Source organism: Sphaeramia orbicularis, chromosome 13 (assembly GCF_902148855.1).
Source record: "Sphaeramia orbicularis chromosome 13, fSphaOr1.1, whole genome shotgun sequence".
Taxonomy (NCBI): domain Eukaryota; kingdom Metazoa; phylum Chordata; class Actinopteri; order Kurtiformes; family Apogonidae; genus Sphaeramia; species Sphaeramia orbicularis.
Window position 1 is genome coordinate 47,230,321 of NC_043969.1, and position 72,089 is coordinate 47,302,409.

Sequence of the window (72,089 nt, forward strand, 5' to 3'; positions counted from 1 at the left end):
ATAAATGCATAGTTTATCATATCATAACAAGAAATCCTCAAGGCTAAAGAAAACAGTCTAGTAGATAATATAGGGATTGTAGCCTAAATTATGAACAGGAAGTGAGGTGAACAAAGTGTGTCATCAAGTAGAGGTACAAACATTGCATTGAATATCGATGCTCATTCTGTGAGGCGATGCAAGACACAAGTCGCTCTAGAAAAAGGTAGAGTTGCTAAGAGTATACAGAGTGATCGCCTTGCATTTCATTCAGCTACGAGCTACTAGAGATCACAATTTAGGCTACGTCTGCTACAGTACAGTATCGCTTAAAGTTCCTCTAGATACCTGAATAACAACAGCAACCTGCTGTGGGGAAACCAGAAGGAGAGAGAGAGAGAGAGAGAGAGCGAGAGAGAGAGCGAGAGAGAGAGAGAGAGAGAGAGAGAGAGAGAGAGAGAGAGAGAGAGAGAGAGAGAGAGAGAGTCTATTCAGTTACAGGCATATTCTTAGAAAAAGGTCCATAAGTGCTTGGATCTGTCCAGGGGGTTTCAGAGTCCTTCCTGCAGCTCTAGAGGGGGGGTTTAGGAGAGAGGGGCATGGGGGGTGTTAGGCCCAGGGTTTAGGGGTGGATGGGGGATCAGCAGGACCAGGACCAGGCTGATCCAGACTTGGTGAACGGCGTTTGGATGCAGTGGTGACGGTTGTTCACAGGGTTCAGTCCCTAAAGTCTGAGCAGGTTCCAAAAAGTTCCAAAAGTGGAGGAAAAACATGAGGTTCAAAAGTCACTTCCAGAAGGTTTGAACATCAGCGTAAAGTGCCCCAGTTAAAGGATGGATGTGGGACTTCCAGAAGATCCCACACGTACAGGAGAGACTGGAGACGTAGGCGCTTTTTAACCACGACATCGGAACATTTAACAAGAATCATTAATTTATACAACGACAAACACAACGCTGAAGGGTTTAATCATCTAAAAAAGTTAAACAGATTCTGAAAATGTTTTATTTTAGAAAACAAATCCAATTCAACCCCAGAGATGAGGTTTTATCTTTCTTTTTTTTTTTTTTGAATAAAATAATTTTTAGATGATTAAACCCATCTAAAAACTCAAAGCTATATTTAGTAGCTTAGACAAACATTACAGTGAATTAAACTTTAGTTCATAGTTAAATTAGAACTAAATTAGTTAAATATTGACTTGAGATAATTAAAAAGTAAGAAAATTGATTTATTCTGCTTAATTGTATTTTAAGTCTCCATTTCTCTGCATTTTACCAAAACTTTGCCAACTATACTCGTTTTTAATTCATTCTTGAAAATTAATAAAATGAGCTGAAATCCTGCTGTTTTTCTACCATTAAAAGGCTGACGTTCAAGGCAATAACAAAACAAATTAATGTAAAATGCATCAAAACTCATGAAAATAACTTTTTTCAGATTGTTTGGTTCCAGTTTTAAGGTTTTTTTTTTGCATGTATTGTCTATTATCTGTTGTGGATTTTCTAATTTTCATGCACATAGTAATAAAATAAACCTAGATTATACTTTTTTTTTTTTAATTTAATCTACAATTTTGGAGCTCAGACGGTGTTGAAGCTGACTGAAAACCTACAGAAAACCCTGGAATTTAATGACATTTGACCTAGAGATTTAATAAAAACAGAACAATCCAGGAATTTTGTAAAACTGAATCAATCTGTGTGAAATATTTAGTAAATCTGACTTAAAAGAACAGATTCTGAGATCAGTTAATCAGTAATATTAGGCGTCACTTTGTCGCTGTAATATAATGCAATAATAAAACAGCAGTGTAACCCCAGATGATCCGATGCAGGTGTTTTGTTGAAGCAGAAACGTCTCCAGCCTCCGTCCACAACATAAAAACCACGTCAGATCCTCACGGTTCATGGTCTTCACCGCAGATTCACACTCAGTCACATTTATCACTCACGTCTGATTTTAACGTTTGGCTTTTACTGTGTTTTCTAAAATGTGTCCGGTTTCAGGCTCTGGTGTGAATGAATCCACCGGCACAAAGTCAAAAAAAAAAAGAAAAAAGCCTCAACTCTGAGGATGAGTTGGATTGTTTTTTTTTTTTTCAATAAAACATTTTAAGAATCTGTTTAACTTTGTCTCAGTTGCAGTTTTCATCATTTTAACCCATAAAAGTCCAAGACATTTGTGACTTTTTCTCTATATTTAACCTTTCATAAGTAATTTATCACCAGTTATCATATTATTATCCTCTGTATTTTGCATTTTTCCAACATAAATCATGTATTTTCCTATGTTTAATTCACTGATCATGTAGATTTTCATTACAGCTCAGAACCCAGTGCTGCTTTTGTAGCAGTTCCCAAATGAATTTTAATGATTTAACCTTTCTTAAATGATTTATCACCATTTATTATAATATTATCCTCACTATTTTAACCTGTTTTCAGGGTAAATCATGCATTTTCCTGTATTTAATTCACTGATCATGCAGATGTTCATAAAACTTCAGATTAAAGTTGAGTGTTATTGTATTAAAAACAGAAACAAATGAAGAAAAAGTGACTTTTTTGGTAAAATCTATCATTAACTGAACATAAACCCAGTGTGTCCATCCGCTGTCACTGATCCAACTCCATGGGTTTTACTGGTGAACCAATGATGCAGAAGATTTCCACGGTAACTACAGGTCATATCTGATGACCACGAAAAGATGAATAACTGTATTTTACACCAATTTTTTTTTTTTTTTTTTTACATGTATTGATAGGATTAGTGGATCGACAACTATTAAACATTTTAGATCAGTGGATACTTTTGGATGTTTGGGTCTTTATGGGTTAAACTGACACCACGTCTTATAACAATATCATGTCCATCCTTAAATTATTTAATTCTACTTTTAAAAACTCAGGTTAAAACTGAGTATTTTCACTGTAAAGCTGATTTATTTACTTTCTGTTCATGTTTCTTTCAGCTCAGGCTGAGTCTGCAGATCCATCGAACAGAACAACAAACATGGAGGTCATCGGTGTTTACAGAGTCAGACCCGGACCGGGATCAGGACCAATGTGGATCCAGACCAGCTGTTGTCAAAGCCTGGTCCGTGACCCACAGTTGGCTCTCAGGAGATTCTACTGGGGTCGGCAAATCAAAACTTCACCACCAGGGGTCAAAATGATCCAGATCTGATCACTGAATATTCTAATTTAGTGCCATACAGTATTTGTATGGAAGCTGAGGCTCATGGGTAATGTAGTATTTAGTGTCAGTTCATAGTTTGAGGTGATCCTGATTCTTAGTTTGAGTGTCAGCTGATCTGTGGGGGCACCTGTCTTTTTATTACTCTTATTCATGTACTTTTTTCCATTGTTTTTTACCTTCCACTGTCTTTTATGTATTTTTATGCTGAGCTCTTGCAACTCGTTTTCCAATGCAGTTTTTCTGCAAAAGGCAAATAAACTAATTCTGATTTAGCTTCCGAAACACACCGAAAGTGAACTGTTAAATATTATAAAACAGCAGTAAATGTGTTGTTTGTAAATTAAACCTTGAATCTGAATAGTTTCCTGTCGCATTAATGTCATACAGTGAAAACTATTGCATACTGCAGTGCAATCTGGGGAAAAAAAAAACCATATCAGCACTTTAAGAGAACGCTGTTATTTAGAGGATTATACGGTAAACTAGAGTAAACAGTAAAGCATCTGGGACTCAGCTTCTGTCAAACGGAACAAGTTTATGTCGACTGCACTATATTCACTGACCAGTTTCAGGTCATTTCAGTTTGAATCAGCTTAAACTATTTAACGGATATAAATAAATTACTTTAATTAAATAAAAAATACAAAAACATATGAAAAGAATAAAGTAAAAGTACCTTCCAAACGTTCCTGCTCCATTAATTTTCATTTTAACTGGACTGAGCTATATCTAATCAATCTAAATCTAAATGTTGCAGTAAAATCTTTCCAAATAAGAACAAAAACATTCCTTCAGAAGCAGATTAATCCTCCAGACCCCAGAGGAAAACCTGGAATAATAAATAATAAATAAAGATGATTCAGATCCAGATTCTGCCTCCAAACATCCTCATGAAAGGGGTTAATGTGAAGAACCCCCTGTGGTTCCATAATGAACATCTGTATTCCCACTGGTGTAAAAATCCACTGGTGGAACTCAGCCTGTTTTTTCTGTTGTAAATGTTTAAAAAAAACACACACAGTAAAAACCTGCTGTGAGTTTTTAGATCATGTACAAACCCAGAGCTCTGCAGGTGAAGCTGCTGCAGGTCCTGGATCTGCAGACCCCCCCCCCCTCCTCTTCTGTATCAGTTCAGGACCAGTTCCCCCAGCCCGGGTCTGGTCTTGGCCACATGAACACATGATGTGGAGCCAAACACATAAATCAGAGCTGAGCCATAAATCTGACTCTGCAGAAAACACACGACCCGGACCCACTCCACAGACCCGTCCCGTGGATCCGGACGGGGGGGGTGGGGGTGGGGGGGTAGATCCTGGACCACCGGCTCCGTACCCCCCACAGGACTCAGTATTTGGATGAAGCTAAACAAAAGCAGCAGAACCCCCCCTCCCCCCAGTCCTGCAGCCGGCATGCGGAACACTGATGCATCCCAGCAGCCCTTGCCCCTCCATACCCCCCCCCCCCCCCCCCCCCCCCCCTCCGGGTCCCAGTCCGCATCAGCGGCATCAGTCCCGCGTCCGGACGCATCTCCGCCGCTCCGCGTGCGTCCTCCAGCCGCAGCCTCCGTCAGGTGTGTGCGCTCACCTACATGCGCGTGGAGATGTGAGCGCGCGTGCGTGACAGCCGGAGTCATCCCAGTCTGGGCGGACAGTCGGTGCCGTTCGGTGCGTCGGTGCTGGTGCCGTTCTGCGACTCCGTGGGTTTCCAGAAGAACACGTAGTAGATGACCAGGATGAAGGCGGCCACGGACACGCAGACGAAATATGCGATGGCCATGGCCACTTTCACCCAGATCTTGCTGGACATGTTGGCGTGCTTGGCCCGCAGCTCCCCGGGGTAGGACGGCCTCCGCTTCATGTCCCCGTTCAGCTTGTCCGCCGGCGGCGCGCTCTGCCTCCCGGCCGCCCTCATCTCCGAACCGGAACCGGGAGCCGATCCAGTGACTGAGCCTCCGCGGACCGGTGCGCGTTCATCGGAGTCCGGACGGCCCGTCCGCCTCCGGGACCGGAACCGGAACCGGGCCGGTGGAGCGGCTCTGGTCCCGCCGCCTCTGCGCTGCTCGGTCCGGGACGGTTCGGCTCTGACCCTGTGCGTCCTCGGTGCGCACCGGGCAGACTGAACTCACTGAGGCTCCGCGGACTCAGCTGGACGGGATGATGTCAAAGCGGACCGGCTCAGGCGCCGCGCTTCCGGTCCGCACTTTCACAATAAAAGCCGGTGTCAGCGGAGCGTGAAAAGGACCAGAACCTGATCAGGTCTGGACTGACCCGGTACCAGAAGAATACTGAGAACAGGAAACTATTAATGACATCTGTTTGAACATGTGGATGGAGGAGCCTTCAGTAGAATCAGTCTGATCAAAGGAGGAAAAGAAATCAGCTGTGAGAGTTACACACACACACACACACACACACACACACACACACACACACACACACACACACACACACACACACACACACACACACACACACACGCTTTGACACCATCTGTATCTGATCTAAACAAATTAGTTTCTGCTCAAACAGCAGATCCAAACTTAGTTTAGTCAGGTTTACTAAATATTGCATAAAACTACTACTTGAATAACTTAGATTTTTGATTCACTTCAGGTCTGTAAAATTTAACTGGTTAAATAAATCACTTTAATATATTTCAGTCTTCACTGAATTCAACTCACTAACTGTTGGATGTCATTCATCTTAAGTTCTTCAGTTTCACTTTCGAAAGCTTATGGAAAATTAAGAGGATTAAAATCAGGTAAAAAAAAAAAAAACTGAGTAAAAATAATCAACATGTTCTAAACTGAGGAAAATATGATGAAAATAAGAACCAGATCAATTAAAATAAAATGAACATTTCATTTCACTCTGAAATAACAGAATTTCTCTGTTTTTCCCAGATCTTCTCAGGTTGTGTTTCTGCTCCAGATGTGGAGGTAAACCTTAAACTGGATGGATTCATGTTTTCTCTTTCGTCTGAATGTGGCCTTTGTCTCAACATGTGGATCATAGACCGGGTTAGACCTGGTTAGACCGGGTTAGACCGGGTCCAGACTGCCTACTTGCTCTACTTTTGCCTCCGGCCGCTGCGCTTTTATTTTGTTGCGCCAGACGCGGTGCGCTTCCGGCGCCTGTGCGCGTGCCTCCGTCCGTCTTGACGCGGCTCGGGAGGGGAGGGGCTGAAAGTACGCAACACCCCCCGATTGGGTCATAGTTTGAGAGAAACGTCCCGCAGCAGAAGACGGGGAGGTGCGGACACGGAGCGGTGCCGCTCCTGCGGAATGCGCACCGCAGCTGCCGCACGCGGACGGAAAACCAGCTCAGATGCGCGTAAAACGCACATTTAGGAGCAGATGAGTCACGAACTGCGGATGGAGACGCACAGTGCGGATCTGAGCCTCAGCAGGTCCAGGAAACACAGGAGGGTTCTGCAGGTCCAAGGAGTTCTGCAGGTCCAAGGTCACAGGCAGAACAGAACTGAGGGGGATCAGGATGCACGCGGGCAGCCCGCTCCGGGACCGGGTCTGAGGGGGTCCACTTGCACCGGGACTCGGTCTGAGGGGGTCCACTTGCACCGGGACTCGGTCTGAGGGGGTCCACTTACACCGGGACAGGGTCTGAGGGGATCCTCTGATCTCCAGGACCGGGTTTCAGTCCATCTGGATCCACTCAGGGTTTCTTGGAGACAGGACTAAGTGAGACCAGGTCCCATAAAACCACATGAACCTGTGGGACCTGGACTTAAATGTCATGGTTTAGATTTAATGTGTGACTCATAAACATGTGATCATGTGATAAAAGACAAAACCCACTGAATGTGTTCAGATGGACTGCACACACCTGGGTTTAAGAAAACAAGTTCAATCTGAACCAAAATGGAATGTATGTGTACACACACACACACACACACACACACACACACACAAATATATAGATATAGATCTATCTATCTACATATATATATATATATATATATATCTATATATATCTATATATCTATCTACATCTACATATATATATATCTATATATATATATATATATATATATATATATATATATATATATATATATAAATATATATATAGACACCCCACCCCCCACCCCCCAGACCCGGTCCTGGTGTAATACATGGGTTTTCTGCAGCACTTTCCAAGCAGCCAAAGAATAAACAAACAAAAGGGCAAACACAGATATGGAACAGATACAGAACTAATACAAAAGGGCAAAGAACAAACACTCAAACAAAAAGGCAGAGACAGAAAAGAAAAGACAGAAGAGTGGATGAAGGTGGAACAGACGCTCTGTTGTCGTAGGTTGATCTGAAAATATGTAGGAAAAGTCAGTGTGTGCCGAAAGCAATGAACCAAAAAAAGACAAAATGAACACTGAATAAAATAGGCCAAAAAAAACCCCTAACTAAATCAATAAAATCAAACTGTGTAAGAAAATATAAAATAATCTGATATTTAACTCAAACTGTCTCGTCTTATTTTCATTTAACTTTTTTCTGGAATTTCCTACAAATTAAATCTAAATTCACTGGTTTTCTTCTAAATGCTGGACTTCGTCTCCATATGTGGAAACAGTGGGTTAAAGCTGGTCCAATGTGGTCCAGTGTGACCCAGACCAGTTTAATGTGGTCCAGTGTGACCCAGACCAGTTTAATGTGGTCCAGTGTGACCCAGACCAGTTTAATGTGGTCCAGTGTGACCCAGACCAGTTTAATGTGGATCAGACCAGTTCCAGTGTGACCCAGGCCAGTTTAATGTGGATCAGACCAGTTCCAGTGTGACCCAGGCCAGTTTAATGTGGTCCAGTGTGACCCAGGCCAGTTTAATGTGGATCAGACCAGTTCCAGTGTGACCCAGGCCAGTTTAATGTGGTTCAGTGTGACCCAGACCAGTTTAATGTGGATCAGACCAGTTCCAGTGTGACCCAGACCAGTTTAATGTGGATCAGACCAGTTCCAGTGTGACCCAGACCAGTTTAATGTGGTTCAGTGTGACCCAGACCAGTTTAATGTGGTTCAGACCAGTTCCAGTGTGACCCAGACCAGCAGGTTCTGGTCCCATCTCGCTGAATAAAACCAGACAAACCAACGTCACATGAGAAAAACATTTATTGACTAAATGAAGCTCAAACCCATAAAGCATCGCTGTGTTTGTGTGACGTGTGAAAATCTGTACAAACGTCGTCTTCGCTCTGAACTCTACATGATCTACAGTGTGAGCGGCTTCGACGGCGTCTCAAAGCTACGATCCTGGATTCACGTTCGTCCCGATCGTCCACAGGATCGGGTTCACGTACGGAACAGGAAGACGTTGCATAAAAGGTCAAACAGTGACGTCATCTCCAGCAGAGACGTCAAAGTCCGATTAGTTCAGGTTCAAGGGTCGGCCCAAAATGATCTAGAGCCGATCAGACCAGAAATAATAATAAACTGAAAACAATGACATAATAAACCCAAAATAAAAACATAATAAAGCAAAAATAAAAACATAATGGACTGAAAATAAGAACAGAATAGACCGAAAATAATGACAAATACAAATATTTCTCTTTGTTTTAGTGCAAAAAAAAAAACAACAACCCTACATTAAATTGTGAAAATATTGATATTTTAAAAAGATGTGAATAACTTGAAAAAACTGAAATTTCTTAAGAAAAATAAGTGCAATTTAACAATATTATGCCTCAGGTTATCATTTATACGTGTGCATTATGGATCAGATCTACAAATACACAAAACATTTAGTAACAGACAGGATATTGTGAAAACTGCACATCATACCAATAAAAAAATGACAACTCCAAATGATTCCCTGTGTTTTAGTGCAAAAAAACCCCAAAACATTAAATTATGGAAATATTTACATTTACAAACTATACTTTAACAATAAAATGTGAATAACCTGAACAATTATGAACAACATGAAATGTGCAATTTTAACAATAATCTTCCTGTTACTAAATGTTTTGTATTAGTAGATCTGATCTATAATGCACATGTATAAATGATAAACTGAGGCATAATATTGTTAAAATTGCACTTATTTTTCTTCAGAAATTTCAGTTTTTTTCAAGTTATTTTCCTCTTTTGAAAATATAAAGATTTTCACAATTTAATGTTGCTTTTTTTTGCACTAAAACAAAGACAAATATTTGTATTTGTCATTATTTATGAAATTTGGCTGAAAATTTACCTAAAGTTTTTCAGGCTTTTTACATCTTCTTTGTACGGAAGATTAAAGCCACTGGAAAAAAATAAAAATAAAAATTAAGGTCAAATCTATTTTTTAAAATTATTATTCTGAGAAAAAAGGTCAGAATTCAGATTTTTTTTTTTTTCCAGATTTCTGATTTTTTTCTCAGAATTCTCACTTTTTTTCTCTGTCCCTAACTCACTGGGGGAAAAAAATACAAAATTAAGGTCCAATCTATTTTTTTATTATCATTCTGAGGAAAAAAAAGTCAGAATTCTGAAAAAAAAAAAAAAAATCTGAATTCTGTGGAAGCGTATTGCTTTCACACACACAAAAAAATAAAATTCAGCTGTTTTTCCGAATTCATGAGATAATTACCTCATAATTATGAGGAAAAAATAAGTGTAAAAAAAAAAAATTTGGCTGTTTTTCTGAATTAACGACATACTGTTTTCTGAAAAAAACTAAATTTGGCTCTGTTTTTCTGAATCTCTTTAATTCAGAAAAACAAACCCAAATTAAATTTTGTGTGTGAATGCAATACACTTCTGTAGAATTCTGACTTTCTCAGAATAATAATAAAAAAATATTGGACCTAAATGTTTTTTTTTCCAGTGGCCCTAATCCTCTTCTGTAGTTTTGTTTGGATATTTGTAAATGAGAATATTTTCATAATTTAAGGTTATTTTTTTGGCACTAAAACAGAGAGAACATTTTGGAGTTGTCATTATTTATTGTCAGAATGTTCTGTTATTTACACATTAAACCCAGAAGAAAATGCGCAGTCATTATTTATAGATTCTTATGTTATTATTTTAGTTGATGTGGCCCCTGAACTAAAATGACACCCTTGACCGTTCATGTCTTCAGGGCCGGATCAGAACCTTTGGCCCGCGGACCGCATGTTGGACACCCCTGATCCACTGCCTCCTAAATACAATCAGTGATCGGAGCCGAGAGGAAACAAACACACAACATCCATATGAAAAAAATAACACAAACACACAGTTTCATTTCATCAAACGCCCACATGTGGAATGTCGACTTCCGTTCAAACTATACATATTGCAGCTCCTTTCACTTCCTCTGGTTCCCAAACACAAAAACATTAAAGCATCTCATGTCTCTGCAGATCTTCAACCAGTGACAGAAACAAAAAAACAGAAAATGTAGAACAAACCAAACTCCAGCCCTTGGTCTGTTGAGGTATGAAGCAGGTCATTGTGTCACCACGCTGATATGTTTCAGAAAACGCATGATTTTGGATGATTTAAAAAAAAAAGAAATGTTCCTTTTACCGTAAAGAATCTGGTTCGTACGACAGAGCGTTAAGGTCACGTTGGAAATATTCCATTTGGACAAAAAAAGTCATAATATTTCAAAAGTTAAAATATACGAGAGTCAGAATAAGTCGTAGTATTTTGAGACTAAAACTAATAAAAGAGTCAGTTTCATTCAAGTGAAACTGATTTTATTCACGTAAAATATGACTTTTTCTTTCATAGTATCGCAACTTTTCTCTCAAAAATCGAAGTTTTTCTGTCAAATATCGCAACTTAACACCTGACATTGTTTTTCTTGAAATATTTCAACTTTATTCTCCTGATAAACTTTATCTCACAAATATTTTTATTCAATCTCGTAAAACATGAGAATAAAGTTGCAGTTCAGTTTTTCGTTTTACATTAAAAAAAAAAACTTCTAGATTTTTCCTTAAAATATTCTCACAACACAAAATCTCTAACCACTGTCGCAGATAATTTTCTCATTTTCTTAAAATGTTATGACTTTGTTCTTGTTAAAAATGAGAATAAAGACAATTTTTCTTGAAATGTTTAAACTTTTTGTTGTTCAGATATTAACTTAAAACTTAATTCTATTAACACTTACAACAAAAATCATCTTTCCTCTAAAACTAATACATTATTCCTGTAGTAATAAGAAACATAATTGTGACTTTTCTGAAATACTTCAACATTACCACATTTCTCCTCTTGATACTAAGTCTTCATTCTAATATCGATCTTAAAATACTGACTTTGTTCTTGCCACTATCACTAAACTATGAGAATAAAGATGAAAGTTTCTTCAAATACTATGACGTTTTGTTCTTGAAATATTCAGTTTCTTCTCTTGACTTAACATTTTAAAATTAAATGTTTTTTTTCCATAAATGTGACTTTATTCTTATTTTGTCTGAACAAACTGATTTTTTTTCTCCAAATATTAAATTCTTCCTCAAAATATTCAGACATTATGACTCAAATATGAGGCTTTTGTCCTTAAATATCACAAAACTAAAGTTAAATTTAAAAGTAACTATTTTATCTAAATGCTATGACAGTTTTTTCCTTTAAATGTAACTTCATTCTTGTTAAATTCTGACTTTTTGAACATATCTTTCACCTCAAAATGTAACAACTTTTTATCTCAAACGTTTACAACTTCATTCTTAAATATGGGAATAAAGTTGTCATTTTTCTTCCGTCTTTATTCTTGTGATGTTCTGACTTTATTTTATTTATTTTTTGCTGTTTCCGTGGCCCTGACACTCCGTCGCAGATTCTTTATTTCATTGTGAACCCATCGTTGTTTGTGTCGATTAAAGGGAAACGGACAGAAATCAGACGATGTGGAGGATGAGTCCGATGATTCACAACATTTCAGACTCCACATCCCGTCTGAATCCTCTGGTTATGACACGAGTTACATCATCCAAACGGAGGCGGGGCTGGGGTTGGTGGTGGTCGTCGTGCGGATGCGAGACGACGCCGAGGTGTGAAGAGATGCCCTGAAGAGAAACACCTGAACCCGAACATTCACACATGATGGAGTCGCTCAGAAACGTCTCGCTGATTTTGTTTTTGTTTTTTTTCCTCAACAGTGAGTCAGAGTCCAATCCAAGTCAGACCGACCAGGCCTCCGAGTCCGGCTCTGATACAAGAAATACAGAAGGATAAAACCCACCCAAGGCCTGTTTCAGCTCTTCATAATTAAAAACAGAGTCCCAGGAGATGGAGAGGATAAAAGCCTTGGGATTTACAGACGTGGAAATGAAAAATCTGAGTAAAGACCAGGACAGACAAGTCTCCAAACAGGAAACGGGTCGTCTTAGCGTGTGATTGTGTCTGATTATACGACAAAATGACAGTTTAACCCATAAAGACCCAAACCATCCACTGATCTAACCTGTTTAGTAATGGTTTATCCACTATTCCTATCAATACGTGTAAATAACTGGTGTAAAATACAGTTTGAACCTCCAAATGGGTCATATCTGATGACCGTGAAGACGTTCAGAGGCAGAATCTGGATCTGAATCACCTCCTGCAACATGTAGATGAGTTCAAACCAGTTTATTCCAGCTTTTCCTCTGGGTTCTGGAGGTTTATTCTGCTTCTAAAGGGATATTTTTGTTCTTATTTGATCAAAAACTCTGCATTTTGAAAGATATTAGCAAAATGTAGACAATAAACAGAACTATTTAGAGCTCAGTCCAATTAAAATGAATAAGAACAGAGCAGGGAAAGTTTGGAGGGTACTTTTACATATTTATTTAATGTGCCAATTAGGATTAAAAAAAAAAAAAACAGATGTAGTTTGACCTACAACAGTGGATGGAGACACTTGGTTTATATTCAGTTAATGATAGATTTTGCTGAAAAAGTCACTTTTTCTTCAGTTTTCTCCGTTTCTGATCGAATAATCCTCAACTTTAATCTGAGCTTTAATGAACATCTACATGATCAGTGACTTAAATACAGGAAAATGTGTGATTTACCCTGAAAAATGCAAAATACAGAGGATAATATTATAATAAATGATGATAAGTCACTTAATAAAGGTTAAATACAGAGAAAAATTCATTTGGGACCTGACTTATTTGATCTAAAACTCTGCATTTTGCAATACATTACTGCAAAATGTAGACGATGCACAGAAGAATCTGGAGTTCAGTCCAATTAAAATGAATATTAATAGAGCGGGAAACTTTGGATGGTACTTTTACTTATTTTTTACAATGTGCAAATTTGGATTAAAATAAACAGATGGAGTTTGAACAATGACAGTGGATGGAGACACTCGTTTCATGAGGATTAGGGGCACTGGGAAAAAAATAAAAACAAAAATTAGGTCCGATATATATTTTTAAATTATGAGATTGAAGTCAGAATTCTGAGAAAAACGTCAGAATTCTTAAAAAAAAAAAAAAAAGTCTGAATTCTAAGAAAAAAGTCTGAATTGTGATTTTTAATCTCAGAATTGTGACTTTTTTCTCATAATAAAAAAAAAAAAATTATGGGACTTTAATCCCCCCCAGTGGCCCTAATCCTCTTCTGTAAAAAAAAAAAAAAACTGAAAAAACTGATGAAAAAGTGACTTTCCTCCATAGTTTTTGCTATAATAACCCTCAACTTTAATCTGACCTTTTATGAACATCTGAATGATCAGTGAATTAAATGTTGGAAAATTCATGATTTACACTTAAAAAACGCAAAATGCAGAGGATAATATGATAAGACATGGTGATAAATCCCTTAAGAAACGTTAAATATGGAGAAAAAAATATTTCGGAACTACCACAAAAGTAGGGTTGGGTCTTTATGGGTTAAAGCAGCAGGATTTGACATAAGTTTTTAACGGATTTTTAACGTCAGTGCGTGGAGAGGAAAACAGCATCTGCTCTGTCACAAAGGTTAAAGGTCGAAGTGACGTCCACACCAAGAACCAAAGCACGGAGCATCTGTGTAGGCGCCGGCAGCTCATGTTGATTTTCTACAGATTCTATCGACTCGACTGCATTTTTGGTGCTTTTAATACATGTGAGCGAGGACCACCACACATGTTCCTAACGTCACCGTGGGTCTAAATGAACTGAAGTGATGCTAACCAGGTAAAATCCTCATGTTGTGATGTTTGACACTCAAAGCTAATGGCTAATCTCCAAAAGCGCAAATTTTCACTTAAAAAATATTCTCACCTGAAATAAAAGCTGCAAAATAATGTTTACTGTGAAAATCATACAGTTTCCTCTAGCGTTTGCAAAGATAATGTCCTGATTTGTTTATATTGTGTTCCTATGTCATAAAATTTCAAAAGTAAAAATATATGAGGTTCAAGTCGAACTATTTTGAGACTAAAACTAATAAAAGACTTATAGTTTCATCTGAGTGAAACTGATTTTATTCTAGTACATTAGGACTTTTTCTTTCATAATATTGTGACTTCTCTCTTAAAAGTCTAGCATTTGCTAAGATGACGCTCTGATTTGTTTACATTGTGTTACTATGGTAACCAGCCATGCAGATGGAGTCCGTATTAACTTTTGCTACTTAACGATGTCCCCTCTGGTACTGAAGCGTTGAAAACAGACGCCATCAGCTCATGAACAAATTAGCAAAATATGACGACGAAGGAGTGAGAACAGAATCCTCATCACCTCACAACTGGAAAATAAGATAAAGTTAAAGTTAGTGGAAAAATAATGAATTGCTACATCAATTAAAAATTACAATGTAAAGGGATAAAAAAAATCTGTTATTAATCCATTTTCTTGTTTCCAAATTTCATAAAATGCTGTCGTTTATTTCTAAAACAGTCCATACGATGTTACCATAACCCACAACAGGACTGGTCTGTCTTCTTATTATTAGAACTTAAGTTAAAATATGTTAAGTCATGCAGCGTTAACAGGACGTGTTGGACGTGGACGCCGTGAATCCACATGTATGATCTGATCGACTGCCGCTGTTTGGATCATTCACCAAATCTCTACAAGAACCAGTCATATCGTTGTCTGTGGACGTGCGTCGACTCCAAAACAGGAATTTTACGAGGGTACAGGTACATTTCTTGGTGTGGACGGACCTTGAATTAGTCGCACTCGGGTTCAGAACAAAAAAAAATCTGAGACTGTTTGGAAGAATCGGCAACAAACTGACCTCTGTGTGACCTGACCAGAGGATTTAACCAAACAACCAGCAGCTGCAGATGTATAAGAGGTGATTTTCCAGGTGATTTCCCTCAAACCTCCCAACAAATCCTCAAATTAAAGACTCGAGGACGACGCGTTTACACGGTTTAGGACCTTTTCGTACATTACATGAAGCTAAAACCACTTCTTCAGGAGACTCAGACCTGCAGAGATCAGATCAATACTGACCATAAAACCAAACAGAACGGCCATAATTTTTGCTCCTCATTCAACTGTGACTGTAAACAGATGACAGCAAAGTCAAAATCAATCAAATTAATTAGAGGAGAACCCACAGACCAGCTGCTTATGTACTGGTACGTGTCACTGTCAGTATTTCTTACAGATTTAAGTGTTTATTTATCAAATCTGATCTGTGAGATACTGCATTCAGCCACTAGGGGGCGATGGAAAGGGCATTTTTAGACCTAGAAGTCTGAAAAAACATCTTATTTTGTAGATTTTTTTGGTCTTATCGCATTGAAAATTGTTTTAAGACGCTTACAGTTTTTTGTTCTACACCCGAGTGCGACTGTTCATATGCACCTGAACCGACTGACCCAGACCATAAAACCAATCGGTTCAATTATCGGAGAATCTCTAAACCGTTTTCCTTTATGCGTTCTTATTTTGTTGTTTTTTTGTTGTTTTTTTGTTCGGATCAGTTTGAAAACAAGCGTTGTTTTAAGACGCTTTCAGTTTTTTCTTCTACACCCGAGTGTGACTGTTCAAATGTGCCCAAACCGATCGACCCAGACCATAAAACCAATCAGGTCAATTACACTGGTCAACAACAAATTTATTGTTTAAGTTTTTTGAGCTGATTTAGGATAATTTTGGTGTGCTGAATCCAAAAATCACATTCATTTTGCTCAATCAGGTCAACTTTCTGAACTATGTTACATATTGGCTTTTTAACATGTTTGCTTACATTTATGGGCATTTTCACATCATATGATACTAAATTCTTTCATATTTCTTGCAATAAACGAGTTCTGAAGATTTTACTTTTGCCAATTTATGATTTTTTTTTTAATATTAAAGGTGAATGAAATGGCTTCGACTAGAAGATCTTGCAAAAATAAGCCTGACGTATTCTGCTACATCTGCGGTGAATACACCATTGTACCTAACAGGAATCCTGTTAGAAAAAGATTTTTTTTCTCTTAAAACCTATTTTGGGTGAGAACTATATAAAAAAATCAACTGATAAAGTCACAAAAATGTAATCAATTTTGTGAGAAGATCAAATTTTTCAAAATCAAATTAGCAAAAAAACCTGACCTGACAGAGAAAAACAGATGTCATTTTTGGATTTAGTGGTGCAAAATGGTCCTAATTCAGTTGAAAAAACCTAGACAACTTGCAAAAAACATTTTTTTGTAACCCAGTGTTATCGGAGAATCTCTAAACAGTTTTCCTTTATGTGTTGTTCTTTTGTAGTTTTTTGTGTTTTTTTATTTTTTGGTCGGATCACATTGAAAACGAGCATTGTTTTAAGAAGCTTGCAGTTTTTTCTTCTACACCCGAGTGCGACTGTTCATACGCATCGACCCAGACCTGAAAACCAATCAGGTCAATTATCGGAGGATCTCTAAACCGCTTCCCTTTATGCGTTCCTATTTTGTATTTTTTTGGTTGGATCACGTTGAAAACGAGTGCTGTTTTAAGACGTTTTCAGTTTTTCTTCTACACTTGAGTGCGACTGTTCATACACATCGACCCAGACCTGAAAACCAATCAGGTCAATTATCGGAGAATCTCTAAACAGTTTTCCTTTATGTGTTGTTCTTTTGTAGTTTTTTGCGTGTTTTTTTTTTTTTTTTTTTGGGTCGGATCACATTGAAAACGAGCATTGTTTTAAGAAGCTTGCAGTTTTTTCTTCTACACCCGAGTGCGACTGTTCATACGCATCGACCCAGACCTGAAAACCAATCAGGTCAATTCTCGGAGAATCTCTAAACTGTTTCCCTTTACGCGTTTCCAGGCTCAGCGGAGTTCAATCTTTACGATGAATGGTCCGAGGACAATCTGGGCTGGTGACTGATGTTACAGGAGGGTCACATTCCTCATTGTGTCTTAATTCACTAGAAAACCTCGACGCAGACCTCCACCTCCACCTCCTTCACCCCCCTGTAGCCCCTCCTCCTCCCATCGACGCTGCTTTGTTTCATGCATGTGTGATGACTGACATGCTCTTCGTCCACCTCCCTCCAGCCTCCTCTTCCTCTCAGAGGCGAGTCCGTTAGTTCCCGCTCGACTTATTCTGTTGAGAAAACACAAAACAGGAAAAGCAGAGGGGGGAGGGGTTACACGGGATGCCAAGCGTACGTCTCTATGTGGTTTCTGTCATGTGCTTGTTGCTTTTATTCCAAGTGCATGGCGGTAACGTAAGTGTGCACATTTTCAGCCTCGGGGGAAGAGGCTTTGTGTGACTGCGGCAACGTTGGTGCCATTACTGCCCATTCAGCTCCTCTGCGACGCTTAAATGGGACTGAGAATCACATGCAGGGAAGTGATCATCAATATCGAGCATGCAGCTGCAAAAGTGTTCACCAGAAACACACATTCTGACACTTTCATATCTGTAACATCAGGGTAAAACCAGACAAATTAGCTACAAAACATCCAAGCGAATGTCAATGTGAATAAGCAGAATTATGGAGAAAAAAATAAATGTTTATAGGTTTAATAATGTAAAAAAAATTATTAGACCATCAAAAGTAACCAGAAATAATAGTTATGCAATCAAGTACTAACTCCTGTGTGTGTCATGTGACTAAAACAGACAGAAAAGAAAACATGGAATGCCTAAAAGCACTGTTTTTCTCAGTACAATGCCATAGATACTGATGTAAGAACTGAAGTGATTTTGTTATTATCAAGAAAACATGGAAAATGGATAGATATCAGCTCTGAAATTAAACTACTATGAGCTATTTTTGTTGTTATCGTTATATTTGTCCAAACAAATGTACCTTTAGTTGTACCAGGCATTAAAATGAACGAGAAATTGAACAAAACAAGGGTGGTCTAATAATTTTTTCCACCACTAAATATGGATTTACAGAAACAGACAAGAAAAAGGAAACTGTGTGTCATGTCAGAACTAAAATATAAGTACTGTAATGTAATTTACAACCACAATACACACATCTCACTTAGGAAGAAAAAAATTTCCCATTAAACTTTAAAGAAATATTGATGTTCATAAACTATACGGACAAAAGTATTGGGACACATGTCTACAGCTTTAAGATGTCCTGTTCATGGGGATTTGAGACAAAAACATCAATATTTCCTTCAAGTTCAAGTGAGATGTGAAGAAAGTAGATGGTTAGTTGTGGTAGAAAATTGTTATTTACAGTCAGAGCATGAAAAATATTTGACAAATTTAGAGGCAGAACATTTTTAAATCATCGTCATGGATAAAAAACAAAACAAGAAATCCAATGTTGAGAGAAATTAAATAAAAACCATCTCTGAGGGATTTTGGAAGCAAAGATAACAATTTAAACCAAACTAACCAATGTAATGATATTTATCCCAATATAAAACTATATTCTGACATTTGTCATAACTGTTTTGTATCCCAGACCCCTGTTAGAAAAGAAACACCTGAATTCAACGTGTCCACATACTTTTGTCCCTATACTACAGTTTTTTTGGGTGTTCTGATTTCCTCCGCCATTAAACAAAAAAAAAAAAAGCAGGTACACGCATGATAATTCTCCCGTCGGTGCAGGTGATGCAGATCTGGAGTTGGTCTGTAAGTGCCTTCGATGGCAGCTCAATGCTCCTAATGTATGCACACGCTAATGCTAGTTGCTAATGCTAGGTGTTATGTGTATTACGATTGATGAAAAGCAGACTGAATTGCCAACGTGATATCATGAATTGCGTACATATAACAAGGCACTTTTAACTGTACGCATTATAAGCTTTCTGCGTGTATGTTTACGCCGTGTCAAATACCATGCAATTAGCGAGTAGGGGTCAGGGTTAGGGTTACGGATATGTAAATCAGAGAACTTGGCGTACATTGACACGCGATCAAATAGCACTGAATAACGCGAAAGGATGAAAATGCGTATGTATAGCACGCCAAATGCCATAAGAACTGGCATGACATTCAACGGGATTTCATGAGATCAGTCTGGAACTGCCCTTCGGAGACAATACAGGGACTTAAGCTTTAACCTTTCTGCACCGGCTTCACTTCTGAGCTGCAGTCCTGACCCAGACCCTTGGTAAAACACCAGACTCACATTAACGCCAACACTTAACACTCAACTGTCAACATACAGAGTCAAACTACAATAAACTATAACGAACAGGTGGTGCCAGGCACAACAAACCCCGCTCCTCACACGTGTTGTAGCTTATTTTGGCATCGATCCAGCTGATGTCATCATGTCTATGCGTGTGCAAATTAGAGCTGAAACGATTAATCGACTCAAAGTGATTAAAAAAAAATCATTCAACCAAAATTCTCCTGAATCAAAGCTTTGTTTCCTTCATTTCCCTGCTGTTAAACGTTGGTTCCACTGCTGTGTTTCACACGGACGCTTATTGTGACGCACAAAGAAGCTTCAATTCAGGAAAACTGCAATAGAATATTTCCCTTCAATCAATTCGAGTTGATTAATCAAATCGTGAATTTTTGCATTCGCTTCAAGCACCTCATCGATTAATCGGTTGCAGCTCTTGTGCAAATTTCATCCATTACAAGTAAATGGGGAAAAAAGATTTTGAAAATTCATAAAAAATTTGAACTTGGACCTATTTTTTTCCCCAAATTGTAATGTCATCTATTCTGGGTCACTGGCAATCTATAAACCCAATTTAGTATGAATTCAACCAATAGTTTTGCTGCTAAAGTGTTAATTAAACGAACAAAGAAACAAACCGGGGGGGGAATGAATCTGCAATGCCAACAGTGTATTTCTGATTGAAGTCGAGCGTCAGTGACTATTTTTCTTTGATCGATCTTTGACAGTCCTTACTATCCTCACATCGCGTACATTTGCAGTCACCACTTCCAGTTGTGTTCCCAGCGCTCGCCGCCTTTCATCAGCGCTCGGATTCGTCCCAGAGCGGCGCCTCAGAATCATCACAGGACTTAATTGAATCAGACCGAAGCACTTCAAACAGCCTCGCCTCTATCTGTCCAATCAGCTGTCCGGCAGGCCGCAGCTCATTTCCTCTCAAAAGCCTTTTCTAAACTTAATTGTGCCTCTAATTTCCCTGGTTTCCTGATCTCCGCCCTGACGCCGACACACAAACCATCACACAATTACAATTACCCACTGTCACACAGTTACACAGACGCACAGCACGGCATCATCACACGAGCTCATCTGACGCCTGGTTTTTATCACAAATGAGTCATCACGGCTAAAGTAAATGCAATTAGCGTTTTTGTTTTTTACATTAAAAAAAAAAAGGACAAAAGAACAAACCTGAGCCTCATAGAATTCACATCTCATCCTGTATCGACTTCTCATTAATGTTACTTTTTTTTTGAACTTCTTTTTATTTAGATTTCATGTGTGTAGCCATACAGTGCATTGTAACAAATCATTATATACCAGAGATATATGTATATATATATATATACATACACACACACACACACACACACATATATATATATATACATACACATACATACATATATATATACATATACATCTCAGTCTTAATGGGGGGTAGTAGTCCATGGTTGTATCAAGTCCAAGGCTACAGGGACCAGAATATTCAGGAGAGGTCAACATCAGCCATTAAAATACAACATGGTAGAACCTTGACATTCTTTCAGAATCTGAGATAGAACAAAATAGCAATCCACAACAGCAACAACAGTGAAAAGCAACAACACTTACATCAATTAAAATGTGACTTAATGTGGGTCCAGTTGTTCATAAATATTTCTCTTTTCATTTGTAACACTGCAGTGGTATATTCCATGTTGTACACATCCTGAATTCTATCCCTCCATTGGACTATTGTGGGGGGTTGTGGCTTTAACCAAGAGGTTGTTATTACTTTGTTTGCAATCAATAAAAGTATTCTAAGCAGTTTTGTTTGACTGTTTTCCCTGAAGATCCTCAGGTATTATGCCCAGTATAAAATGTGATGGTTTCATTGGTAGGTCTATGGACAAACATGCTTTTATTTCTCTTTGAATATTTTTCCAATATTCTGATAATTTTGGACAATCCCATCATTAATGTTACTTTGAGTTTTAATTTCATAGATTTCACAGATTAGGTCTTTTTTTTTTTTTTTTTTTTTTTTTTACTTGAATCTAGTTTTATTTTAGCGGTTTTAATCTTTATATTTTATTTTCAAAGGGTCAAAAAGTGTCAGTTAACGATGCATCAATCTGTTGGAGGTTCTAGGTCAGGTATCATGTCATTACATCGATGGAGCTTTTGTCTCGTTATGTCTTTTACACCCTTTTTCTTGCGTCTTTTCACTTTATGGACATTGATTTGGTATGGATAACTTTATGAATCCTACCAGATGTTATAAATCTTCTACTCATTGGAAACCCAGTAAAAACAGTTTCATGGTCTGTGTATTTTTCCTGATTTGAGGCAGTTTTCGATGGAAATAAACCAAATCTAGAGCAAAAGCATCTGCCTGTCTGTGTCAATTACAGGTGACTACAGTTTCATGGTTTTGTTTCGCTCATAGTTTTATTGCACCACCAATTTTTATGTGATTGTCTTGTGTCTCAGTTGGTGTTGTCATTGCTGTGTGGTGTTGTTTTAATAGTTACTGTGGCAGAAACAATTGCCCCCCAGGAACAAAGAAAGGTCTTGAATCTTGAATAGTTTAGTCTCTCAGACAGAACTGCGCCACACTGAGAGCAGAGCAGTAAAAGAAGAGAGCAAAATAAACTGAATGAAGGCGGTACAACATGGAAACAAAGCTACAAAAACATCTCAAATACAACAAAACAAGACGAAAATAGACAATCCAGCATCACCATGATATGTTTTATACCATAACAGTCTTAAAATGAACTGAAAATACTGTGGTGAACAGAGTCTGACTTAACCATGTTGCTAAAGATGTAAATTCATTGTGGGGTGAACCTGGAGTGAACTGTTGATGTTATAGAGTACGATGATGAAAATTAAACTAATCACAAAAAAAAAACATTTTATACTATCCACATATGTACACACCGAACCAGAAGCCTCTGAAACCATAACAGCAAAAATTACATCATTACTATTATTTGATGTTTAATTGTTAACTGCACTATTTTTAGACTCATTTCAAACATAAGTGTGATATTTTTATAGATTTGTTCATACATATACATACTGTTTAATATCATTAATATTGTGTCTATTCATATTTCATATGTATTTTATTTTATTCTACTTTAGTTCTATTCTTTTTCCCCAGTTTTTTTATTGATTTTTTTATATTGTAACAATCATAACTATACAATTAAATGTACATAAAATATTTAGTTATAGTTACCAACCCTGATGCACCTCATACTCCAACAAAAATATATAAACGTACACATCCAAAAGGAATACATAAAATAAGCTTAATTAATTAAAAAAAAAAAAAAAAAAAAAAAAAAACATCTTTAGTTACAATGAGAAATTGTTTGTCCATCTTTTTAATATATGATATGAAAGGCTGCCACATTGCATAGAATTTGGCTGCATTACCTCTTATGGTTTATCTTATTTTCTCTAACGTCAGATAGTTCATAAGGTCTTTAATCCAAAGGTTGAATGTCGGTGGATTTCTATCTTTCCATTTAAGTAGAATGAGCTGACGAGCTATTAAAGTTGTGAAGGCAATGATGTTCTTAAAATTCTTGTTGAGGTGTGTATTCTGTGGAATCACTCCAAATATTGCAGTGAGTACATGACACTCTGTTGGGGTTTCAAAGATCTCTAAAGAGATACTAACTATTGGTTGCCAGAAATTGCTCAATTTGTTGCAAAGGTAAAACATGTGTGAAAGATTTCCTGGTTCCATCTGTCACATTTAGAGTCAGCAGTCAACTTTAGTTTGGCCAGTTTTACTTTAGACCAGTGCAGTCTATGTCCAACTACTTTAGTTCTAATCTTAAAGGTGGGGTCTGAGGTCCTGGAAAAACAGTTCGAGCAGCTACATTTTGAAAATACTCAGTTCAAAAGTCCAAACCCCTTTCTTCAGACGTCCCTCCGAAGCCACGCCTCCAGAGTGGTGGCACACGCAATGCTTGTTTCCGAGGGTTCACGAGCGCTGCACAGCAACAGTTCGCCGGCTCTGCTCTGCTCCGTACCCGGGTCAGGCTCAGACGCCGTCTACAGTCCGGTCCGGCCGAACCGTCTCCGACACCAGCTGAGGCTGCTTCGCTCCCGTAGGCCTTGGGCTCCTGCCCCGACTACAGCCCTGGCTGAGGCTCCGGCTCGTGTATCCATGCATACCTCATTCAGTCTCCTCTAACCCCCCTGCTCTTCCAGAACAGCCTCAGTTCAGACCTATGAGACTAATGTTACATTTCCTAGTGGTTTATGTTAGTGACTAAACAGCATGCAGGTGAACTTTCCATCCTAATAGAACTAATATAGCTAAGCTCTGGCTACACTTCCTGTACAAGGCTCCGCCTCTGGGAAGGCGAGGAGGGGCACGCGCAGGGGTGGGGGGTGGGGGTGAATGGCAGTTGAGTTTGATAGACATATCACCGTTCAATCATTTCGACCAGGCACTCAAAATGATTTTTCACTCCTGCCTGTTCCACAGGTGACTGATTTTTTAAATTTTTGTGTTAGAGCATTTAATTAATTAGTTGTCATCGGGGTGTGAAGGGGATTTTAAAGAATATAATAAAAAAAATGCACCAGAAAAACATCTCAGACCCCACCTTTAATCTACTTTTTGTAAATTTTATATTCTGTTTTCTTATTTTATTTTTTCAGCTGTTTAATTTTATATTTGCTCTGTTCTTATTTTCTCACATATTGTTTTTTTTTTTTATTCTGTTGTTCAATATTGTACAATAAAGGTTATTCTGTTTCTGATGGTTATTGTTATTCTAATGGTAAAACTGGACTAAACAGAAGGTGGATTTAGGAGGAGAAAACAACACTAACATCTGTAAGTCTTCTGTTGACACCAAATTCTAATGTCAACTATTTTGCCATCACGTCGCCCTTCAGCTTCATAAAACTTGTCCATTATCAAAAGCCACAGGCTGTAAGTGGTCGTTAAAACGTCTAATGACTGGATGTCCTCTAATCTGTGGTTTATTCACTTAGCTCACTCTTAAACCAACACAAACAGAAAACAGACAAACAAATACATCATGAGCAGATGGAACACAGCCGGCTGAGACGCCATTAATCCGGTCCACGGTGAGTGTTTTCTGTTCCCATTAGTCGTATCACACCCAAACTGAAAACGTCCACTACCGGGGCTCCACTGGATGTGGTGGTTTTAACTCTATAAAACTACCATTATGACAGGCAGCTTAGATTTCCTTATTTTTGCAAAAAAAAAGTGTCAGGAAATGTCTTTTTTAATTTTGCCAATTCAAAGAAACTAACTTTCAGCATCTGTCCATTAATCATCATCATTAAATGTAAGAAATACTTAAAACTATGTATTATGGCAAAAAATACAATAACATACTTGAGTTTTTATCATATTCATTATGAAAAACAACTGTAAATGTGCATAATGAAAGTTTATGAGATTATAGAAATAAACTTTCAACTATTCAACACTGGCTCAAACTGTTTTGTTTGTCTAGATCAGGGGTGTCTAATATGCGGCCTGGGGGCCGCAACCTGACCGCCAAATGGTCCAATCCAGGCCATGGGATGAATTTGTGAAATGCACAAATTACACTGAAGATATTAACTATCAGCCATTTTACTTCAGGGGGGAAAATAAAGCCGTTCTTTTGTCTCAAGCAGGTTGGATTAGTAAAATGTTACCATAATAAGCTGCTAATAATAACTCCAAATTTCTCCTCTAGTGTAAAAGCATAATATTGATAAAATTGCACCTACTTTTCTCAAGAACTTTCAGGTTGTTATTGTTATTCACAGTTTTTTTAAGGATAATATGTAGATGCACACATTTTCATGATGTAATTTTACTTTTTTTTTTTTTACTGTTATTATTTTATTGGTCTGGGCCACATGAGATTATACTGGACTGTATGTGGCCCCTGAACTAACACTGACACTCCTGGTCTAGATCATTCTGTGTCCATGTTACAGGTTTATATTTTTTGTTATTGCTAGGTATTTTTAGCTTCGTTTTTGGGTAATTTTATATTTGGTCTACTCTTATTTTCTTACGTATTTTTATTTATTATTTATTTTTTAATTCATATAGTTTGTACTGACTGGAGTAGTGCACCCAATTTAATTGAGAACACTGACAATAAAGGCTATTCTATTCTATTCTATTCTATTCTAAGTGATAGTCTCTTAAGCACTTTCTAGTCAAACTGTCAATGAACTACACAAACTGAAAAAATGCAGATGAAAACAGTTAAAAAAAGGTGAAAAAAAAAACCCTCAGCAAAACTCAATAAAACACATCAGTAGTACCCATCCATCCATTCATCCATCCATCCATCAGCACTATCCATATTATATACAATTATTCACAAGAATCCACCACTAAAACCTAAAATGCAATTCCACTGGACCCCAGACTATCTACCTGGGTCTAATTAATACCTGATGACGTAATTAAAAGAGAAGACGGTGACTTATTTAAAATATTAATTCTTGCCTGCAGAAAGGTTGTCACAAGGAACTGGCTAAAAAGTGACCTTCTATAACCACAGGAATGGCTGAACATTATAGAGGAAATATATACCATGGAAAAACTAATGTTTTATCTGAGGAAAAAGGTGAAAACTTTTAATTGAAGATGGAAGAAATGGACCATATTCACGGACACTAATTGTTGTTGCCAGATCTGATGCGGAAAAGCAGATGCGTGCATATGGAACAGCATCCCTCCCGTTGTTGTTTTGTGCTCTGTGCCGTAAAAATGTTTTACAAAAGTTACAATAAAAAGTAAAAAAAAATGCTGCTAAAAGTAATAAAATCTGTAAGAAAAAAAAAAACAGTGCAAACGGTTCAGGAGTTATGGTAATTTGAGGGTGAATGCAGAAATGTGGCGCTGGAGACACAGTCGATCTAAAAGGGTTAAAGCTCTGGTTTCTGGCTGAATCGTCTGCTGCATCAATCTAAATAACAAAGACTTTATGGGCTGGCAGGGAATGAAAAACAACTTCACCAAACAGTCCATTAAGTACTTCAGATCCACACTCAGAGAGAAGCCAGCGCACAAACACACTCTGAGCCATTAAAATGATCTGTGAAGCCACGCTGAGAAACAGTTGGATGTGACGTCTGTGGCCAATAAAACGTCCATCAGAGGCCGAGCGGAGGCACACGGACTGAGGCTGGCACTTATGACAAAAAATGGAAATACAGCCGCTCACAGGAAACGACTGATGCATTGATTTCACACCCAGTAAGATTCAGTTCACGTAGGGGACAGGTGACATGAGGTGACAGAAACAGGTTTTACTTTCAGGAATCACCTCAAACTGTTCACACTGGGCGTTTAACCCCGAGGGGTCTGAGCCTACTGTGCCGTTTTTGAGTACTTTTGATTTTACCTTTATCTACTATATAAAGAATGTTTACTACACCCATGTTGAAATCTTTTTTTTTTTTTTTTTTTAGCACAACGTCATCTGTCTCATCTGCCAATTATTTTTTCACTTTAACCTACTATATCAACACAAAGGACAAAAAACACAAAATATAAAATCTGATTTGAAAATTTATATAATTTATTGCATAAATACCACAAAGATGCTTAACGAACCTTTTAAAAGACTTCAAAAGTGAATATGGGTTTCCAAATATTAAGTATATAAAATGAAAATAGTAATAAATAAAAACTAGAAAAGCACTCGGAGAGCGCAGACCTCTGCCAAGGCAGATCAGAACCCCCCCCCCCAGTCACCACCAAAATTTAATAATTTGTTCCTTGTGCCAGTATCAACATTTCCTGAAATTCTCATCCATAGCTATCCATAACTTTGAGTTATCTTGCACACAGACAGACAAACAGACAAAACCAACTCCAGCAAAAACATAACCTCCTTGGCGGAGGTAACTACACTCAAATATTTGACATAAAAGCTATTCTTTAGATAAGTGTTTTCTCCAGTCCCCCCCAAATGACAAAGCTATGGTAAGAAATATAACACTTGCTTTATATCGCTATAATAATGCTATATCGCCTGTTTACTCCGGCTTCAAATCATCATATCTCCAGTTGTATTTGCTCTATCAACATCAAATATAAAGTGGGAGAGTGTGTAAAGTCCGCACTTTCGAATGCAATTGTCCCCAGTGGTCTACGTGACTGACTTCAGACACTACGACGTGTTAAAAATGTCATGCGATTCAGTCACGGGGCCATGATCGTGGACCCCTAAGGGTTAATAAGCTGAAGTTATGTCATAAAGCAAAAAAGAGTGAGGAAAAAATAAAAGTCAGATTCATGCATCAGAGATTAGACGTACACAGGAGGATTTAAGGCTGCAGTTTCATCTGTACCGGTACCAGTTTGGAACCAAATTAACCTTGAAATGTCATTATTTGTATTCAAGTGTCTTTTTTAATCATAAGACGTTAAACTTCTTTTTTTTTTGTCAACTTCCAAATGTATTGTTCTCTACATTTAAACTTTTCTAAATGTTGTATGACAATTTATCTTATTATTTTGCATTTTTACTGTAAGTAAGCAAGATATAAAGGTAACATTAAACAAGCATCTCCATCCACTGTCATTGATCCAACTCCATGGGTTTTACTGGTGAATCAATGTTGTAGAAGATGATGGTGTTTCCATGGTAACTATGGAGCCTCTGAACATCCAAATGGGTCATATCTAATGACCATGAAAAGACGACAAACTGTATTTTACACGAATTATTTACATGTATTGATAGGATTAGTGGGTCAACAAGTATTAAAAATTATAGGTCAGTAGATGGTTTTGGTCGCTGGGGGGGGGGGGGGGGGGGTTGGGTCTTTATGGTTAAGTCTACATAGGACTAATCTTTTCATACAGTCGGTGTCCATCTCATTTGGTCCCTTTACTGTAGGTGGCTGCTCCGAGGCGTCCTCCGTCGCTGCTGTGGGGACAGTGTCCGAGTGGTCAGTTGTCCCTCCTGTTGAGTCCGTGGAGCTCTGGTCTGGTTCAGGATCAGATGGACCAGGAGGAGGGTCCGGTTTGTCTGAGACAGAGGCATGTTAACAGTTAACACACAACAACTGGATGGATCATATAGATTCACAAACACACTGGAGGACATGTTTATGAATGAGTGACTTATTATTATACAGAATGAGCATGAATATACTTAGTTTACAGTGTATATTAGTCGAGTGTATGAACAGGACTGGACCACATCTGGGACACAGATGAGGTAGAGCTGGTCCCCGTGGACAAAAATGTCACCATACAAATGTTCGAATCAATAATCATCACAAAAAATGTAAAATCATTATTTCTTTGAAGTTTAAGGGTGTTTTCTGGTTCTCAGTAAAAGATGATTATTTGGGGTTTTTCAGTTATTTGAAAAACACGTAAAAAACATGAAAAAACTAGAAAAGCACAGATCAGATCACAGATCTACACATTTTTATCATGGCCAAATCTGACCAGTACTTTCAGAGAAAAATACTGTTAAATCTAGACACTGGTGACCTTGAGTTTGACCCTTTAGGTCACTCAAGGTCAAAGGTCATGGACCCCAATGAAAGTCCATATATGACTTCCTATCAGTGCTCAATAGTAACTATATTGATATCTGTACCCATTTACATGTTATAAACCATCAAAATATGGATCATTATAAGTAAGGGCAATCTTTTAACATTTAAAAAAATGAATAAGAAATTTCAAAAATCAGAATTTCTCCTTACTATGAACAAACTTTGTAAACATTATCGCAAGGAAGATGCATATAAAAACTGAAATTAATCCAACCAGTAGTTTCATCGGAGAATATGTTTGAGGTAACTGCTAATGAAATGGCGCGAACACAGGGGCTTCCCAGTGAAATAAAAAGGGAGTAAAGTTTATTTATAAAGCGTTTTCCACAGATAAAAATCCACAAAGTGCTGTACATAAAATGGGTGCAACAAAACAACATAAGAATAATTTCATACAATAAATAAAAAGGATAAATCCATCAACTAAAATAAAAACACTGATCCATAGCCACATGTTCCTCCTTTTGGCCCATGGTGGCTTCTCTGCAGGGCTTTTACCTTGTGGAGCAGCAGCAGGTGAGTCGCCGTCCGTCGTCACCTCGCCGCCTTCAGCGACCGCAGCAGAAAAAGAAGAGGAAGTCTCAGAGACGCCGGGGTCAGACGGCGGCTCAGTGTCTGCTGGGACCGAGTCTGACAACATGGACTTGGCAGGAGGAGAGGAAGCATCTACAGGAGAGGAGACACCAACATGGACCCACAGGGAGGAGGAGATGGAGGCCAAAACAGGAGATGTAAGGAGCGCGGAGCGGACGGAAATTCAAACAGACAGAAGCCGGACAGCAGCACTTCAGTTCGGACGTTCTACCCTGAGGTTAAAACACATCCAGGACAGACTTCAGACGCAACTGACACACCGACGTCGTCAAACTTTCTACTGAGACGCCGCCATGGAAGAGATGAAACACTGACGTCCACATCAAATAAAACAGGTCCAGCTCTGACAGAGACGGCCTGTGGAACGCATTAGAACGCATCAGGACGGACAACTCACACATGTCCACGGCCTGCACACTAACACTAACATTCACACTAACACTTACACTACCACTCAGACTAACACTAGCACTCAGACTAACACTAACATTCACACTAACACTAAGACTAACTCTCAAACTAACACTAACATTCAGATTAACACTAACTCTCAAACTAACACTAACCCTAGCACTCAAACACCAACACTCAGATTAACACTAGCACTCACACTAACACCCACACTCAGATTAGTACCAACACTTGACTAACACTAACATTCAGATTAACACTAACACCAACACTCAGATTAACACCAACACTAGACTAACACTAATGCTAACTCTAACACTCAGACTCAACACCAGAACCAGAGGATCCAACATGTCACTTATCTTTATTTAAACGACATGTTTTTAATTGTTTGCTAACCTTGACCACTTTAAGAATTTGACCTAAACTGGTTTAAATAAAACTAACCTGGTCTAAATAACCCTAAACCTGGTCTACAGGGCTCTGAACCTGGTCTAAAGAACCCTGAACCTGGTCTAAAGTGCCAGGAACCTGGTTTAAAGGACCAAGAACCTGGTCTAAAGTGCCCTGAAGCTGGTCTAAATAACCCTAAACTGGTCTAAAGTGCCCTGAGCTTGGTCTAAAGGGCCTTGAACGGGTCTAAAGGGGACTGACCCTGGTCTAAATAACCCTGAACCTGGTCTAAAGGGCCTTGAACCTGGTCTAATTAACCCTGAACCTCATCTAAAGCGCCCTGAACCTTGTCTAAACGGCCCTGACCCTGGTCTAAATAAACTCTAAACCTGGTCTAGAGTTCCCTGAGGGTCTCGTATGGAGGTGAATCCAGATCCTACCTGAGTCCTGGTCCTTCTGGGTCTCAGCGGGGGCCTTGACATCCTGGCTCTGAACCTTCTCTTCCTTCTCTTCCTCCTCCTTCTTCTGTGAGGGGCTGGAGTCAGAGCTGGGGGGCTTCAGGGGGCTCTCTCCTCCCATGCTACTCCTGGGCGACAGCATCTCCATCTCCTCACCCCAGTCTGACACCGGCTGGTGTCCATCCAGTGGTGAGAATGGGCTGAGGGGCTTCCCTCCCTCTGGTGAGTCCTGGGCTGCCGTAGGGGAGGGGATGTGGACTTTGGGCCTGGGGGTTCTCTGCTCTTTGGGGCTTCCTGCGGAGCGGTGGGCGGGGGACGTCGGGGAGGCGTCCTTCTCCTTCCCCGTATCTTTCTTCTCGTCTCCTCTGGCGTCCCGTTCTTCACCCTCGCCGCTGCTGCCTTCATCCTCGCCACCGTCTTCTCCATCGCTGGCGTCTTCCCATTCGTCCTCGTCCTCCTCCATCCACGTTCTTCTCCTCCACCTGAAAATGAGAACATTTGGTCAGTTTCAGGAGCATCATTGTCTTTAAAGCGCCACAGTATGTATTTAATTTTTAATGCCTCTGGACATCAAATTGAACGCTTTTAAAGCCATGTAAAGCTTTAATTTTCACAAAATCTATTTAATGAATTTTAATGCTTTTAATGACCTGCAGAAACCCTGTTCAAATATTCAGAAAAACAACAAAGCTAATGAACCATTTTCCATGGATTGTAATAATATACATCATAAATTGTTGTGCAAAAAGGTATCACATCCCCAAAACAACCATACAGAAAGACAAAAATTTATTACAAAATAAATAAAACCGTATTTAAATTGGCAAATTATCATTCATTATTGCACCTTATTGTTTGATTATCCAGATTCTTTTATAATTATAATGTATTACGCATAGTGTGTTTGCTCTTATATATCTATTCATCTATCTATCTATAAATCTGAATTTGCTTTATTGCGTTCCATTTTAGTGCATTTCATTACAGTTAAATGAAGGAATGTAAACTCATCACTTTACGCCAACAACAGTTTTTTACATCAGGAAATAGAGAATTAATAGATAAAATTATGGAAAATAGAACCTGAACTGCTACAAGTGATGAGATGTGATTTATTTCAATGAAAATGTTTGAATTAAATTTATATTAAACTGTGTGTTTTCATGACTGTGCAGTGAATCCATTTTAATCCACATCTACCTTCTGTACTGTCGGGGGTTTGGGTTTTTCTTCCTGTTTCTCATTGGTTTTGGTCTTTTCCTCTTTCTTTGTCTTGTCCTCCTTTTCCTTCTTCTCCTCCTCTTCCTCCTTCTCTGCTTCCCATCGGTTGTCATGCATACTGTTAAAAAGATATGAAGGTTACATTCACATGCTCCCATATTTTACTCAAAAAAACAAATTATTATTAAATAGAGAAGCTTGGCAAGACAAATGTGTCTGAAAGTTTCTGTATGAAAATGACAAGTTTAACCCTCCTTTATCCTGCCCATAGAATTCCTTTAATCACCAAAAGTGCGTAATCTGCACAGTGCTGTAGGAATGTCAAAATTTTTTAATAGTTATTTATTTTTACATTTTTTGTATTTCATCAGCTTGAGCCATAAACAAAAATACCAAAAACTCAATAAATGCCATATTATCAACACTATAAATGCCATGTTTGTAACATAAAAAACTATATTTTTTGATTCAAACCCACCCCATATACTACATAAAAATTGGATTGCCTTTTTTTTTTAAGCCTGGCATATGTCAGTGATTCAACCCATGATAGAATTAATGGAAACCTAATTGTAACAAGTGATGAAATGGGATGTAAAAGGGTCCCAAACCTGATCTAAAGAGTCTCGAACCTGGTCTTCAGTGCCCTGAACCTAGTCTAAAAATCTCTAAACCTAGTCTTAAGTGCCCTGAACCTGGTCTAAATAACCCTAAACCTGGTCTAAAGGGCCAAGATAATAATGTAATATGCATTTTTATTTTTATGCTAGGTCAAATGTTAAATGCTAAAATGTGTCGATGTGTATTTTTACTCACTTGGGAGAAGGGTGTTAGTGTAGGAATTTAACACTGTTTCCAGTGTACTGATTTCAGTGGATGGGTCAGATTTTTAAAAATTATGTAAAAGTGAACAACATTTGAATTCTGACCTAAAACAATTTGAAAAAAGTAATTTGAACTTTAATAACATGAAATGCAAAATGTGCAAAATATGCTCACCTGGATACAGAAAATTTAATTATGTGGTTTATTTTTTAAATACAGCTACAGTGATCACTAATTCTATTTTTGTGGATATTTAAGTATATTTTAAGATTTTCAGTTCATGAGATGTATTGAAAAAACTGGCCTCAGTGTTTCATAATTACGTGGTATTTATTTCTTTTGGTGTTTGGCCGTCAGATCAGTCAGCATTGAGTGGAAATATCCAAAACCTCATCACCCTAATCTGCATTTATTTACCTGTAGCTCTTTCTGTCCTGGCCCCGCCCTCGGTTCCTGTCGCCTCGGGGCCCCTGAGTCCGGCCCTGGGACAGGAAGTCGCCGAACGTCGGAGCTTTAGGAGGACGCTTACTGTCATCTGGGAAGAAGATCCATGAATTAATATAAAAAAACTGAATCTTCTGTTTTTCCTGCTCTACATACATTACATATATCCAGATTAGATCTTAATACAGAGACAAATGCATGTGTGTGGACATTAGAACTGTACTGAACATAATGTTGGACAGTAACAGGACTGTATATCAGGTGTTAAAATAAACAGAACACACAGCAAATGCAGTAGACAGCATTTTGTGGTCAATTGGATGATTAGGAAAAAGAAAAAGTGTATCTGGTGGAGAACAAAGCTATTACATGTGCAAATTCTGTGGGTTTTTCCTGCATAGAGAAACACACAGCAGCGTTTTACAACTCTGAACTGAAGTCTGAACGGCATCAACTAACAAAACAAGCATCACTTATCTATGATCTTATAAATATTATACACAATATAGACAAAAGTATGTGGACACGTTGAATTCAGGTGTTTCTTTTCTAACAGGGGTCTGGGATGCAAAACAATAATGACAAATGCCAAAACACAGTTTTATATTGGGATAAATATCATTGCATTGGTTAGTTCGGTTTTGTTATCTTTGCTTCCTAAATGCCTCAAAGATGTTTTTACTCTCTCTCAACATTGATTTTGTTTGGTTTTTTTTTTTATCCATGACTATGATTTTTAATTTTCTACCTCTAAATTTCTAAAATATTCTTCATGCTCTCACTGTAAATAACAATTTTCTACCACAACTAACCACTGACTTTTTTCACATCTCACTGAGGAAGAAAAATCTCCCATTAAACTATAGGGAAATATTGATGTTTATAAACTATATGGACAAAAATATTGGGACACATGTCTACAGCTTTCCTTAAGAAAGTAGATGGTTAGTTGTGGTAGAAAATAATTCTTTACAGTCACAGCATGAAAAAATATTTTGGGGAAATTTAGAGGTAGAACATTTAAAATCATAGTGTATAAACACAGATTTTACACATTAGAAAAAGCTACACAGTAGCTCTGCAGCAGGAATGAATACTTAAAAAAAAAAAAAAATATATTATATATATATATATAATATATATATATATATATATATATATAATATATATATATATATAAATATAAAGTCTTATCCAGTGTTGATGCATCACGTGACTCCTTCTACGTGGAGGTTCAGGTCTTTGCTTTGCTTCAGAAAGTTAAGATTAATATACTTTGGTTAATCCATACGCTCTGTTAGCGCATTAGGAATAAATTAACATGAGGAGAAAATCCTCCGTCCTCCACCACTTATCCTCTCTGTTGTCTGTGGTGATTCCTCTTTACATCTAACAGGTTAAAACAGGTTTTCTGAAATGTTAAATGATGCTGTTTCAATCCCTTAAATGTCTGAGAGCGAAGCTGAAAAAATAACGGCCGACTCCTCTGCATCTTTGGGAAATCCTGACAGTAGTTTTTTAACATCAAAAGGGGGTTTCTATTGTGTGAAGCATTAGTAAATCTGGCTCTAAGAGGGAAGGGTGAATGAAATAAAAAGGGAAAGGAGAAAAAGAGACGACCAGCTGCTGGAGGGATGAAGGAGAGGGAGGGAGGGAGGAAAAACCAAGAGAAAAGACGAGGGATGAGGAAAGAGATGATGAAGAGGAGGAGGAGAGGAATATCAAAAAGAGGATGAGGAAGGAGATAATGAAGAGGAGAAGGAGAGGAAGGTCAGAAGAAGGATGAGGAAGGAGATGCTTGAAGAGGAGAGGACGGTTGAGAGGGAGGATGAGGATAGAGAGGATGAAGAAGGAGATAATGAAGAGGAGAAAGAGAGGAGGGTCAGAAAGAGGATGAGGAAGGAGACGAAGAAGGGGAGAAGGAGAGGAAGGTAGAAGGAGGATGAGAAGATGAGCATGAGGAAGTAGATGAAGAGGAGAAGGAGAGGAAGATCAAAAAGAGGATGAGGAAGGAGAGGATGAAGTGGAGAAGGAGAGGAAGGTCAGAGGGAGGATGGAGAGGAGAGGGAAGGAGATGAAGAGGAGGAGAAGGAGAGGAAGGTAGAGGGAGGATGAGGATGAAGATGAGCATGAGGAAGTAGATGAAGAAGAGGAGAGGAAGATCAAAGAGGATGAGGAAGGAGAGGATGAGGAAAAAGAGGATGAAGAGGAGAAGGAGAGGAAGGTCAGAAGGAGGATGAGGATGGAGAGGAGAAGGAAGGAGATGACGAAGAGGAGGGTGAGAGGGAGGATGAGGATAGGGAGGATGAGGAAGGTCAGAGGGAGGATGAGGATGGAGAGGAGGTGACCATGATTAAAAAAAAAAAAAAAAAAAAAAAGGTCACAAAGAAAAAGATAGAAGCACAAAAGAAATGAAGGGATCAGTGAAGAGACGGGACAAAAACCAGAGAGGATGAAGATGAGGAGATTGAACAGAGGAGCTCGGGGCTGTGAAGAGGACACTCCAGTCATTCCACAGATTAGACACGGTGAAGATGACACACACACACAACCTGCACGCACACACACACACACACACACACCACACACACATACATACATACAGACACACACACACACAACAGCAGAATGGGGACAGGCCTTAATGTGGGACAAAATCTGTAACCTACACTTCAACAGGACCTGAACTGGACCCAGGACCTCAAACAGGTCTGTGCATCTGTGTAAACTTGGACAATGATGAGACTAGACAAAAGTCTGAACATGGAGACAAAGGCACCTGAACTGAGATACAGTTTATATGTATGATATAAACCAGACGTGTCAAACTCATTTAGTTCAGGTTCCACATTCAGACCAACATGAACTGAATGGATAAAATAATACAATAATAACCTAGACATAAAGTCAACTCCAGACTTTTTCTCCGTGTTTTACAGTGAAAAAAGCCAAATTACAAGATGAAAATGTTATATTTACAAACTATCCTATAAAAAAAATGTGAAAAACATGAACTTGAAATTTTCTCAAGAAAAATAAGTGCAACTGTAACAATATTTATACCTCAGTTTATCATTTACACATGTACATTACAACTTACAGATCACAGTGGATCGACAAATAAATACACAAAACATTTAGTAATTTTGAGAAACAACAAAAAAAAACAAAAATATGATCAAATTAAGCAATAACAAGAACAAAACATGCACAAAAATGAACAAAAACTTGCAAAATATTAACAAAATGATGTTAAAACTGCACTTAAGACATTTCATGTTGTTCAGGTCTTTTTTTTTTTTTTTTAACAGTAAAACAAAGATACATTTGTCGTTGTCATTATTTATAGGTTATTATGATAGTATTTTACTGGTCTGATCCACTTCAGATCATATTTGTCTGGATTTCCTGAACTAAAATGATTTTAACATCCTTGATTGTCAATATCTTCAGTGTAATTTTTACATTTCACTAATTCCTCCCATGGGCTGGACTGGACCCTTTGGAGGGCTGGTTTTGGCCCCCGGACCGAATGTTGGACACCTGTTGATGTAACTACAGCCTGTCTACTCATATTGATAATTACAAATCCAACATTGTTTGTCCACATTTGGGTCTCGAATCCACATGCAAATGGTGTTTTTAGCTCAAGTAGAAGGTTCTTAAAATGGCTTCCAAGTGAAGATGATTAACCCTTCCACATCCTGGGGATTTAATCCAGTTTTACACCTCGAGACCCTTGAGCCAAAAATATACATGCACATAAACTACAATAAAACCATCTATAATCAATATCTTTTCTGCCTAAATCTCTTAAACCACTTCAGCTCTGCTCAAAACTACCCAATGTTCAATAATTTGGATGATTTTAACCCTTTAAATTTCAGTTTGAATATGTGATGCCACTAGTTTTATAAAAAAAACAAATAAACCAACGCAACATACAAGATATTTTCCATATAATACATGATGGAGGGATGTGTCACTGTTTTAAATCAAGAGTCTTGGACAAAGATTTTCAATAACACTGATTTCATTTTTGTTCAGTGCGAGGACCCTCATGGAAAAAATTACACATTAACATACACTGAAAACACAAATAATGTGTAAATATTTAAATAATTTTCTACCACCTCACCATCTATTTCCTCAACATCTCACTTAGGAAGAAAATATTCCATTAAACTTTAAAGAAATATTGATGTTTTTAATCTTAAACCAGCATGAACAGGACACCTTACAGCTACAGACATGATGTGTCCCAATATTTTTGTCATACAGTTTATTAAAAAAAACAAAACAATGAAAAACACAACATATGATATATTTTCTATATAATACATGATGGAGGGATGCATCATTGTCATTTTCAGTAACACTGATTTCATTGCATTAATAGCTTTTGTTCAGTGCAGGACCCTCATGGAAAAAAAGGACTTATCAAAACACATATTTTAATCTAATATAAAATACTAATGCAATTATATATCGGTGTTATTGTTAATTTTTAACCTGTCTATGACTGATATAAAACAATGCCACATCCTTCGACCATGTATTATATGGAAAATATCTCATATTTTATGTGTGTTTTTTTTTTTTTTTTTTTAAATAAAACAAGTGGCGTCATGTATTCAGACTGATACTGAAAGGGTTAAAATGAAAAAAAAAAAAAAGGTTTAAAAATTATTATTAAATGTTTGGTTGTTTTGGTTTAAAAGATTTATGCAGGAAAAAAAGTAGAAACAAATACTGATATGATGATTTTATAACAGAGGGTTTACAAAGTGTCAGTAGTATATAAACGACCTGTTAGAGTAACTGAAATTAGATTAAAAAATGTGTCAAAAAAAGAAACATTCTGCAGAAATCCATGCCATATGCTGCAACACAGACATAATGATCAGAAAAGAAAAATGACAAACGTGTACAAAAACAGGCTGAAGGGGTCCTAAGGGTTAAAAACAGGGATGAGGGAGGTAGGAGCAGGTGTTGTGCTTCAAACAAACACACAAAAAGAACAAAAAAAAAACACACAATTAGACGTCAGTCCCATGCTGTGGTCTAACCTGAGGCCCTGCCCCGAGGCTCAGTACCGGAGTTACGCCCCCTGGCTGCAGAAAGGACACACAAACACACACCCGTCCATCAGACAGGGTTTGGAAACACATGGAAGAGAAGACCTTGAACCACCACAAAAACTACCTTTAAAAGGTTCAGTGTGTGACGTACAGCGACATCTAGTGGTGAAGCTGTAGTTTGTAACAGACTGAGACGTATCAGTTAAATCAGTAATGAAAGTCAAACCAGGATGTATTTGAAGGTTAAAGTTTGACGTTTTGTTTAGAGCAGGGGCATCAAACTCATTTATGTTCAGGGGTCAAATACAGCCCAATATGTCCCCAGGTAGGTCAGACCAGTAAAATAATAACATAACTAATAAAAAATGACAACCCAAACTTCTCATGTTTTACAATAAAAAGATTAAAATTACATTAAGGAAATTAAGGAACATGTTCACATCTACAAACTATCCTAAAAAAACTGTGAATAACATGAAAAACCTGAAACTTCTTTAGAAAAATAAGTGTAATTTTAACAACATTCTGCCTCAGTTTATCATTTGCACATGTATATTACAACTTACAGACCACAGTGGATCTACAAATACACAAAACATTTAGTAACAGACAGAATATTGTTAAAACATTACATTACATTTACTTCTCTGAAGATATATCAGGTTGTTCATATTTTTTGTGAAAGGATAATTTGTAAATGTAAACATTTTCATGTAATTTTAGTTTTTACACTGAAAACAGTTATTATTCATATAATAATATAATATACATTATCATTTATAGGTTATTACGACAGTATTTTACTGGTCTGACACATTCTACATCATATTGGTCTGAATGTTGAACCTGAACTAAGTTGATTTTGACATCTTTATTGTTAATATCTTCAGTGTAATTTTTTCATTTCAGAAATTCCTACCACGGGCCAGACTGGACCAGTAGCGTGGGCAGGTTTTGGCCCACGGCCATGTTGACACCCCTGGTTTAGATGTGAAGGTTGATGAAACCAGACAGTTGAGTGTGGTTTTACATTATTCCAAAAAAGACCAACAAAATGAAAACATCAGAAGAGGAAAATAAGACAAAAACGCTGTAAAAAATGCAACCACGTTAAAATGATGTAAAAGATGCAACAGGAAAGAAATGTCCAAAAAGACGCACCAAATCCAAAATATCATAAAAGGCAAATCGAGATAAAAATGCTGTGAAAAAGCAACAGGATGAAAACGTAAAAGAAGAAAAAATAGGGCCAATGGTCCTGCAGTCCAACGGCATATTTAAAGATATTAATTGACCTTTCTTTGAACTTTCAAGGTCAAAGGACACGGCACCAAATAAAAGCCCATATGTGACTTCCTATCAATTGCCAATAGTAATTATATCACTATCTTCAACTGTTTTCAAGTTATAGCACTTTAAAATGTGTCCAAGGCAAAAAAAGAAAACATCCAAAAAGACAGTTAAGAGAAAAAGTCCGATAAGATTCAAGAAGATGGAAATGTCATAAAAGACGCATCAAGACAAAGATATGATTAAAAAAAAAAAAAAAAAACATCTAAAGAAAACATCCTTTGAAAGCAACAAGAAAACGTCCAAAAAGACAAACCAAAATGACGTAAAAGATTCAACTCAAGAAAAAATCCTAGAAGACGACACAAGAAGAAACTGTTGAACAAGATGAAAACAGTGAAATCTGAGTTCTGATTTAACAAAAACTAGAAATATTTATAAGGGTTTTAAATGACAATGTAAATGGAATAAACCCCAAAAAACAAAGATCTTTGACATGTTCCCACCAAACCCTCATTACATCCTCCCGCGTCCTACAGACTGAACCTTTAAATGTCATTATGGTCATCGTTTTAATTGATAAACCAGGTCTTTTTTTTTTTACTAAAAGCAGAAGAATTGAACAGAAACACAGAGGTGCGTCAACGATCCGACCCCAGAGTTTTCCTCAGAGTTTTCGTCGTCCTGCTGCTTCCAGGCTGACGTGACATTTGCGAGCTTTGTGAATAACGGCGTCCTGGGATTAACTCGGTCCCACAGTAAATTATGTTATCATCCGGATGACTGACTGAAAACTATCAACACGCACAAGCCACTTCAGTCGCAAAAGACATGCCGTCGGCTTTAAGACGTTAACCCTTAAAGACCTAAAACAGCCACGACTAAAAGACCACTAATCCTTGGACACGCTGGAAACAGGGAGGGAAAGGTGATAAATGAGGTTGGATATTGACCGGAATTTAAAAAACAACAAAAAGTGTTAAGGTTTTAAAGGAGTTCAGAGTAAAAAGGATCTGAATTTCATCGATATTTTGAAAAAATTCAGGAGTAAATTCATTAAACTTAACAAAAACCCAGAAGGTAAACTGGTGCGTTTACTTATGACCACTGACAGAAAATGTTGGAAAAGAACAAAACGCTACAAAGACACAAAGAAAATGTTGTACACGATGCGACAAAAGAATAAAACGCAGCAAATGATACAGCAAGTCAACGCTATAAAAGATGTAACCAGAAAAAAAATGCCGTAAACAAGAGGAAAATGATGTAAACTACGTAACAAGAAAATGTTATAAACAATGTGAGAAGAAAATGTTGTAAACGATGTAAGAAGAAAGTGCTGTAAACAAGTAAACACCATAAAAGATGTAGCAACAAAAAATGCCGTAAGGAAGAAGAAAATGTTGTAAACGATGTAAGAAGAAAGTGCTGTAAACAAGAAGTAAACACCATAAAAGATGTAGCAACAAAAAAATGCCGTAAGGAAGAAGAAAATGTTGTAAATGATGTAAGAAGAAAGTGCTGTAAAACAAGCAGTAAATGCCATAAAAGATGTAGCAAGGAAAAAATACCGTAAGGAAGAAGAAAATGCTGTAAATGATGCAGGAAGAAAACACTGAAAACAAGAACAAAAAGGCCATAAACGATGCAAGAAAAAAACACTGTAAACAAGAAGAAAACGCTGTAAATGATTCAAGAAGAAAATGCCATAAACAAGAAGAAAATGTCGTAAACGATGAGACAAAAAAATGGCGCAAACACCATAACAAGTAAACGCCATAAAAGATGTAACAAGAAAACGCCATAAACAGAAGAAAGTGCCATAAACGATGTAAGAAGAAAATGCCGTAAACAAGAAGAAAACGCTGTAAATTATGCAAAAAAATGCTGTAAAGAAGAAAATGCTGTGAATTATTCAAGAAAATGCCATAAACAAGAAAAGCACACGGTAAATGTAGTGAGAAGAAAATTCCGTAAATGATATAATAAGAAAACGCCATGAAGAATGTAACAATAAAACGCTGTAAACAAGAAAATGCTGTAAATGACGGTACAAGAAGAAAACTGCGCAAACAATATAACAAGTAAACACCATAAAAGATGTAACAAGAAGAAAATGCTGTAAAAAAGAAGAAAACGCTGTAAACAAGAAGAGAACGCCGAAAACGATAAGGAAACGCTGTAAATGATGTAAGAAGAAAATGCCGTAAACATGAAGAAAATGCTGTAAACAATGTGAGAAGAAAATGCTGTAAACAAGAAGAAAACGCTGAAAATTATGTGAGAAGAAAATGCTGTAAACATGAAGAAAATGCTGTAAACAACGCAAGAAGAAAATGCTGTAAACAAGAAGAAAACGCTGAAAATGATGTGAGAAGAAAATGCCGTAAACATGAAGAAAATGCTGTAAACAATGCGAAAAGAAAATGCTGTATACAACATAAGGCAGGCATGCTCTGTGGATGTTTTTAAAGCTTTTTTAAAGCTCAAGACCCACTTGTTTACTCTGTGTTATAAGTAGTGATGTGCTTTTACTGTTAATGTTTTTAGCTTTTATGTTTTATTGTTTTATTGTGATTGATTTTATATCTGTACAGCACTTTGATTGAAAGCGCTTTACAAATAATTATTATTATTATTATTATTATTATTATTATTATTAACAAGAAAAAAACACTGAAAATGATGCAAGAAAATGCCGTAAACAAGAAGAAAACGCTGTAAATGATGTGAAAAGAAAATACCGTAAACAAGAAGAAAACTCTGTGAACAATGCGAGAAGAAAATTCCGTAAACTATATAGTAAGAAAACACGATGAAAAGTGTAACTATAAAAAGATGTAAACAAGAAGAAAACGCCGTAAACGATGACAAGAAGAAAACGCCGTAACAGACAAGCCAAGTTAAAATGACCTGTACAAATATGATGAAACATGATCATAACGTGATAAAAATGATGTCTGTGGTAGGTTTATGCGGCTGGTTTTAGGTCTTTGTGGGTTAAAAGAGTGAAGGGAAAAGCCGCCGCCTTCTCCTTCCAGATCAGCGTGACCGCGGCCTCAGAGGTTGATTTGGACTCCGGGGAAATACAGCATTTACATAACACACTTAATCAACTGTCATTTCCACAGAGTTAATCAGCCGCCGCTCGTCCTGTGACTTTGTACCCGGACTGTGACGACCTGTTGGGCCGACGTAATGTCAGATGAGGTGGACGAGGGGCCGGCTGTTGTGTAACCATGGCAACAGCGCGTTATCCCTGCTCTGTGTGTGTGTGTGTGTGTGTGTGTGTGTGTGTGTGAACTTGCCTCTCCTGCCGCTCTGCTCCGGTGCGATGCCCTCTGCAGACACATATGGGTCCTCCTTGAACCTGTGAGAAACGCCGCAGGGTTAAACAAAAAACCCAAACACAGCTGTGACGGCGTCTACATCCAGACCGACGCCTTCCATCAGCGTCAGCGCCTCCGTGTCCTCATTCACCGCTGGACGAGGACGAGCGCCTTCACTCAAACATTCTCCTTCCTTCTGCAGTTTCACTTTTCTGCTCTAATGTTTTTTTTATCTAAATTAATGACCTTCAAAGGATTTGCACCATGTACCGCCTCTTATTTATTGATTCAAGATGCAAACGAACATTTATCATCATTATCCGTAGATCAGGGGTGTCAAAACCAGCCCACAAAAGGGTCCAATCTGGTCCACGGTGCAAAAATTACACTGAAGATTTTAACAGTAAAGGACATGAAAAAGCCACATATGATCTGAAGTGGGCCGGACCGTTAACCCTATAACGCCAAATGTATATTTTGCCGCGTTTCAACTACATGGAAGCAGCTCAACTCGACTTGGCTAGACTTGGTACAGGGTGGGGAAGCAAAATTTACAATGAACATTTAGTTGTTTTTTCTCAGCAGGCACTACGTCAGTTGTTTTGAAACCAAGCATATATTGATGTCATAATCATACCTAACACTATTATCCATATCTTTTCAGAAACTTTTGCCCATATGAGTAATCAGGAAAGCAAACGTCAAAGAGTGTGTGATTTGCTGAATGCACTCGTCACACCAAAGGAGATTTCAAAAATAGTTGGAGTGTCCATAAAGACTGTTTATAATGGAAAGAGAATGACTATGAGCAAAACTATTACGAGAAAGTCTGGAAGATACTATTAAAGAAGAATGGGAGAAGTTGTCACCCCAATATTTGAGGAACACTTGCGCAAGTTTCAGGAAGCGTGTGAAGGCAGTTATTGAGAAAGAAGGAGGACACATAGAATAAAAACATTTTCTATTATGTACATTTTCTTGTGGCAAATAAATTCTCATGACTTTCAATAAACTAATTGGTCATACACTGTCTTTCAATCCCTGCCTCAAAATATTGTAAATTTTGCTTCCCCACCCTGTACTATTCCTGGAGATCGTTTCCATTACAGCATACTACCGACTTTAGAGTACCTGGTTGTCATAGCAATGGGACGCATTACTTCCATGTCGTCTGCTCAGAGAGTTGCTGAAAAACTCACTTGTTGCGTGTTGTCTCATCAAGCTCATGTTGAATTTTTACATCGGCCACCAAACAGTGAACCTCCTCGTCCGACCACAGTGTAGTTTTACAGGCTGTCATCATGTGCATTACCCTACCGCCATATTTACTGTCAACTTCCGCATCTGTTTTTTGTAAACGGTGGGTCACAGAGACAACTCTCTGACCAATCAGTGGTCTGCAGTGTTTACATGTCACGTTTTAGTATCCGTTCCCCAGTCTTGGAACCTTGGCGGGGGTGGTACCAAAAAACTAGTACCGGGTACCAAGGTTATAATAGTTTTGGATTTTTCATGATAGTTTAGTTTTATTTCGTTTTGATTTTTTTTCTCTAATTCAGTTAGTTTTAATTAGCTTTTAGAGCAGGTTTGCTAGTTTTTATTAGTTTTCGTTATTTTCTAAATGCTTAGTTTTAGTTTAGTTTTAGTTTGTTCGTATCTTCTATCTTCTTTGCTGTCGTATTCACATAAATTCCAGACAGGATTCTTCTGCTTTCTACCAACTTTAGTCTCCATGTTTCCAGGTAGAGTGGGGATGAGAAGACCACTGTAAACCACAAGTGACGAGAAGTGACGGACCGTTAAATATCATATGATGCCAGCAGCTAAAATTGCTCGAGGGAAGTAAATCGATTTCCTAACAAGCCGACATTGACAAAGACGAAAACGGAGGGAATTTTATCCATAATTTTTATCCGTTTTAGTTAGTTTTGTAAGCACACAATACAGTTTCAGTTAGTTATCGTTTTTTTTTAATTATTGTTTTTATTTATTTCAGTTAACGAAAATATTTTTACAGTTCTAGTTTTTGTTATTTCGTTAGTTTTTGTTAACGGTAATAACCTTGCCGGGTACCAGACTCCAGGTCCTTTTTTGTAATGGAAACGCAAAAAGGCTGATTCGAGTCCAGCCGGTACCATGTAGTGGAAACGCAGCATTTGATACATGAGTTTTGAAGCCCTCTACATGATCAGTATGATTTTTTTTTTTTTTTAAACCTGATGTATACAATTAGATACATGCAATACACAGATAATCCACCAGGGGGAGGAATTCATTCACCAGAGGCCTTTCCAGTGACACTATAAGACTGTCATTAATGAGGAAGGAGGCAGAACTTTGCCAATTTTGAAAAAGATTGACCAATTTGTTAGACCTGTTTGTGTCTTATTCTTCTTCAGGGTTGTTTCTGTTCTCTATGAAGTGAGAAGAAGGTTTTTCCAGTTTCGGTTTTGACAGAAAACCCTGCTGTGCTGCATCCAAGTTGAATAATGGTGGTGAAAGCCCTGTGTATCGTGTTACCAGATCCTGTCTGATCCAGCTTTGTGCAGACAGTGGGTCAGTCTCTACTCATGTTCTTTCTGTTTCTTTCCTTTTAAAAGACGAACCAGGGAATCTTTATTGTTGATCCACAGTAAGAGAAATGAAAACCTGAATGTCCACAGAACACCTAGCCCTAAGTCTGATCAGTCCAAATCTAGGTGTTTTTATGTCATTATTGGATCTTATTTTCACGAAAGTGATATTTTTTTGCCCCTCTGCATGGAAAACTCTACAAATAGAGCTGAGAATATCAGAATCCAACTGACGACAACACACCTTTGGACAATGCCTGTGTTTTTAAACTTTTATTAAGACGAACAACTACACTTTAAAAATCAAGCCATTTGCGATCCTCTAAACCACGGCTGTCAAACCCATTTTAGCTCAGGTTCCACATTCAGTCCATTTTCATCTCCAGTGGGCCGGACCAGGAAAATAATAACATAATAAATTACAACTCCAACTTTTTCCTCTTTGTTTTACTGCAAAAAAACTATAATATTATGAAAATATTTATATTTAAAACGAAAACTGAATAACCTGAAATGTAAAAAAAAGTGCAATTTTAACAATGTTATGCCTCAACATGTCATCAATATATGAGCATTATACAAACTTAATATGCATAATATTGTTAAATTTTTGGAGTGTGGAACTCAAATAAAAACAATTTCTTCAATGTTAACCTACATCTCAGCTTATTATTAACAACTCACAGATCACAGAGGATCTAAAAATGGACGAAACCTTTTTGTAACAGGCAGAATATTGTTAAAATTTCACTTAATTTTCTCTTTACATTTCAGGTTGTTCACATTTGTCCAGGTTATTCATATTTTACAGTTAAAAGATAGCTTGTAAATGTAAATATTTTCATGTGTAATGTTATCTTTTTCACATTAAACCAAGAAGGAAAATGTGTAGTTGTCAGGTTATTATGCTGTTATTTTACTTTAGATCATATTGGCCTGTTTGTATGAACCTGAACTACAATGAGTTCAACATCCTTGATTGTTAATATGTTCAGTGTAATTTTTACACTTTGCAGTATCGTCCCGTGGGCCAGATTAGAACCTATGGTGGTCCAGTTACAGCCCACGGGCCGCATGTTTGACACCCCTGCTCTAAACTATTGCTCATTTTAATTTAATGACTAAAATCTGTCTTTTAACTTGTATTTATTATTATGACGTGTGTTGCTGACACCTTTGCCAAATGCCATCTTTATCCCACTGGGTCTTATCTGGTTAAATAACGGTTACGTTAAAAATCCAAACAAAGCCTCGTACTCACATGTTGTCTGTTTTCTGTGCGTCCCACTCTCGTCTCCATTGGCCGGTGGCGTTGCGATGGCGTGCTAGCCTCTCCTCGTCGATCTGCTCGCGCTCCTTCTTCCATCTCAGGTACTCTGCTCGTTCTCGACCCGTCATGGACATGGTCATGTCCACCGAGCCTTTGGGGCCAGGCCTTCGACTCTGCACACAAACAAAGGGGTTGAAAGTCAGTCTGTGGTTAAAGGTGAAGGTTCCTGCCATTTCACTGGACAATAAACTCACCTCTGTCTAACGTTAAAACTCAGGTCATGAACATATGTCCACTAAGGGTTTCTGCAGGTATCAGCAAATCTAAGTTAATGCTTTTTAATGCCATTTTAAACAAATGTAATGCCCATGTCCAACTACATATATAGTTTCAAATATAGTTTTATGATGGTTTACCTTCGACAGGCTTTAACCAGGTTCTGAATAGTTCCTCCTCCAACCACTTCTGCTGAAACTTGCATTTTCCCATTTTTCTGACATTTACCAAAATTCCCTCCCCTCTTTCCCCACAGCATGAACACATTCACACCACATTGCATTCCAAGCATCTGGTGTTGTGACTTCATGTACTGGCCATAAACAATAGCCAATTAAAGGGTTCCGCCTGGCAATCATCACATTATACTTCAGATCAAAATTATTAAATGTTTACGTAACCAAAATAAATCGTGAATAACAATGCTTTTTTCCCCCATCAAGTGCATTTCATTTTTTAATGCCTCTTGACATTGAATTTAATGCCTTTGAATGCCATTTAAAGGCCTTAATTTTCACAAAATCTAATGATTTTTTATGTTTTTCTTAATGACCTGCAGAAACCCTGCACTTTAATGTTTTCTACGCACATGTTCCCTACAGAAAAATTAAATTTTACTTCACACATTACAGCTATTTTTGCACCTCACAGTTTGATTGTCCAGATTTTTTTTTTTACCAGTTTGATTGATTGATTGATATCTTTATTTCGATCATGTAAATGACAATTTAAAAACAGAAATGCAAATAAATGATAATCAAGAGAATGAGAACACCACAACATCTTAAGCCTCAAAATTTACATGAGCAAAAAGGAGTAGGAAGAAGTATAAACTTATCTAATCCTACCCTTTCAAACCTTTACTCACTTACTGAAAACAACACTCCCAAATTTATCAGCAATTTTAAAACATGTACATTTAGTCACTCGTCCATATTACAACACATTCACCAACACATTGTAAAATTCCCATCCAAATAACAAACAAACACCTTATGGAGTTTATTTATCAATGTACCTATGGAAAATCATTTCTTTATGCCTCTTTTTAAACACAATCATACTGGAAATTTCTTTTAGTTCTGCACTCAATCTATTCCAGTTCTGTTTTTATACTTCTAATTTATCATGTACATATTGGGTTTGCTCTCCTGTTGCATTTGTTATTCTTGTTCTATGTTTACTGTTATGCTGCTGCCGCACAATTTCCCAGTTTGGGATCAATAAAGTCTATCTATCCATCCATCTACAGGCGGATGCTTCAGGTGTCCTCATTACTCACTGTCCACTCCTTCTCCAGTTCGGCCCCCGTCTTCACATTGTCGAAGTCAAGCCCTCCCCAGTTTCGGACGTGCCTCCTGCTGCCCTCCTTACGGTCCGTGTCCGGCGCCGGGCCTGAACGCCGAGGATCATCCAGGAAGTTACGAATCGGTTTGTCTCCATCCGGCTACAGAGAAGGATTCACCAAACCATTAATCATATTGTCTATGAGTCTAGGACATTTGGACCTCATCACTCTGGTCTCTCTAGACCAGAGGTGTCAAAGTCATTATAGTTCAGGGGCCACGTATAGCTCAATGATCGAATGTGGGCTGGACCAGTAAAATAATAGCATGATGACCTAAAAATAATGACAACTCCAAACTTTTCTCTATGTTTGAGTACAAAGAAAGTAAAAATCTAATTCTGAAAGGGTTTACATGCACAAACTACCCTTTCATAAAAAAATGTGAATAATTTTAATCCAAATTTTTCTCTTAATGTGAAAAAAATTAAATTACATTAAGAAAATGTGGATAACCTAAACAACCATGTACAACCTGAAATTTCTTAGTTAAACAAGTGCAAGTTACTAATATAAGTCTGAATTTTTCCCTTTGTTTTTGTACAAACTAACAATATTCTGCCTCAGTTTATCATTTACAGATGTGCATAACTACTTACAGATCACAGTGGATCTACAAATACACAAAACATTTAATAACAGACAGAATATTGATAACATTTTGGAGTCTGGAAATAAAATGAGTTTGACCCTCTTGACTGTTAATATTTGTACTTTGCAGATTCATCCCACAGGCCACATTGGGTCGGTTTTGGCCTGTGGGCCTTATGTTTGACACTCATGCTCTGTACGTTTTATACAACAACATGAAAACTTCATCTCCTGAGTGACTCTGAAAAGATCCACAAGTCAGCAGGAGGTTGAGAAGACGAGTCAGAGAGAATATGACACGTTTATATCAAACGTTTACACATAATTTCATTTGATAGTCTTATTAAAGCAGCCTATTAATCACAACTCTAATAGAATTACGTTTAATAAACAGAAATCAAAGTTTGTATTTGTCCTAAACTCTTATCAACTGAGCAAGTATTTAAAGATGAACCAAAACACTTAATACAGAGTCCAAATAAAACCAGTGACACCAGAATGAGTCTCTTTTTTTGAGCAGTTCATTGTAAATCTATGGGATCCAGGATGTTTAATAGCAGCCTCTAGTGGCCGTCAGTGGTATTGCATTTTAATGAACTCCAGCATTGGCTTTGGAGTCACAGTTCCTGCCACTTTTTTTTTTTTATTAACATTCATCTGGTTTATATAAATTTTCAGATGATTTACAACAGGAAGCAGCATGTTCTCAATTATAAACCAATGAGTTCCAGATTTCTGTAATTATTAACACATGACGTTTCATCACTGCAGAGTCCTATAATTTCATTGACAGCTCAAGAAACGTTTAGTGTTCAGTACCTCATTAAAGAAATTATCCAAAAGATCAACTGTAATGAGTCTGAGACTGACTGGAAATGGAACATCTGCAAAATCACAATATATATGCGGACAAAAGTCAATCAAACACTCAAATCCACAGTAAATGTCATACCCTCTGTCCTCTTTCATACTCTGCTATTCTCTCCATTTCTTCATTCATCTTCTCAATATTCTGTCGCCTCTTCTCCTCCCATTCCTGACAAAAAAAAAAACCAAACAAACATGTATTATTACCGTACATGCGTGTATTACATCTGGATTTTTGACCAGAAGAACAAAATGTAATAAATACAGGTAAAAACAACACTACTTCTGCAGCTAAAGAACAAAAGAAAATCTACAATTACCAACTCCTCTTTCCTTATATTAACATGTTGAAAGATGTATTTGTAAAATTATCTTTCGGCTCAAACTGAGGCTTTAAATGATCTAAGAACTAGTATAAAAACCAAAACAAAACTGAATTTATACTTCACAGTGTGTTTTAGTTACATAAATCATTATACAAGGGAAAAACAATGGAATTTAAACAGTTTGTTTAACTTAATATCCTTTTTAACCACATTTAAGTCTGAACATTGGACAAACCATGTTTATTGAGTCGAACATGGCAGGTAAATCTAAAACTCAGTCACATAAATGTGGCACAAAAGTAGGTTTTATACAGGAATATAATTATTAATAATAAAAGTGGGTTTAGATAAATATGAGCCCTTTAAGACACTCAAAAGATATTTTACCAAACTATAATGACCCGTCTATATGGACCTACCTTGGATTTCCTGTCCATTCCACCTGGTGTCCCTCCTCCTCCGCCACCCCCTCCCCCTCCTCCTCCGCCACCCCCTCCTCCTCCTCCTCCTCCGCCCCCTCCTCTTCCTCGTCTTCCTCCTCTACGTCCAGGTCCTCCCATCTCTCCAGGTTCTCCATCTCTGGGTGTTCTGGGTTCTCGGTCTCTCCTCTCCTGGCGTCCACCTCCTCCATCACCGCCCCTCCTCCTCCCCTCCTCCTCCCCTCCTCCTCCCCTCCCCTCCCCGTCCTCCACGTCCTCCTCGGCTGACCCCGGCCTGACCCGTCCTCCTGGAGGGCTCGGACCTCGTTGACCATCGCTCTCCTCTGACGTTTTCCGGCCCCGAGGTGTCGAGGGTTTCCAGTCATTCACGACTCTCTTCTCCTAAAACACAAAATGAACACAATCAGGAGTAAGACTAGACGATAAACTCATTTTAGAACAATATTTTTTAACTGTTTTTATTTTGATTCTTTATCCTCTGTGCATATTTCAGGGCCTCTTCAACATGTGGCAGGTGAAGGTCTGAAACCAGGTTAATCATGTAGTAAAAACTCAGCTGAAATTCTACCTTTTTAGTTTAATTTCAGCTGTGGTTTGTGACAGAAACGGGGACTTTGTGGTGCATTTGAGTCAGGTTTCACATTCAACCCTATTTGATCTCATGTTACATTCAGTGATTTGTTTTAGACAAACAACAATAAGTGTTTTCACGTCAGAGTCTCCAAAAGTCTCCAATAACTCTAGAAAAAGGGAATAGATTTGTCACTAGTGGCTTTTTTGATAGAGTCTCTATAGGGGTCTGGAAAAAAAAAAAAAAAATCACTAAATATACCAACAAAATGTCTAATTTAGAAACACTGACTTTTAGGGTGAAGACACATCAACCTGACTGCTGATTGTCTCCAGAAAAGGTAGCCCAACTGATCAGTCGGCTCCTGTCTCCCTGACACAATCAAAAAAGTGTGAAGAACATACCAAATCCACTATAGACTTGGGCGTACTTTCTGCACTTGCGCTAGACATAAAACCGGAAGCAGAGAGTTTTGAGTAGTCATTAAGGGTTGTTGCACGTGTTGAACGGATGGTTAGGAATAAGAAGATACTGGCATTGTCAGCTCTCGGGCTTCTTGTGAAAGAAGAAGGATGTTGCAGGTGAAAACAGAGGACAAATCACACTATGCTAACAGTGTTCACTTCATAGAATGAATCAAGTCCATAGTCAACACCGACTGTCACTCATTCAGATACAATATGAGCAGTGAATGGACTGTTATAGAAGACAATAATAGTGTGAAGTACCTTGGCATAGCTGTATTCACATGGAAACTTCTCCTTCACTGATTCACTAGTCAAGGGCTATCCCTCCACCAATCAGATTGGCCCGACTGAACGACTGGTAGTGGCCGATTACATATGTTGAATCGGCTGAAAAGACTGGAGACGGCATTAACGACGGCCGATCATACAGAACACACCAAACAGACTCATGTCACCGACTTCGCCAGACTGCCCGAAGATGTCCAATCTCCTAAAATCAGTTTGGTGTGTCTTCGCCTTAAGTAAGGACTAGCCTGGGCAGTCACCAGGTTTTCTCAGTGTATTTAATACTGAGAAAATAGTCTGGAATTGGGCCAGTTGCTGTGAAATATGCACAATCTATTCTATAAAGACCAACCACAAGTCTGGGGGACTTCCACAGTTTCAACCCTTCATATGACATAAAACTGGAAAACATTCACTGCTTCAGTCTGATATCTGTGTTTTCACTCACCGACACTGATTAAAACCTCATATTCTACTCTAAACATTACATTTGACTGATAATAATGCAACAAATACTGGTGAAAATCCAACAACTGGTGGAGGAAACCGTCTTTCCTTCCAGTAACTCATCATCTGTATCTGTAATTGGACTCTTGAACATTTGGTCCAAACCCAAGTAGAAAAGACTAATCACCTCTACAGATTATGTGTATGTCAGAGTGAGACAATGACGGCGTCTCTTTAGGCTCAGATCAGTGGTTTGAGGATGGGCTGGAGAAAAGCTTTAACCCACTAATGAACTAAACGTGACCTTTTGACCATGAATCGATATCGTTCAGACATTGAACATGTGGAGCCGACGCCTCCCGTTGTCCTCCGGGACTTTCATCGTCTGGTAACCTTTACAGGCCAGGCTCATTACCCATGATTTTTAAGGTAATTTGGACCTCAGCAGGTGGACTGGACCAGCCCGGTACCACCACAGGGTTCTGATGGTTTTACAGACAGAATTTTAGCACCGTTTCATGAGTTTTCAACAATCTAGTGAGATGACTGAACTCCATGTCTGTTTTCGAGCCAAAAATGGAAATAGAACCATTAGCCTTCCAGTATCCAGGTGAGCCTATTATGCACACTTTGTCCTTCGTGTTATAAAAGGTCAGAGTGTTTCCCACACTTTGTAATAGTAGTGTAGTAACATTTTTATCAGTAGTTGCAGAATGATCTCATGAAATCGCGTTGTATGTTACACCAGTTCTTATGGCATTTGGCGTGCTATAAGTACGCATTTTCATCCTTTCACGTGTTATTAAACACCATTTAATCACGTATCAGATCTCCAGTTTACATATCCGTGACCGCTAACCCAAACTGCTAGCCACAAATGCTAACAACATAGTATTTTACACGGCATGAACATACACGTGGAAACCTTATAATGCGTACAGATAATGCGCCAATTAAAAGTGGTGCGTTATCTGTACGCAATTCATGATATCATGTTGGTAATTGATGCTTTATCTGCATTTTACTGTATTGTATTGACACCATTAAACTTCCACTTCCCGTGTGAGCATATTATGCACACTTTGCACTTCACGCTATAAAAGATCATTATTTTTCACAATTTGAAATACGAGTATAGTAACATTTATTTCAGTAATTGATGCTTTTTTGCATTTTACTGTATTGTATTGACACTCTTAAACTTCTGTTACTCGTGTGAGCATATTATGCACACTTTACACTTCATGTTATATGTCATAATATTTTTTACAATTTGGTTTGGGTCAGAATTCAAAAGTTGTTCATTTCTGAACTATTTTTAAAATTCTGACCCAGCCACTAAAATCAGTACATTGTAAACAATGTTAAATTACTCCACTAACACCCTTGTCCCAAGTGAGTAAAAAATTTGCATTGACACATTTTAGCATTTAACATTTGACCTAGCACCAAAAAAAAAAAAAAAAAAAAAATGCATATTAACTAATGTTGCCATTAATCATTGACAAATATCAGGATGCAAAAATACAAAAATAAAAAATCCAATTTTTATGTGGCACATTGGAAAAAAAAAAACATTTTTTGTATCAAACAATACAATTAGTTTACACTACAAACATGGCACTTAAAGGGTTAAAAAATAAGGTCGTTATTGAGTGTTTGGTATTTTTGTTTATGGCTCAAGTTGATGAAAAAAAAAAAGGTTAATAAAGAAAACACGGTTTGAAAAAAATACACTGGTCTGGTTACGTTGGTATGAACTGATTTCAGAGTATCTGATCGTGAACCCTCGGGCTTAAGGTTCTCATTCCAGGACCAGAACCTACAGTGGCTGCTGTTACGCAGCTGTAACTGGTTCATCATGTTCAGCTGATCAAATCTTTGCAGATCAGAAGCAGAAGCAGATCTGCATGAATGACTGAAGACCACAGAAACATGATAATATAGAAAACAGACACAGCTCATGGACATGGTTTATGTCATAATCTGAGTTTGATGGATTCAAGGAGCGTCATCGGGTCAGAGGGAAAATACTGCATTCATTAAGCAAAATACACCAACATTAACAGATAATGGATTAGATTTATATAGTGCTTTTCTATGAACGCATACTCAAAGCACGTACAGTGGATCCATTATTCATTCACTCACACATTCTCCCTCTGGTGGTGGTAAACTACATTTGTAGCCACAGACTGACAGAGGTGTGGCTGCCAATCAGCGCCTATGGCCCCTCCAACCACCACGGAACATTCATACACCAGTGTGAGTAGCAGCACTGGAGGTAAGGAGGGTGAAGTGTCTTGCCCAAGGAACAGCACATGACTGGGACAGAGCGGGATTCGAACCGCCAACCCTTCGGTTATTGGACGATCCACTCTACCATCTGAGCCACGGCCACCCCAATTAATTTATCATATGTTTATAATGTTTATAATGTGTTTATGTTTGCATGTTTATAATGATCTATATTGTTATTTTTGTTGATTATTTAGATGTTCTACGCTTATTTTAACCTTCTTTGTTCAGTTTTTTTCTTTCTATAGTGCTTGGCTGTTAGGTTAAGCTGAAAGAAAATGAGAAATCAAGGGGCTAAAGTGTTTGATATATTTTTTTTTTTTTTTGCAAATGATGACTTGCAGCAGTAAGTGATGCAGTACTGTATTAAGAGGTTGATTTCAGAGTTCTGTTTGGAATGACTACAACAGATGCACAAATGCTTTGTTAAAGAAGCAGAAAGTATAAGATTATTCTTCTTCCTGCGCCTTTTCATTCATGATGTGGTCCTGTTTGCTGACACATAAAAGCAGATTTTCTTTTATCTTATGAATGAAATAAATAAAGCAAACTAAACTTTAAAAAAATTAAACAAAAACAAAACTGTGTGCAACAGAATTAAGTCAAAATTATATGAGCAGAAAGAAGAGCACCTATGCCAAATCTTAAACAAAATGGTTGGCTGAAGCTTTTATAGTGAACGGTTAATTAAGAGGAAAATGCATAAATATGACGTGCAATGTGAGTTAATTTAAATAGACTAAAATATGGGGAATATACAACACTAATTCTTCTTCAAAACAGGCAAAAACCACCTTAAGAAAGCATGAAAACTCTTACAAAATCTGACATTTTGCTCAATACTGATTGCTCTTCATGCTCATAGATTCATGGAAACGTGTCTCATGTCATCTTACCCCTGTCGGTTTAGAAAGGTCCACTGTGACCGTGAAGTTTTCTTTCTCCGTCTTCCTTCTGTCCGTCTCTGACTCGTGGGGGCGGGGCTTCCGGGGCGTCGTCACAGCGATTCCCTCCTGTTCTGCTTTCTTCTTGTCCTCCTCGATTTCCTGAACAGTCGGTAAATAACAGGAAGTTGTGATGAGAAGAGACAATTAGTTCAACATAAAAACATCATCTACAGGTAATTATATTTAATGTGTTAATGAGATGGTTTTAGTTTGTTTTCAATGACAGGAATGTGATTTATCACCTGAATTCCACTGTAACTACAGACTAAATACAGAACAAGTTTCAGGACTTGTTTTAAGACTCAGAGCTCAGACACACGTCTACCGTATAATTATTGGCTTTAATGGGCAGTCAGGTGGAACTCCTGTTACCCTGAGGCTCATAGTTCACATTCTGTAAAACACTGGGCTTTGGTCAACACATCGTATTAAAGATGACAAATGCAGCTACATCTGTGGTAAATATGGTGAGCTGGATGTTAATTGTCTCTGAGTAAAAGCACATTAAAGAGTCATTAACATTTCCAAGAACCTCCATCACATCTAAGGCTGAAGAAAATCATCAAAACACAAACTGTGATTTAATAAATACTAGAGCCCGACTGATATGGGATTTTTGGGGCTGATGCCGATACCGATATTGGGGGCTAAAAAAAAGGCGATATCGGTCAATATCCGATATATTGGACAATAACCAATATATCAACCGATATATGAAAAAAGAACATTGCTATAAACAGGATACAATAGTCTTATATTAGATAATGGTAAACATGTGAATTAACAGTTACATCTTTGTTTATCTCACAAACATAATTGACACAACTTTAAAATGTTGCATAATAGTCTTCTATTAGTGGATGTGGTAGTTCTTATGCTGGGAAGAGTAGCCTTTTGGGAAAAGATGTGAGTGTATATTTTATAAGTAGTGACATAAAAACTGTAGCGGCCTGTGACTGTCGAAGTGGAAGTGAAAGTAAAACTGACATGCTTTAGTATTCCTCTAACTCTCCAGGCAGCACAGAAAAACAGGAGCAACGAGTGACAAAATCTCCGTGCAGCAAAAAAAGTTACATATTGACCAATTTTGATTAATCGGGGATACGCTATAATCCCGCCGAATAATCGATCAGGCTTTAATAAATACTGTACTAAAGATACTGATTGAGCCCAATAAAGTCCAAAGTCATGCTAAATATATCATTAGCCTCACAGCATAATTGCCTTAGTTGTATTTTTGGCCAAATTGTGATATTTGCATTAAATGAAGCAGCAGTGTTACGAGAACAAAGTTACACACATGTCACAATTTGGCCAAAAACATGATAATTATGCTGTGAGGCTAATTAGTTAAATATATGTTGAATTAAGGTGGCTGTAAACGGGGTGGGTTTTATCATTTTCAATCCTTCCTATTGGAAATGAATGAGGAATCATTCTGATTTCTATGCAGTTTTTAATCACTGTGCTCACTAGAATCACTAAGAAACCACAACAAATAGACTTTCAGATTAATGTCATTTTAACAGATTGAAAAAAACTAAACGTTCTGTGATGATTTGGGTCTAAACCCCAGAGAACATATCTTTAGATACATTTTATGGACATACCTGGTATCTCTTGACCAAAGCTTCATTTTTCTTCCTCAGGGCTTCGATTCTTTTGTCCAACTCTGCATCCTTTTCCTCCTTACTTTTCAGATCCACTGCTGAAGACTGAGAGAAAGGACGAAGATCAGATAATAAGGAGATGACTATGGAAAATGCACTTATACACCTAGAGATACCCTATGAAATCTGTTTATGTCAAAGAGATGAAATGTGTAAGTGTTTCCAACTCACCATCGCTGCCTCTGATGCAGGCGGGAGGCTGTTGTTTCTCCTGTGATGACGATGGAAAAGTTGATGTCATGTAAATAATTAAACACTTTGTTATGTAACGACTTTATCAGTTTTACCATTTTCCACAACTGTTCTGTATACATGGCTGATGAAAGAATGTTTCACTAATATTCTAGTTTAGCTGCAACTGTAAATACACTGACACTAAAGTAGGAGTTTGTCCACAGACCAAATTTGTAAAACAGTGAAGTGCTTTTACAATTTACAATTAAACACCACAAACAACCAACAGATTTCTTCAACTTTGAGTGATGACCCAAAATCTGCGGAAGAGGATAAGGGCCACTGGGGGAAAAATAAATTTAACATTAAGGTCAAACATATATATATATATATATTTATTATTACTCTGAGAAAAAAGTCAGAATTCTGAGATTAAAGTCAGAAACTAGAAAACCACTCCAAGAGCATAGACCTCCGCCAAGGCAGATCAGACCCCCCCCAAATGTAATCATTTGTTCCTTGTGCCAGTATCAACATTTCCTGAAAATTTCATCCAAATCTGTCCATAACTTTTTGAGTTATCTTGCCACCAGACAAACAAACAAACAAACAGACAGACAAACCCGGATGAAAACATAACCTCCGCCATTGCTTGGCGGAGGTAAAAAGTTAGAATTCAGTGTGATACGGTGGTGCAGTGGATAGCACTCGTGCCACACAGCTAGAAGGTTCTGGGTTTGATTCCAACACCAGTCGATGGGGGTGGGATCTTTTTGTGTGTTTGCATGTTCTCCCTGTGTCTGCGTGGGTTCTCTCCGGTTATTCTGGCTTCCTCCCACCATCCAAAGATTAATCCAAAAGTTAATCGATTAATCTAAACTGTTTTTTGTTTATGCATTTGGTAGACGCTTTTTTCCAAAGCCACTTACAGGGGAAAACCAATCAAATCACTCAATCAAATTTTATTTATATAGCGCCAGATCACAACAAAATAGTTATCTCATGACACTTTATATATAGAGTTGGTCAAAACCAGACTCTAAGCCAATTTACAGAAACCCAACAGAATCAACAGAAATTGCCCATAGGTGTGAGTGATTGTTTATCTCTATGTGTCAGCCCTGCGATGAACTGGAGACATGTCCAGGGTGTACCCCACCTTCACCCATAAGGAGCTGGGATAGGCTCCAGTGACCCTAGTGAGGATGAAGGGGGTTCAGAAAATAAATGAATAAAAGTTAGAGTTCAGACTTTTTTTCCCCTCTGAATTCTGATTTTAATCTCAGAACAATAATAACAAAAATTAAAAACAGTCAGAATTCTGAGAAAAAAGGCAGAATTGACTTTTCTCTCAGAACTTTTTTTTTTCTCAGAAAAACAATTAAAAAATATGTATACATACATACATACACTGGACCTTCATTTTTCCCCCAGTGGCCTTAATCCCCTTGGATAAAAAATCAGCCCAGACATTGACCACCCATTTGAACTTCTTTACCCAGACCTTCTCCTTCCAGCTGTTCTCAGATCAGTTTCAGATCACTGTAAACTGCCTCTGGCTCCAATAACCACTGTCTAACTACATTCATGAACCCTGGGGTGAACAGAGGTATAAAAAACCAGCTCCCTGACCCACTGGAGACCCACAGACCTGGTCCTGGTCCAGATTCAGGCCCAGGTTGGTGTCAACACAACAAACCAACAACAAATCTGCACTAAGCGTATTAGAGCCAGGATGCAGGTCTGAGTCTGAGCTGCACACAGAAGGAGGAAACACACAGCCCACGGCCCACGGGCATTTTACACAAGCTTTGAACGGATGCACCACTGTCCCGGACTGTCCCCGGACTGTCCAGTGGGTCTCAGTGTGGGCTGTTGGAGTAATGTAAGCACACTGAGCCATGTCTGCTCCGATACAAAGCACCGAAGACCCACCGACACCAGCACACCGAGCCATGTCCGGCCCCGGAGCCCAGCTACGGCTGCCCACGGCGGACACTTACACGGCTTTAAGTCACACGGTGTGCTTCCTACCTGAAACACCGAGTCGAAACCGGAGTAAAGAGTAATTTCACACTCGTTTCTCTTTGCCAATTCCTGCCCCTCAGTGCGTCCTCATGTTTCGGCTTCCTGTTAGCCGAAGCTAACTTCCTGCCAAATAATGAGCCTGCTCGGCGGTTTTAAAGAGACAGGGTCGGGTTTTTTTGTACGACGGTAAAAACAGTTTGTGGCTTTTTGACACTATTATTATTGTTTTGTTTTGTTTTTTCTTTTTTTTTTTTCCCAGAAAGACGATACCTGTATTCGACGAATGTTAAAAAGTGGTCCAGATGAAAAAAGTGTTTTATTTTATTTTATTTTATTTTTATTTTACAGTAACTGCTGTTTGTCAGATGTCCACCAGAGGGCGCCAGCAGAAAACAAACAGGTATAACTTGATAATTCAGAGGTAAAGTGGCCAAAAATCCACAGACTGCACCAAAACTGTACATCTACCCAAGATACATATATAACCAATACTAATCCACATGCAGACGGAAAAATAATGCTATACTTTGGATCCTTTACTGAACTTTAATATTAAAAAAAAAAAAAAAAAAAAAAGGTACGTAAGGCAATTTTTGAATGATACAATTGTTAAGATCCAATAAGTAATAAGTAAACAATTTATTTTCAACTCTACATTAAATTACCATTAATTTGGTTGGTTAAGTTTTCTATTTTTCTGGTTTAGTTTCACTTTTTTATGTTTTTGCTGTTTGTTTAGTTGTATACATTGTTGTTTTTTTCTTCTTCCTATACTGAATGCTGGGTAACTGAATTTGTTGTGTAGGACAGGCATTTATATAAGCATTCTGCTTCTGCCAGGGCCTTTTCAGTCACTAACCTGTTGGTAATGTTTGTAGTGTTGACACTGGTTGTGATGACTGACTAAAGAATTTCATTACCACCATCATCATCAACAACAACTTTAATAATAAACTGAATGAAATTAAATGATTTTTTGTTTTTATTTTATTTTATCATTGTCTCAGTGGAATCCCATCACATTTTACATGCAATAAGTTCAATTTCAAGAAATTTAATTGTCCACATGATGCAAATTTTTACATGTAGTGCAACTTTCAGGGCCAACAACAATACAAAAATAGTATAAAGAAAAGATAAAGATGACACTGAATAATTTAAAAGAGAGATAACAACAGGAACAGAATCTGGAACCTGATCCTAAAGAGCAAAATAAAACTAACTCTGTATCAACACTAATGCATTAGTCTAAAATTAAGATAAGACAAGATAAGATAAGATAAGACAAGATAAGAAAAGATAAGATAAGATAAGATAAGATAAGATAAGATAAGATAAGATAAGATAATCCCTTATTAGTCCAACAATGGGAAGTAGTGTAACAGTAGCAAAATTAAAAGTAAGAAAAGTACAAATATAAAGTACCCCTTAAAAACAGCACTGATACATAAAGTATAAAGTATAAGTATAAAAAAATATGTAAAAGAGCTGAGTATGAACCATATTCACACTAAGTTATTTCACATTTAAAGACAAACTCCCTAAAGAAAACTCACTGGGGGTCCATCCTGGTTTAACTGGACCTTCTTTACACCTTCTAAATGAGAAACATAATAATTAACAATAATCCACTAGTTTTACTGCTGTGCTTTACAATGTCCTGCAGTTGGTTTATATTTTTTAATTGATAATGACCCAAACCTGCAAAGAAAAGAAAAGTTGAGCACACAGACCCATTTTACATGCAAAGCAGGCTAAGAGTTAATGATATACAGCTTCTGACGTAGATTTCACTGCAGTCAATTCAATTTTTTTTCACCGCTGAGACTCAAAGAGGTTCCTGAATGGAAAATATATAATGATAAACATGGGAGAATAATGCATAACAATGCCATGGGGATTAAATGTTAACATGAGAAGGAGGTTCATTTGTGCTCCTCAAACACTATATGCACTCTCAACCATATGCATGAAAATATAATGACAAGTTTGTAAAGGTTTGGATGTTTTATGTGGGTGAAATGAACAGTAATGTAAGCTTTAAGATGAACAAAATAGATAGAAATCTACAAATTAAGTATTGTGCGTATGAACAGTTTCAGACACTGTGCTCTGACAGTGGAAAACTCCGTCACATGTTTGTTTTTGTACAATCTGACCTGTTTCACATGTCTTCTTGTCGGTCACTCGTGTGTTGCTGTTTTTACAAACAGGATTTTACGTCCACACCAGTTCAGACCACAGGATGTCCTTCTATTTCCTCTGCATTTTCTGATTCATTTGTTCACACTATTACTGCGTTTGAAACATCACTTGAAGGTGTAAAAATAAATTCCAAATTCTTCATTCCAGTTAACATTATCTGTCCACGTCTGATGTTCTGTCTTAGTTTCAGATTTGGCAAAAAAGCTAAATTTTTCATAATTTTTAGACTAACGGACAACTCTCTCCTTTTAATTTTCCATGTGATTTATCATTCATTATAATATTATATTATACTATGGTTTGTTTTTTTTTTGCATTTTTCAGTGTAAATCAGGCATTTTCCTTCATTTAATTCACCGATCATGTAGATGTTCATGAAAACTCAGAGTAAATTCAAAGGTTATTCTATCAAAACAGAGAAAACTAATGAAAAAGTGACTTTTTCATCAAAATCTATCATTAACTGAACATAAACAAAGTGTGTCCATCTGCTGTCATCGATCCAACTCCATGGGTTTTATTGGTGAATCAGTGTTGTAGAAGATGGCGGTGTTTCCACGGTAACTGCGGAGCCTCAGAACGTCTAAATGGGTCATATCTGATGACCATGAAAAGATGAAAAACTGCATTTTAAGTCAATTATTTACATGTATTGATAGGATTAGCGGATCAATACGTATTAAACATTTTAGATCAGTAAATGGTTTTGGTCGATTTGACTGATGTGTGACTAGAAATGAGAAAAATACACTTGGTAAGATTTTGATTTTTTTCCAGTGTGTCCAATAAATTCTTCATAAAAGTGACTTTGGACATGTTAAGTAGATTGACACTGTTTCCACGGTAACTATGGAACCTCTGAACATTCAAATGGGTCATACCTGCTGAACATGAAAAGATGACACACCAATTTACATGTATTGGTAGAATTAGTGGATCAACAGGTATTAAACATTGTAGATCAGTCAATGGTTTTGTTTGCTGGTGGTTGTTGTAGGTTTTGTGAGTGTTTTTATAACCATAGGTCTTCATGGGTGTTTTGCGAGTTCTTTATCCTTGTTCTTACACCTTAAGAGTGCTGTATGAATAGAGTCATTATATTCTGATTATTAATGTCTGTCTCTGAAACGCAGCCTCTCGTTTCCTTTCACTCTCTCTCCTATAACAGAAGACAAACTGTCCTGTGGCCCAGTTTCGGTGGACGCTGCCTAAACAAACATCCACTCTGTCGTTAGGCAGAATGCTGAGTAATGACCGCGCAGGATTTGGTAATCACACGTTAAGGACACGCAACCTGGTCCAGGGACTCATTCCACCGTATGAAGGGACCGACAGTCGGATGAAAGGTGAAAGGTCAGCATCATCAGAAACAAAATAACACCAACGTAATGAGATGACGCCACAAAATACAGACCCACGTGTGACTGTTGAATGATGTGTTTTCAATGTAACATGACCTGTAGAGACATGACAAAGATGAACAGAAAACAAATATTTACATATGTGTATAGGAATGTTTAGACATGACTAAATTAAACCCAGTATTTTCTGTGAGTTTAACCCTTTCATGTATTGTGGTCACTCCAGTGGACAGCTATTCTACAGCTGTTCTCTTGTACATTCATGGATTTTGTAGTTCTTTTCTTTTCTCTCTCTTTTTTTTTTTTTTTTTTTTTTTTTTTTACACATATCTTTATTAAAGTTTTAAGACACTAGATATCTTTTCTGGCATGAATTGGTAACATTATGAAGATCTCTCCTGAGCATAAAGCCCCAGAATCACAAGCCCTCCCCATAGTTTTCGCACAATTTATCATAAATACATGTTTCTGTGCATCAAAAATTAAACGTGTCGTGTCCAGCTGGGTGGACATTTTTGCAACTTCATGAAAAATATGCTCATAAGAATTTTTTTTCATTATTATTTTTTTATGTTTTTTTTTTTATTTTTTTTTTTTTTTTTATTTTATTTTTTAATTTATTTTTCAGAAGAAAATTCTCAGTCGCATTGTTTTTTTCATGCCTAAAGAGGAATAAAACATTTTTTGATTAAAGTTCTCATAATTTGTGCATGAAAGGGTTAAAGTGGTTCTACGTTTTATTGATGTTATAAACTCTGACCAGCAGGGGGCAGTCTGGTACCCGAACACACTTAGTTCTACCAAAACTACCAACAAATCCACCCTATGTACCCGCAGACTGTATCAGTCACTGAATAAAGTATAAACTCACTGTTTACTCACATCTGTAAGTTTTCTTCCTCAAACAAAAACTCACAGATGCTTATTTTGCTAAAAAATAACACTTTGTCTTATAATCGTCATGTGCTGCATCAGCTGATAGTTTACATTATAGCTCTGTTAGCTTAGCTCTGTTTTTAGACTGAAAACAGCCACAGCAAAACCACAAATCACCTGTTTTCTGTTTGGTTTGTGTTGTCAATAGTTTAACAAAAGATCTGTTTGAAATCCAACAAACAAGGTCAGTGTTTTTCAACCCTGGGGTCGGGACCCCACGTGGGCTCACCTGAAATTTCTAGTAATTGATTGAAAAAAAGAACAAAAAACAAAACTTACTAATAAATTATATATGGTGAGTTGACAGAGACAATCATAACACATAAAAGACAAACTGTGAAGCTGAAACTGAAGCACTGTGGTGATAAGATAAGATAAGATAAGATAAGATAAGATAAGATAAGATAAGATAAGATAAGATAAGATAAGATAAGATAAGATATGATGCCATGGAGAAATTTCACAATAAAATAAAATAAAATAAAATAAAATAAAATAAAATAAAATAAAATAAAATGAAATGAAATAAAATAAAATAAAAATTAAATTAAATTAAAAATGGTTTAAAAAAACACATTATTAAAAAAAATATTAAAAGTGACTTTGTGATGACCAAAGACTCCCCCCCCAATAAATAAATAAATAAATAGAAGGGCCTTAACCTGTTGACTATAGATTAATTATAGAGGGAAAAATCATCAGTAAGTTGAAAACAGTGACTTTGTTTTGTGTTTAGAGTAAAAAAACATAATTTTTAGTTTTATTTTTAGTAAAATGCTCCATTCTCACACAAAAAAAACCCCTAAAATTTGGAAATTAAAAGAACCAGATGAAACTTTATTTTCTAAATCAAAGAAAACTGATGCTGACTGATAGAAAATGATAGAAAAACAGAATAAATACAGGATTCAGAGGTCTGGAACACTGCTCTGGGCATCTGAAAGTTCATAAAATTATTATGAAATCAGACTGATTACAATGACGACTCAGTTCAGATGTGGTTTTGATCCTGACCCTGGATCCTGGCTTCAGACAAACCCTCGTGGACACATGGAGGATGGAACCACAGACAGAACAGAACATTCAGTGACATAATCCGACGGTGGGATGGAACCGGTGTGGTGGAAGTGGATGTACTTCAGAGTGACGTGGTTTCAGCGTGTGATGCATGAGCGTAACCTCACATGACTCTGTACAGTACACAGTATTCTACACACTGTCATGTGAGGTCACATTATGCATCATTACAGTCGGTGTGTTATGTCACGACAAGAAACCATGACAGGACAAAATATAAAAGTAAAATAAAACCAACGTCCGCTTTAGTTTCATCTGTTCACGTTGGGTCTCCATGTACAGGACTGGTCTCATCATGTAATTATAGTATGAACAATATTCCAGAAATAGTTAGACAGAATTTCACTTCTCAAGGATGCACAGAGGAAGAAAAGAGAGACTCATGGCCAAAGGTCAAAGGTCAAGCTCTTTGTAGCCTCATATCTGTCCATTCTCAGTACCACAGTATATCAGAAATTCCTCAATAGAATGTCTTCAAATTTTGTACAATTGTTCATTTGGACTCAGGGAAGATTTAATAATATCTTTGTAGCCAGAGGTCAAAGGTCAAAGGTCAAGGCTGCTGTGGCTTCATGTCTTTTTATTCTTATTAAAACAAGGGAATGTTTTTAGATTTGGTACAAACATGCACTTTAACTCATGGATGAACTGCTAATATTTTGGTGGCCAGAGGTCAAAGGTCAAGGTCGCTGTAGCCAAATGTCTTTACATCGATATTAACAATGCATGTCAAATATGCCTTACGTGAATGTCTTCAAATTTGTTAAATATGTTCATTTGGACTCAAAGAGAAATTGATAATATTTTGGCGGCCGAAGGTCAAAGGTCAAGGTTACTGAGGCTTCCTGTATTTCTCTATGCAATATTTCTGAAATGCCTTAAGGAATTGTCTTTAGATTTGGAATAAATGTTCAGTTGGACTCGAGGATGAACTGATAATACTTTGGTGGCTAAAGGTCAAGATTGTTGTGACCTCATAGCACACATTTTTGACCACCCTACAGCCATCAGACTCTACAGTTGTGGAAAAAATTATTAGACCACCCTTGTTTTCAATTTCTTGTTCATTTTAATGCCAGGTACAACTAAAGGTACATTTGTTTGGACAAAAGTTAGTGATACCAACAAAAATAGCTCATAGTAGTTTTATTTCAGAGCTGATATCTATCCATTTTCCATGTTTTCTTGATAATAACCAAATCACTTCACTTCTTACATCAATATCTATGGCATTGTACTGACAAAAACAGTGCTTTTAGGCATTCCATGTTTTCTTTTCTGTCTGTTTTAGTCACATGATACACACAGGAGTTAGTACTGGATTGCATAACCACTATTTCTGATGACTTTTGATGGTCTAATAATTTTTTCCACAACTGTTTAAGAGTTCACAGTAAACCCCCCACTCCCATATCATATCACACCATGTGCATGTGCAACCACAATGTTAATATGTAAATAATATTTAATTTTAATCCTATATTTATATAAATAGTAATATATATGCCAAATTTCTTATTTTTCTCTTTTTTCTAATTTTTTCCTTGTTTGTGGTTTTTCTACCTGTAAAATCTTATCTCATCTTGTCTTATCTTATCTTAACTTATCTTATTTTAACTGAGAGAAATGTCTGATCACATTATAATGCACAGATAGTGGGTAGTGTGTTAATTAACCCTTTCATGCATAGTGGTCACTACAGTGGACAGCTATTCTACAGCTGTTCTCTTGTATATTCATGGATTTTGTTGTTCTTTTCACTGTTTTTTTGTTTTTGTTTTTTCTTTACACATATCTTTATTAAAATTTTAAGACACTACATGTCTTTTCTGACATGAATTGGTAACATTATGTAGATCTCTCCTGAGGATAAACCCCCAGAATCACAAGCGTTCCCCATAGTTTTCACACAATTTATCAGTAAATACATGTTTCTGTGTGTCAAAAATTAAACGTGTGGTGTCCAGCTGAGTGGATATTTTTGCAACTTCATGAAAAATAGATTCGTAAGAATTTTTTTTGTCATTATTACTTTTTTTTAATGTTTTTTTTTTTTTTTTTTTTTTTTTAATTTATTTATTTTTTATTTATTTTTCAGAAGAAAATTTTCTATCACATTGTTTTTTTCATGGCTAAAGAGGAATAAAAACACTCAGGAAAAAATTTTGATTAAGGTTCTCATAATTTGTGCATGAAAGGGTTAATATTCATTACACTGGTCAACAAAAAATTTATTGTTTAAGTTTTTTGAGCTGATTTAGGATAATTTTGGTGTGCTGAATCCAAAAATCACATTAATTTTGCTCAATCAGGTCAACTTTCTGAACTATGCTACATATTGGCTTTTAACATTTTTGCTTACATTTATGGGCATTTTCACATCATATGATACTAAATTCTTTCATATTTCTTGCAATAAACGAGTTCTGAAGATTTTACTTTTGCCAATTTATGATTAATGTTTTTTTTAATATTACAGGTGAATGAAATGGCTTTGACTAGAAGATCTTGCAAAAATAAGCCTGACGTATTCTGCTACATCTGCGGTGAATACACCATTGTACCTAACAGGAATCAAGTCACAAGTTTCATAAAGTGTGCTTTGCAATCTTATTTTGGTATTAAACTTGGTGACCAAGATCAAGTTTGAGCACAGATTGTGAGAAGATCAAATTTTTCAAAATCAAATTAGCAAAAAAACCTGACCTGATTGAGAAAAACAGATATCATTTTTGGATTTAGCGGTGCAAAATGGTCCTAATTCACTTGAAAAAACCTAGACAATTTGCAAAAAACATTTTTTTGTAACCCAGTGTTACCATCACCTACTGTGTTTGAGTCTGGACCACAGTAAATATAAATTCCCCCTGAAATTCCACTGGATATTCACTGTGGTCCAGCCAATAAATATGATGATCTAATGCAGCTTTACTACTGATTTCTGTGATTTTCTGACGCTGTCACTGTGATCCAGATCAGCTTCGGTCCATGTGCACCTGATTAAGCATAGTTTAATTATCGTGAACCTGCACACACCACCGTGAAATGTCAGCCCGGCGTAGCGTTGTGGATCTCCTTTCACTTGGGCACTGGATACAGAAGGGGACTCGGTGATGAGCTCATTGTTGTGAGCTCCAAACAACAGGATCCCTGGGGATAACATGAGAACCCTGGAGGCTTTGATCACGGACAGAGGAAAGTGACGACGGTTTCGCTGGTTGATATAAACAACCAGCACTCGGGGGTTTACACCGGAGTTGGAGTTGAATCACAGTATGACATGTCTATGGGAAAAATTTCTAGATGAATATTTGGGGGAAACACATTAACTTTCCTCTAAAAAAATTTGGAAAATGCCTTATAGATGTGCTTTACTTTTTTCATTGTGTGATGTAAAAAGTCATTATTCAGTCACTGTTTACATCCACCAAGAGAGTCAGTGTGTCTGCAGAACTATGAACAAACTACCGGGGCGACTTTCATGAAACATGGTGGAGAAGTAGAGCATGAACCAAGAAGAAACCATGATTTAAGTAGAAACTCTGAAGTAAGTTGTTATAAAGTCACCACCATCTTATAAGGAGACAACAGGCTTCACAGCAGAATGTTCTTCATTAACAGGACAATTATGACACTGTTGATGGACATTAAATGAAAACCGATGCACAGATATATAATCTGAATCAGCATAATGCTAATTAATAAAATGTAAATTCACCATCCAATTAATTCATAAATACTTACAAAAACTAAAAACCGGTATAACAGGCCAAAGTATACCCCTGTCTGGACTACGAAGCGGCCTAAACCAGATTATACCCCCATGATATCAGTAGTGTTGAGTGATATTCACAAGAATTACTAAATTTTTCAACTTTTTATCGGGGATTGAGCTTTGTCAGGTAAGTTAAGTGAGAAAACTAACTGACTTAAATATTAAAACCCTAAACCAGTGTTTTTCAACCTCGGGATCACAACCCCACATGGGGTCACTTGGAATTCAAATGGGGCCACCTGAAATTTCTAGCAATTGATTAAAAAAAAAAAACTAAGAAAAAATATTTTTCAATGATTCAATATATATTTCATTTTAATCAAAACACCCCACACTTTTCCTGATAAAAATCAAGTTCAAATAAAATGCAGGATATAATATCTGAGAGGGCATATCTTGACTGACTTGATCATGTGACCATGTGCGTTACTATGTTTCCACCTGCCTGAACACAGTCACAGTCAGAAAACCGGACCAAACAGAGAATGGACAGACTTCTTCACCCACATGGCCCTGCTAAGACATCTCCGGAAGAAACTGAGAAGCAGACACCATAAAGGTGCATTATATACACTAACGGCAGTGTACCCGTGGTGCCATTGTACGATAGTGCCCTCCCGTGGTGCAACAGCGGCATTGCACCCGTACGCCCTCCCATGCTGCAACATCGGGACAAACATCTGGACACGCGTTGGACACACATCGGACACAGAACGTTCATTATAGTAGGGTTATAAAGCCTAAATGTTGTCTAAAATTACTGTTTATTTGCAACATAGAACAGCAAACTATTACATAATCAAAAATAAGTCTCAGTTTTGAACGTCTGGGGTTGCCAGAAATTTATGATGTTACAATAGGGTCACGAGCCAAAAAAGGTTGAGAACCACTGCTCGAAATAATTAGTTTCATTGCTTTAACCAGACACACTTCAACTAGTAATTTGCACCAGTATTGTCCACTATTTTATATTTTATATATTTTTGAATATATGTCTTTATCTTATTGTGCTGTTATTTAGATGTAAGTGCACTGTCGCTGGCAGAGACCACCTGCAATGTTGTTGCACAACTGGTGTAAGGACAATAAAGCCTATTCTATTCTATTCTATTCTATTCTATTCTATTCTATTCTATTCTATTCTTTTGCCATCTATTCTATTCTATTCTATTCTATTCTATTCTATTCTATTCTATGCGCTGCTGGTATTTTCCATGGTTCTCTTCTCTCCCAGTGTAAATGGTGAATAAATGGTGTGAGGAGAAAGTCCCGGCGCTGTTGGTGCACATTCCTCAGTGCCGTGTTGACTCGACTTGTCATAACAGGGATTTGGTGGTGGGTTGTCGGAGACGAGGCAGGATCAACACAAACAGACCAAAGCTCCATGTGTCCTGTTGGTGGAGGTGAAGTGGATGAGGTCATGCAGCTCCGAAGCCTGACACCTTCTGCTGCTTCACGTCCATCACATCTCTCACGTTTCCTCCTCTGGACACATTCGACCATTTCTGACTCTAAACATAAACAGCCTTTGGGTCTTTGTTTGTTTGTCTGTTTGTTTTTGTTGTTCTTTTCTGTTGGTTGTTGTGAAGTAGAAACACATCATGATAATCATCTAGAACACAGGTTTCAAACATGCGAATTTGTGAAATGCAAATATTATAATGAAGATATTAACAATCAAGGATGTGAAAACCATTTTAGGTCAATTCAATCTGAAGTGGGTCAGACCAGTAAAATACAATCATAACAACCTGTAAATAATGAAAAATGCTAATTTTTGTCTTTGTTTTAGTGTAAAAAAAAAGTAAAATTACACAAAAATGTTTATATTTACAAACTTTCCTTTTAGAAAAAATGTGAATAACCTGAACAAACATGAATAATATGAAATGTCTTAAGAGATGTATGTAGAATTTTACCAATATTCTGCCTGTTACCAAATATTTTGTGTATTTGTAGATCCACTGTGATCATTATGTTGTGATGCACATGTATAAATGATAAACTGAGGTGTAATATTGTTAAAATTGCACTTATTTTTCTTAAGAATTTTCAGGTTGTTCATATTTGTTCATGTTATGTTCAAGTACAGTTCGTAGATGTAAACATTTTCGTTATGGAATTTTACTTTTTTCACTCAAAAATATAGAGAAAACTTTGGTGTTGACACTATTTATAAGTTCTTAACTTTTTTTTTTTTTTTTTTTTTTTATTTTACTGGTCCAGCCCACTTTAGATCATATTAGGCTGAGTGTGGCCCCTGAACTAAAATGAGTTCGACACCCCTGATCTAGAAGAATCAGGAGATGGAGAAGAAAAACTGTACTAATATACCATCAAAGAAATAAACAATTGTTTCCATAAAATAATGGACAGATAATAGATCATCCTGACTGAAAAAGGAAAGTAAAAAAAAAAATCATAATATTACCAAAATAAAATCCAACACACACATTATTTACCGATATTATTTGGTTTCACTTTACGGTAACAGTTTAGAAAAACATAGGTAATAATGCAGTGATACCATGTAATTACACAAGTATTAATCTTGTAATGAGCCCTGTAACAAACTATGGAAACTATAGGAGGTAAAAATGGTAACTATGATACAGAGCGCTTAAGCCACGCCCCTTCCACTGTGCATCATGGGACCAGACATTAGAAAAATATAATGAAAGTCAATGGTACACCTCACAAGTATACAGGGTATGGGTGGGCCCTTACAGTGCATGTATGATAAACCTGCACAATGACAGGTTCTGAATATGTCATGAAACTGATGTCTAAGGACTGTTTTTAATTATGATAAGATGACAGTTGACTCACAGGGATTCCTTCCATTTCTTCAGACCTGGTGCGGACACAGTTTCATTGCTTGTTGTCTCCATGTTTGTTCTC

At 37.3% G+C, this 72,089-nt stretch overlaps 1 protein-coding gene across 1 annotated transcript; it reads right to left on the bottom strand.

Annotated features, from left to right (window-relative positions):
• Positions 1-16,820: 16,820 nt before the first annotated feature.
• On the bottom strand, positions 16,821-59,948 carry ccdc9 (coiled-coil domain containing 9). The gene is given in 18 exon segments (XM_030152675.1): positions 16,821-17,634; positions 28,543-28,672; positions 29,712-29,879; positions 31,052-31,527; positions 31,529-31,551; positions 32,264-32,408; positions 33,533-33,650; positions 38,629-38,673; positions 43,239-43,300; positions 47,094-47,275; positions 48,661-48,825; positions 50,267-50,350; positions 50,927-50,961; positions 50,998-51,328; positions 55,912-56,061; positions 57,573-57,677; positions 57,804-57,843; positions 59,841-59,948. Coding segments are annotated over 17 exon segments (2,235 nt in total). The 5' UTR covers positions 57,807-57,843; positions 59,841-59,948; the 3' UTR covers positions 16,821-17,621.
• Positions 59,949-72,089: the final 12,141 nt, after the last annotated feature.